The following is a 72,089-nucleotide window of genomic DNA, read 5'->3' as shown; positions in this document are numbered from 1 at the left end:
CCCTCCATCGCAAGTCGTGGTAACAACTTGCGTTGTGAAACCCGCGTTGTAATGGCACTGCGGTGTAATTACCGCGTTGTAAAGGATATTCCCGCGTGAAACAAGTCTGTAAAAACATTGACAAAACCAAGAGATTTCATGTAGAGGCGAAACCTGTTGACTTTGCCACTGCCTGTTATATTCTAATCCTTAAAAATGGCTGTTTCATTTTTATTGCTACTGATGTCACTGCATTTATCAACTATGCTAGGCTCCTTTCTTCTGCACTTCTTGCCTGGTGCTGTATTCCTAAGTGTTTCAGAGGTGAGTGATCTTTGTGTGGCAGATAATTATTAGCTAGGTGGCAAATCAGAAACTCGGGTTCTGGTGAGGAATGAAAGGCAGGTCAAGGTGATAATATTCATGGGGCATGGCCTGGCAGTGCTCACAAATGTGCATTTTAATTCACTAAGGCCCACATGCATCAAGGGTTTTTGCATTCGCAAACGGTGCGAATCGCAAAAATCGGCCGTTTGCGAATGCAGATCCCTTTTTTGGGATGCATTAAGGTTTTGGCTTTTTTCGCAATTTAAGAAATCGCAATTTATTTGCGATTTCTTAAATTGCGATTGCATTTAAGAAATTGTAATTTTGCGATTTCTTAAATGCAATGCATGATTTTTTTAAAATTGCGAATTCGCAAATTGGAAGTGGTAAATTACCATGAAGTTAACCTACATGGTAATTTTTGAAAACTTTCAAAAATGCACAAAAGTGCATTTTTGAAAGTTTCATTTTAAGCACACACATGCCCTTTGGGCATGTGTGTGTGAAAAAAGCACTTTAAGGTACATTTCAGGGGTGCAGGGGAGGTCCTTTGGACCCCCCCCTGCACCCTTGAAATTGCATTCTCATTTTGCCATTCCTTAATTGCGAATCGCAAAATGAGAATGCCTTCACATTCATTCCTATGGGCCTCTGGGCCCATAGGAATCAATGGAATGGGATTCCTTAATTGCGATTCGCAAATTGTGAATCGCAATTAAGGAAAAATAAGGAATCGCAAAAAACATTGCGAATTTTTAATGCATAGCCGTTTGCGAATTCCTAATTGCGATTCCTTAATTTTCGCAATTAAGAATTCGCAAACGGGAATATTGATGCATGTGGCTGTATATTTAAACTTCACAGCTATCAAATAGCACTTTAATATATTACATGTTACAAGACCACTCTCACATGGAGGTGATCTGGCCTGTGTACTTCTTTCGATCACCTGACTCACCCCCAGCACCTGAAAATTCCAGTCTACCAGTTGCAGCTGTTTTCTGCTTGGTTGAGTTGCAGATATATGGGCTTTTGTGGAAGGACACTGGCCACCCGAAGCAGTACTTGGTCCAGGCTCCACGGCAAGACGAAGACTCGTAGCTCAGGAAGAAGACAGACACGAGGAGGAGGCGCTGACCAACAGGATGAATGGAAACAAGAGTGTCATGGGAGGCCATCAATGATAAGCAAAGGCAAGTAATGGGCTGGGTCTAAGCCCCTTTTAGGATTTTTTTTAATACAAGAGATTTCACAAGTACAGCGTTTGTGCTGTGGAGGAAACACATGTTTTTTAAAATGATGGCATAATCATGTCAGTGGAAATAAAAATACGTCCCATGGTGATTTGTACACTACGGTAATTGAAGAACATATTTAATGATAAAAGGTATGGGACACTTTTTTATATGTTTAAAGAGTTCAAGACTATACGTTCAAAAATGCTTTATAAACATTCTTCTTTTTCAAATTTGATTTAAAATGCACCATTTGCTCCTGTTTTTTACAAAATCTTCTAAGAGGGACAACCCCCCCTTCTAAACACTGCGTTGTTTTTCAAATACCACCAGCCGCCACTGGATACTGCTAACAAACTTTGGCAAAGCCAATTGGTCTGGTTTGTATTAGGTGTATACCTGTTATTGTGTGAGAGCTGGATGCAATAAAAAACTCAAAGAGAGCAGACCTGCCAGGTGCCACGTGTATCAGACAATATCGGCTCTCTTCAGGTGGTCTCTGTGGTCTCTGGTGAGGAGATTATATCAACTGGGACAACACATTGTGAGCTGGAAACCCCAATGTAGAGTGGGTTTCCAGCTTGCCTGGAAGATCTGCACACCCAGATGTAGAGAGCCACCCCGACTCTCTCACACAATGTATCCAAACATTCACGCATGCACGCATACCGCGGGGCGGGCTCGCACCGGGGTATAAATAAAGAAAGCGGAAGACCGCTCGGGGTCTTTCCGGCTCACCTCCACTAGCTGTGTCCGTGTCCCTCATTGTAGTGTGCATCATATCAAAGAGGCCTAACACTGGCCTTGTACACTGGCGACGAGGCGGTCTGAATTCACGCCTGCCTCCTTGCTGCCCCGGCACCTGTTCGTGCTGCACGTCGCTGGGACACCGCTCGCAACACCCCTGACTGCAGCGAGGTCCGTCGGCCCACCCGCGCCCAGGCTCGAGGCCCCCCCACGCGTCTCCCCACCGGGAGCGCCTTCAGCAGGCGGGACTCGCCGGGCACTGCACGACGGTTGGGTGAGTGACGCTGCCCGTACCCCGGCGTGCGCTCCACGTGGCCGGCCCAGATCGGGCAGAGCGCCCCTGACGGCGTGAAGACGAGTGCGCACCTTACCGCCGCACGGCGCTGGTTCCCAGCTGAGTCCCAAGGGGAGGGGCACTCCAGCGAGAGATGCAGCTGAGCCCCTGACTGCATCGGCGGCTCGTCACATCTGACGGCAAAGACGAGGGAGGCTCAATAAGCACTGGCAAAACCCTCCAGTACACCCTGGCCCACATCAAGTCACAGCCTCACTGCGGCTCGGAGACAGACCTGCAACCACGTCACATAGGGGCATAATTCGCAGCCAAGCCTGGCCTGCCACCACCTTGCCCACCCCCAGTGACCCGGTGGGCGGGGCCCAGTCTCGCTCGACGCAGCAGGGTGGGAAAACGCGCGGAGGAAGCAGGGTAGCGCGCTCTAGCCACCCCAGTAGCCCCGAGGAACCCGAAAAGGACAGGGGCCTACACCATGTCCATCACGGCGCCAGGAGCCGGCCAAGCCGGTGGCGGCCCAGGTCAAGCTGCGCCACCAGCGCCACCACCACCTGCCCAAATTCAAGCACCTGCTCAAAATCAAGCTGCCGCGGCCGCACCACCACCGCCCAGCCACCTTCATGTCGGGGCTGCGTCGATTCCCCCATTCAGCGAAGCGGCGGACCCTGCAACCGCCGCGTCGAGGTGGAAAGCCTGGGTAGGAAGGCTCAACCTCTACTTCAAAGGCACCAGAGAGAATGATGGGACGGTCAAGAGGTCGCTCCTCATCCTATATGGAGGGCCTGAAATCGATGATCTCTTCGAGACGCTCCCCAAGACGGGGCGGGAAGATGACTATGCCGCGGCGGTCGCCGCGCTTGACGCGCATTTCGACCAGCAACTCAACCACGATTTTGAGAAGTTTAAGTTTAAAAGGGCGTGGCAGACCGAAGCAGAATCGGTAGATATGTTCCACGCGCGACTGCGCCGGCTTGCGCGCTCATGTCCTTTTACCAACCCGCGTGAAGAAATCAGAGACCAAATCATAGTGGGGTGCCGGTCCAAGCTCCTGAGAAAACTCATACTTCGACAGCCTGGAATCGCGCTAGATGAAATCCTAGTCCTGGCACGCTCACATGAGCTCTCTAACGCCAGAGCGGAAGAAATGGATGTACCCCTGAGGACACCGGTGGCGGCTCCTGCCCAGGCCCGACCCCAGCCGACAATCAAAGAAGAAAAGGTAGAGGCGATCCAGAGGAGACCTCAAGGGAACCGACAACGCACCACAGCCGCTCAAGGGAACCAATGCGACTATTGCGGGGAGGATCACCCAGCGACCACTACCTGTGGAGCAAAAGGAAAGACGTGCTTGAAGTGCGGCCGGCTGAATCACTTTGCAGCAGTGTGCCGAGGAGGACGATATCGGCCAACAGGGCCAAAGCCCAAGAACATAACACGGAGAGTCAGACAGCTGTCAATTGATCAAGAGTCATATCCCCCAGATAACCAAGCACAAGAGAGACGACCGAGATACAAAGATGACAGTGAAGATGAGATATATGTCATCTTGTATGTCATCAGGGTGTCGACGTGGAAGAGACCCCCACCCATGTGCTCCGTCTCCATAGAAGGCACGGAAGTAAGAGCTCTCATCGACACTGGAGCATCTGTAAACGTCATGGACTCAGACCAATATGACATGATGCTACCAAAACCCCCACTGACCGCCTCCAACGCTCGAATATACACCTATGGAGGAACGGACCCTCTACCCCTGAGAGGAGTCATAGAGACAACAGTCGTGAATGGAGAGTACTCCACCAAAACCCGTTTCCACATCACCGAAGGGAAGAAAGGCACACTACTGAGTTGCCACACCGCGGAAGACTTAGGACTGGTATTCTTTGCAAACCATGTGCACCAGGCCCACGCTGACACTCTGCTGAAGGAATTCCCTGAACTATTCCACGGCCTGGGGAAACTAAAAGGAAAAGAAGTCAAACTCCACATCTATGCATCGGTACGGCCTGTCGCCCTGAGGCATAGGCGGGTGCCCTTCAATTCGAGACCCCAGGTAGGAGCAGAACTACAGAAGCTGGAAGATCTGGGGGTGATAGAAAAGGTGTCAGGCCCGACCCCCTGGGTGTCTCCACTGGTAGTCGCACCCAAGCCGAAGCAACCAGGAGCCATCAGATTGTGTGTGGACATGAGGTTACCCAACGCAGCTGTCAAGAGAGAGAGACACATAACCCCAACCATGGATGACATAGTGGCTGACTTGAACGGGGCAAAATGGTTCTCGAAGCTAGACCTCAACTCGGGATACCATCAACGCGAGCTGGAACCCGCGAGCCAATACATCACCACATTCTCCACCCATGTTGGCCCCACGTCGGTACAAACGACTGAGCTTCGGGGTGTCCTCAGCCGCGGAGGTGTTTCAAAACGCCATACGTGAGGTACTGTCAGGGCTGAGCGGAGTAATCAACCTAAGCGATGATATCCTGGTCTATTCAGCGACTCTAGAGGAGCACCATGCACACCTGAGGGCAACTCTCAAGAGGCTAGTTGACAGCGGCCTGACCCTCCATCAATCAAAGTGCTCTTTCTATCAAGAATCAATAGACTTTTTCGGATATACCTTTATGGAGGAGGGCCTGAAGGCTGATCCCAAGAAGGCGGAGGCAATCAAGGCTGCCAGCACGCCGAGAAACCCCACCGAAGTGCGAAGCTTCCTAGACATGGCCACATACTGTGGCCGCTTCATCCCTAACCTAGCCGCACTGGCTGAACCACTACGAGCGCTCACGAAACAAGATCACAAGTGGGAGTGGACCATAGCGGCCAATAAAGCCTTCTAAGACATAAAGGCAAGTCTCTTAGACACGGCCGTGATGGCCTATTTCCAACCCCGCCGGAGATGGAGCTAATAGTCGACGCCAGCCCGGCTTAGGAGCAGTCCTCCTGCAAGAACATGGTCCGGATGAATGGAAGCCAGTGGCCTATGCCAGCAAAGCTCTGTCCGACACTGAAACCCGATATGCGCAAATTGAGCGCGAGGCCCTTGCAATAAAGTGGGCCTGCCGACACTTTCATCTCTATCTGTGTGGTCAAGAGTTCAGTGTAGCGACGGACCACAAACCACTACTGCCTCCCTTCGCTGGATCAGCCAGGCTCGCACCCCCATGGATAGAGCGCTGGGCAGTTCAGCTGCAGGGGTACAATTTCAAGATCATCTTCCGGCCCGGTGCACACAACCCCGCTGATTATCTATCTCGTCACCCGGATGTCACTACCCCAATCCGCCCACTGGAGGACGGGGCCGAGGCGTTTGTGCACATGATCTCGCAAACAGCATGCACAGAAACGATGACACTGGCAGAGATAGGGGAGGCAACGGCACAAGATGAAACGCTATCCAGAGTCCGGCATGCCCTCGAAGAGAACAAGTGGGCTCATTTCCCGGATGGGGCAACAAAACCTTCGAGCAGATGTCAGCCACACCCGCCGACAACTGTGGCGGATCCGGAATGAACTGAGCATAGGGGACGAAGGGGTCATCCTCAGAGGACACCTGATCGTAATACCTGAAGCCCTACAGCCCAGGATCCTGGAGCTCGCACATGTGGGTCATCAAGGGATGGCTAAGACAAAAGCACGCCTGAGAAGCAAAGTCTGGTTCCCAACCATGGATAGCAGGGTAGATGAGATGGTGCGCTCATGCCATGGCTGCACCATTACCGGTAGTGAACCAGCGCCGGCGCCGGTGAGGACAGTTGAGGCCCCCCAGACGCCATGGACACACCTCAGCATTGATTTCGGGAGTTTCCCAGACGGCCGTCACACGCTCGTCCTGGTGGACTCATTCTCCAAATTCCCCGTAGTTGAAGTAATATCGTCCACAGCATTTCCACATGTAAAGAAGGCCCTAAATCGTGTGTTCGCCACACTGGGGATTCCGGAAGAAATCAAATCAGACAATGGACCACCCTTCCAGGGACGGGAATTTCAGAACTATCTTCAGAATCTCCAAATCACACACCGTAAGATCACCCCACTGTGGCCCCAGGCAAACGGGGAAGTGGAGAGACTGATGAGGACCCTCAATCGAGCTCTGAGGATTGCGGTGGACAGTGGAGAGGACCCTGAGATTGCCCTGGATCAATTCCTGGGAGCGTACAGGCAGACACCACATAGCACCACGAAGTGTGCCCCAGCGCAAATCCTGTTCCAAAGAGCACCCCGCGACAGCATTCCAACGTACCACACATGGCTGCCGGAAGACAAGGATGCAGAAGCTATTCAGGCGTGGAGACGAGAAACCAACTGGAGAGCAAGCGTGGCGAGACACGCCCAAGAACCGACTCTGCGAGTGGGGGATTCTGTAGTGGTCCGTTATCGACACCCGGGGTGGAAGTTCAGAACCCCATATGAACCAGAGCTGTGGACGGTGGAGGAAGTTCGAGGTACCATGGTTACTGCCAGATGGGGAGGCCAGGTGGTCACTCGTAACGTGTCTTTCTTCAAGAAGGCGAAAGGATCCGCGGAGGCCCGAAGAACGACTGAAGAGAATGATACAGATGAATATGTGGATCCTGATCTGGGAATGTCCATCCCCGGATCACCGCCTACCCTGCACAACCGAAGAGACTCACCTTCTGCGGTGAGGCGTGACAACCAGAGTCCCCCCAATAGACCAAGTGTGGATAGTAGAGATGCCAGTCTAGACGCCACCCCGGCAAGGGCAGTGATGTCCCCGTGTGCACGTAGCCAAAGATACGACCTTCGGCCTAACCCCAGACCCAGCCAGCGGCTGATAGACTTTGCATGGACATCACCCTGAAACATCGGCTGGGGTGGACGGACAGACTAAATTGAAGGAGGGATGTAGAGAGCCACCCGGACTCTCTCACACAATGTATCCAAACATTCACGCATGCACGCATACCCTGGGGTGGGCTCGCACCGGGGTATAAATAAAGAAAGCAGAAGACCGCTCGGGGTCTTTCCGGCTCACCTCCACTAGCTGTGTCCATGTCCCTCATTGTAGTGTGCATCATATCAAAGAGGCCTAACACCGGCCTTGTACACCAATGTCCATTACAGGCATATAAATTGCTGCAGGACATCGGCAGCAGGCTGAGCTTCTGTTTTTTGTTTTTGTTTTCTTTTTGGAGGTGCAGGGGGGAGGGTAGACGTGCCTCACAGTCAGTTTTAGGCACAAATCCCCATCCCCTTCAAGTCATACCCCATCTTCACACTGTAGACATTTTAGAAGTTGGTAGGTCTGAAAGAGGCACCCAAATACTGGCCATTCTGGGTGTGGCACAGGATTGCAGCACACGTTAGGAGCCATGTTGTTAATTACAGAGGCCACGCCTCTTGCAAAGGATAGTTATGATTCTTTGTCCATGTCCCTTTGAGACGGCAAACTTTTTCATCCTATTCAAAGCACTATCTATTATGATAATTTATTGAGGTCTGTCTTGGGATGAACCCCCTCAACAAGAAGTAGTTGGTTATTTCACAGATGCCTGCATTGTCAAAAGAGTGCACAGCGCTTACCATTGATGTAAAAATGTTTGCAATGTGCAAAGCTCAGATTGCCTGGAAGTGCTGTGGTGGCCATCTTGCAGGAGAACTTGAAGCAAAGTTGTGGGGTTTTCCATTTCTCTGTTAGCCCTGGCAGGGTATTTACCAAGGTGCTTTGCTAGAGCAAATCTCCAGAGTGGCTAAAAGTCAGGGAGGCTTTTATGAATGCCCACCTACTCAGACGTTGGTGGGCATTCGCAAATTCTCAAGGCAAATTTTAGTTGATTCACCCACTCTACCCTCCTTGCCTGGGGTTTACTACTGAATAATTCTATTAAGTTGTGACATACAATTATGTAGTAGTAAATTATCATTATCCTTTGGTGGATACTTGACATGCATATATAGAGTGATTTGGGCCCACAATGGCAATATATTATGAGATGGAGGAATGAAATGTAAATATCAATCATCCTCTTTTCATTTATTTTTAGGGGGATTATGGAGTGTGATATGAAAGAGCACGAAAAAAGATCACAACAACCTTCCTGGAACAGTAGTAAATAAACTGCTCCGGACTCAACGGGCGTGTGCTCCCGCTTTCTGAGCCTCCTGAGCACTTTGGTGTTACAAAAGGGAGCACACGTATTTGGCTGGCCCCTTCTGTAATGCAGATCATGCTGGCACTAAATGTGTTTTGTTGTGATTCTAAGGGGGTGCCTCTCATTTGCCACATGCAAATGAGGGGAATACTTTACTTGCTTCAGTGTCAACGATGTAATAAGGGTGCAAGCCAAAAAATCCCTCCACAACATCAGACCCAAATACTTCAACAAAAGAATCTCTTTCCACCTGCGCTCCACCGACCTCGCCCTAGCCGAGACCCCGCACATCCTCAGAACCAGAGCAGGCAGAAGAGTCTTCTCCCACGTCGCAGCCAAGGCCTGGATCGAGCTCCCAGTCAACATCAGACGCTTCCCTCCCCTGCACACCTTCACCTGGCTATTCGGCTGACCCGGAGCTGCACGCCCACCACCAATGCCTTGAGACCCTCACAGGTGAGTAGCGCACTTCAAACACCCCTGATTGATTGAGCACAGAGGCGAATAAGGCTATCAGAAGGTGCAAAGAGCACCCCCACAAATGGAGGAAAGGATTTCTTGAGGGTGGGTGCAGTCACTTATTGCTCCCACTTGCAGGGGGATCTCTGACACTCTTTGTAAAGCAGGATGGGCTGCAACCTGTCTTGTGAAAGATGGAGCAGCTACTTCAAACAGCCGCCCTGGCTTTCATTCATGCATTGTATCAAAGTAATGCATGGGTTCACGGCTCTATTGGGCCAGCACATCATCTGAAATATGGTGAACTGTCCCTACACCCTATATGTTATACAGCCCATGGCATTTATATGCGTCATATTGCAGAGCTAGACTGGGAGCTAAAGGCTTCCATTGAAAGTCGGGCAGTAAAAGAGTCCGACTTCTTCCGGAAGGTTTGGGTCATCCTACCAAGAAAATCTGATGCAAACTTGGGCTTGGCAATTCATTTCACAGCACACTTTTCCCAAAAAGATCTATTGTATAAGGAGCCATGTGGATGACTAAAAAAACTGTATTTTCTAGCTCTCAAGGGTGCATGTTCTCTTTGTTATCTCACTTCTCCACCCAGCCGCCCAACACTTTGATAGCTGGTAAATTTGAGATTCACAGCCCCGAATCTCACTGGCTAAGAGATGCCCCTGAACATGGGCTGCTTTTGAATACACATGGCCAACGGGTCCGAACTAGTTCACTTTGACTACACTCTCTCTCCTTATTTGATATGAGTCTTCTTACCTTGCTCTCTCTATTTGCGCTCTACAGGTAGATGCATCAAGCATTTTTGCGAGCACAAACGGTGCGAATCGCAAAATTCGTCCGTCTGCGCCTGCAAAAATGGCATGTGAGATGCATCAAGGGTTCATGCACTCGCAATTTAAGAATTCGCAAATAATTGTGAGTTCTCAAATTGCGATTGCATTTAAGGAATCGCAATTTGCGATTCCTTAAATGCAATGCATGAACCATTCCAAGATTGCGAATTCGCAATCTGGGGTCGCTATTTACCGCGAATTCAAACTACGTGGTAAATAGCAAAAACTTAGAAATATGCACTTTAGTGCATTTTTCTAAGTTGTATATTACACACACACATGTCCTTGGAACGTGTGTGTGCGCAACACCAGTGAACATTACCATTTCAGGGGTGCAACAGGGTGTCCTTTGGACACCCTGGCACCCTTGAAATTGCGGCACATTTGCGATTCGCTAATTGCTAATCACAAATAAGGAATGACTCCCCATTCATTCCTATGGGCCTTTAGGCCCATAGAAATGAATGGGAAAGCCATTCCTTATTTGCGATTGGCAAATAGCGAATCGCAAATAAGTAATCAGTAGGAATCGCAAATAACATTGCGATTCCTACATGCATGCCGTTTTGCGAGTCTTTAATAGCGAATCCTTAAAATTCGCTATTAAGGACTCGCAAAACATAACTTTGATGCATCTGGGGGCTAGTCCCCAAACATTGCAGTGGACTGTGTTTAGGGCAGCTGGATGTTTAGCAATAACTTTTCATCTACCAATTCCGTTTCACAATCAAGCAAAGTGCATTTTATTCTGTGTGCATTTGAAATTACAGTATTAATCCATTAATATCTTCCACTTTGAAATATGTAAACCAATGTGTCCAAGGCTTCTGGGAGCTATCAGACCCTGCTGTGACATGTTCCCCTTTAAACACAGTTTGTCCTTTTAAATACTTCCTCCCTTGAAGACGACCAGGACACTCTTCTTTTCTCAACACATTTATTTCTTTCTTGAACTGCCTGGGTCACATAAGTAAAGAATCATAAATATATTTATGTACAAAGATTGGACCCAGGATATTGTGAGTACATCTCCATTGGGCAATATTTCGCAATGTCTTCTAGCGAATGCCCTTGAATCTCTTTTGGTCATCTCTTGATGGTCTGCCTCCAGCATCTTTAGGCTGTCAATGCCCCTCGTGAATGGTCCAGGTGATTATCCTTCATGTACCTTCAAGGGTGCCTTCATCCTGCTCATGGGATACTGGAACAAGGGCTTCGGGGGGGATGGACCAGCCTACGTAAAGAGTAGGGAATTCTTACCATGCACCAATGTGGGGGTGAGACCTCACCACCACCATTGAAACAGTTAAACAGAAGTCCCAGCCGGGGATGTTTTTTAAAGGCAGGTATCCACCTCATTTTGGCACAGATAAATACATCACTCATTTCTGAAAGAGTTTTTACTTTTTTCTGAGTTAGAAAACATTTCAGATCAATACAGTGAACAAGACATGATGCTTAATAAACTTGTCCGTCACTCCTCTTTTGGAGGGCTAGTGCTGAATCTTTGAGCCATCACCATCCTTAGAAGCAATGGGCTGTATTCTGGCCCTAGGTCACAGACAGAAAGCATGATCCATGCCCTGGCGAAGAATTACTTGTTAAAAGTGTGTTTCCATTATAGGAGCTTGTTCAGCCCACCAGGCGCACAGAATATATGTCTGAGAATCTAGGACTAGTGATCTTCACAGGCTAAGAAAAACTGAGAGTGCCTGTTGAGCATGTGGTACTCTGTGTGAATACATATTCTGTGTCCTATATCTGTTTGACACATGTTGTCCTGTGTCCTTGTGGAGTAACAACAGGGTTTCTTCTGACGCTGTTGCTTGCACAGGGGTTGCAATGACTGAGCCTTAGCTGTCCTGTGTGTTTGAATATGAGGTGTTCTTTCTGTTTGAAAATGATGTGTTCTTGCACAGGGGTTGCACTGATTGAGCCTTAGAGTCCCTGTGTGTTTGAGTATGGGGTGTTCTGTCTGTTTGAACATAATTTGTTTTTTGTGCTTGCATAGGGGTTGCATGGAACCTTAGATGCCCTGTGTGTTTGAGCATGGGGTGTTCTGTCTGTTTGAACATTATGTGTTCTTTGGTATTGCACAGGGATTGCACTGGTTGCGCTTTAGATGCCCTGTGTTTGAGTAAGGGTTGTTCTGTCTGTTTGAACATTATGCGATCCTTGTGCTTGCACAGAGGCTGCACTGATTGAACCTTAGATGCCCTGTGTGTTTGAGCAAGGGGTGTTCTTTCTGTATGAACATTATGTGATCTTTGTGCTTGCACAGGGGTTGCACTGATTGAACCTTAGATGCCCTGTGTGTTTGAGCAAGGGGTGTTCTTTCTGTTTGAAAATTATGTGATCGTTGTGCTTGCACAGGGTTTGCCCTGATTGGCCTTAGATACCCTGTGTTTTAGGGCATGGAGTATTCTGTTTGAACATCAATGGGATCTTTGTGCTTGCACAGGGGTTGCACTGATTGAACCTTAGATGCCCGGTGTGTGTGAGCAAGGGGTTTTCTTTCTGTTTGGACATTATGTGATCGTTGTGCTTGCGCAGGGGTTGCATGGAACCTTAGATGCCCTGTGTGTTTGAGCATGGGGTGTTCTTTCTGTTTGGACATTATGTGATCTTTGTGCTTGCACAGGGGTTGCATGGAACCTTAGATGCCCTGTGTGTTTGAGCATGGGGTGTTCTGTCTGTTTGAACATTATGTGTTCTTTGGTATTGCACAGGGATTGCACTGGTTGCGCTTTAGATGCCCTGTGTTTGAGTAAGGGTTGTTCTGTCTGTTTGAACATTATGCGATCCTTGTGCTTGCACAGAGGCTGCACTGATTGAACCTTAGATGCCCTGTGTGTTTGAGCAAGGGGTGTTCTTTCTGTATGAACATTATGTGATCTTTGTGCTTGCACAGGGGTTGCACTGATTGAACCTTAGATGCCCTGTGTGTTTGAGCAAGGGGTGTTCTTACTGTTTGAAAATTATGTGATCGTTGTGCTTGCACAGGGTTTGCCCTGATTGGCCTTAGATACCCTGTGTTTTAGGGCATGGAGTATTCTGTTTGAACATCAATGGGATCTTTGTGCTTGCACAGGGGTTGCACTGATTGAACCTTAGATGCCCGGTGTGTGTGAGCAAGGGGTTTTCTTTCTGTTTGGACATTATGTGATCGTTGTGCTTGCGCAGGGGTTGCATGGAACCTTAGATGCCCTGTGTGTTTGAGCATGGGGTGTTCTTTCTGTTTGGACATTATGTGATCTTTGTGCTTGCACAGGGGTTGCATGGAACCTTAGATGCCCTGTGTGTTTGAGCATGGGGTGTTCTTTCTGTTTGGAAACTATGTGATCTTTGTGCTTGCACAGGGGTTGCACTGATTGACCTTAGATGCCCTGTGTTTTAGAGCATGGAGTATTCTGTTTGAACATTATGTGATCTGTGTACTTGCACAGGGGTTGCATGGAACCTTAGATGCCCTGTGTGTTTGAGCATGGGGTGTTCTTTCTGTTTGGACTTTATGTGATCTTTGTGCTTGCACAGGGGTTGCATGGAACCTTAGATGCCCTGTGTGTTTGAGCATGGGGTTTTCTTTCTGTTTGGACATTATGTGATCTTTGTACTTGCACAGGGGTTGCACAGATTGAGCCTAAAATGTTTGAGTGTTTGAGCATGGGGTGTTCAGTTTGAGTATTATATGATTTCTTGCTTGCACATGGGCTTCAACGATTGAGCATTCGATGCTCTGTGTATTTGAATACAGTCTGCCCTATCTGTACTCTAGGTGTCATCTGTGCTTGCGTGTGGCATGTCCTGAGCATTGGTTATGTGCATTTTTTAGCATAACTTTCCCTAGGCTCTGAGTATGGGCTGCCCCGTGAATGTGAGCATGGCATCATGGCTTGCCCTATGTATTGAGCAGGGGTGGCTCCATATTTGTGAGTATGAGCTTCCCCGTGCGCTTGAGCCTGGGTTGCCTCATGTACTTAAGCATTGGTTGGCCTTTTTGATTCTTGGTTATGCATGGAGTACTGTGAGTGAAAGTGTTGGGCTCCCTGTGGCTGAGTATAGGTTACCCTTTGTGTATGAACTGGGAGATGTATGGGCCGGGGTGGCCCTGTGCGCTTGAGCATGAGTTGACCAGTCATATGAGCAAGGGTCACACTTTCGGCTTGAGCATTAAGCATCCTTTGCGCTTACAAATGGGTGTTTTTCCTAGAAGTGTTGGGCTCTCTGTGGTTGTGCATGGGGTTGTGAGTAAGTGCAAGGTGCTCAGTGTGCAATAGACTCAGCACACAGTCTGCACACCGAGAGGGTGCTACAAACTGAGGTAATGCAATCAAGATATGCAAATTGATTGACAGGTGAAGAAGAATTATGTCCCTCAGATGCTACTCTTAGGTGGTGGGCGAAAGTGGTATACGGTAAAAAAAAAAGGCGTGATACGCGGGAGGTTGTATATCGAGTCTGTATTAAAAGGCGTGCGGCGCAAGCCAACCAAAGACTAATAGAAGTGTTTTTGAAAAGGTGGAGAAGACATGCCCCACCCTTAGGTATTATAGCCCCGGGTGCATGAGTGGGGGGCTGGAGGTGTGGGCCAGACACATTTGTTAGCCCTTTCTCATACAGTCTCTTTGCAATTCCTGTTGCAATGAGGAGGAAAGACAATGTGATCTGAATGGAGTATCCGTAGAGGCAGGTAAACAAATATCGCACAAGGATGGAGTGAGGGTGAGCGGGTCTAAAATCCAAGATGGCCGCACGTCGTGATCTTCTAATGTCGAGGCGTCTCTCCTCTCACTCAGGGTCGTCTCTGATGGGTTTAGTTATCTCCCTGCAAGAAACAGAACAGAAAAATACACAGTGGTCAATGGGGTTGTTTCAATAGTGTTAAGCGCAGGAATGCCACATACCTATAATGTTATTTTTCAACTATATATCAGATTATTAAGTAAAGAATTATATTGTTTGACCGATATGTGTTCCACAAAAATATCAAATTTGTGTGTAATATCTATGCTTAATTCTAATATGGTGATATTTTTGTAAACAATTTTTAGGGCACAATATTGTCATAAAACAACATTTAGGACACAGCATTCTTCTACCATAACGTTTTTCAGGCAATTGTGGAACTTTACAGGTGCATTTGCTTTGGTCTCAGTATTTATCAGCCCTCGAAGAGAAATGCAAGGTGCAAGTCAAGGCCTGTGGTTGCTTCTACTTGGATACCAGTGCATGGTGTAAGTTTAGAGTTTTTGCTGTGTGGACTTGTTTGATGTCCCTATGTTGGGGTAGCTCTGCACGTTAGAGAAGAGAACAGATGTACATTCTGAGAACTCTGCTAGTGTCTTGATACTGAATATTAATGGCTGATGCAAGACAAAACAGGGGAGTACTGTAATGTGCATAATAGATTTAAATAGCAAAGTGAAAACGATATGCTTCAACCATGAGGGCACTGCAATATTATTCCAAAGTCCTTTTTTTAAAGTAGCCAAAAAAGTAAATCCATTAGTTCTGATTAAGTCGATCTTTGCAAATAAATAAACTCCACTGTTTGCTCGTGTTATGGTTAATTGGTTCTAAAGCATCTACATATTAATGGAGCTGAATATTTTGTAGATTATAATATGAAAGGTTGAAATTTTGCTTGTCTGTTTCTGAGTTTGTTTTTGAAAAATATGTTTATGTTGCTTATGTTTTCACATATTGCCTTGTATCCTGCCTAGCAGGAATTAATTGCAGAATGAAAGTTTGTACTTCTATGCAATACACTTTATTTTCTCAATGTTCGTAGATTTTGTTTCCTGGTTCTTAAGAATTTGTTGACACTTTTTTAACCTTACAGAAACCAAAATTGGTTTGTGATTACCTTGTAATATGAACAGTTAAGTCTGAAAAAGGCTTATTTTTCATTATTTATTTTATATTTCACGAAAATTGATTCTTTAAGCCAGCTAGTCACACAAGTGAATTATCATAATGTGACTTGTATAATTTGTAAAATATTTCACATGTGACAAATCATGTTGTACACCCCACTTTCATAATGTGTATTTATCGTTTCATTATTAGTCCGCATCCTTCTAGACATGATCAATGTCTTCAAAACAGTGTTTTAAGCAGGTGCAGCAGATGCAAACACGGTCCCATCTAGCCAAATAGTGAAGTCTTAGTTCATCAATAACTGAAAGGTATTCACTACCGTTGTCCCTCCCCCTCCCAGTACCCATGCGTACTCTCACCTATTGTGTTATAGAGTCCAGATTCTCAATCCCCACTTCTAGCAAGTAATGTCTACGGAGTAACCATATGATCTTAGGACGAGCAGTGTTTGGCATAAGCCACACATACTCATCACTGGCATCTTTACCATATATCATCACCAGGAACTACTGTACCATAGTTGGCAGGGGCCATTGTCCCCAACACGTTGTCATGTTCTCTTCAGCGTCTGGATAGCCTCATGGATGACAAGGATCCAGTGCTTAATTTGAGCCGGTGGTTTCCGGTGCTTGGCACCAGCACATAATTGTGAACACCAGCAATATGACAGTCGGCCACATGGTGGTGCTGTCTGTTTAATTTACAGATTAAAAGAATAACAGCTGTATAATACTTCAATATACATAAAAAAATATTAATTCCTGAAACCCATACCATTCTTATAGCTTTGGGGGCCTGGAATAGTCTGAATAATCATACTTGTAGGAGTGTTCTGGTTGATAGCCGCATAGATATTGTCGTTGGCAGCATTGGCAAGACATTGGGTGGTAAACTGCAGTGGCCTTTTAGCAAAGGTACTGGCACATATTTTATTACAAATTAAATACAGCAAACAGCACTCTACAAATCCACCTTACATAACACTCTATTCGCTAGTAGGAGCTCCATAGTAGTGAGCGATCGTACCCCAGGCAATATTTCCTTGACGTATCCTAGCACGGCCATCCTTGGGGAGGGAGCCAATGGGTTGTCTATCTTCCTCCTCAGTATGATGAACATATCTCACCGAAAGCTAAGGATTTCGGACATGCCCATGCAAATGTCAACATTCAGTCACAGGGTGACTGCAGCATTTATAACTTCTTTTTCTATCAGCCTGCATTTACGAAGCCGCTCCGGTCTGTAGTACGTCCTATGAACATATTCAAAATTTAACAAACAGTGTCTGTTTACCGAGATCTTCCGCATCGGGGACCAGCAGAGTTGCCATTGCTCATCTGTTATTTGGAGATGTAGGCCACTGTTCCAGCTATGTCAATTTACATCAGAGGGAGGGTCTTATGAAGTAGAGATTGTGTCATAGGGGTTAGATACGTTTCACCTTAGTTGAGAGGTGGCATAAGGTGGGCATAACTCATGCAATTTGCTGTAACGTAATTATGCAAAATGACATCATAATTACACATGATTACGAGGAATTACATGATTACTAACCCCACATTTAGTGCTATTTTCTTAGTGTGGAATGTTCCCTTGCACTCAAAATGGACATGAGGATGCTTTTTGAGTGAAGAAAATAGATACACTCTCTGTTCTTCTGCTCTTGTAGTAGGCATTATTGTCCCAAAATTTGCAGGTGGGCGTAATTGCGTAATTTTCAGTAATTTCGCATCACAAGAGTAACGCAATATTACTAAAACTACTCTAATCATTCTGGCATAATAAAAATTTCACCTGGGCATAGTGGCGATCCATAGGTGCGGGTACTCTCTGTGTGGGAGGCTCTGCCAGAATGAAAAGGGTAGTGTGCCTACAATGTGTGCTTTGGTTTAATAAATGGGAAGATGCCGAAAATGGAAATGTCACACATCCCTAGACATTGCTGCATCGTCAAAAAGGAACCATTGAGCATCCTGTGATTTAGGGAAAATCACTTAATCTCCCCCGTGCCTAAAAACAAATTAATGTGTCGCTGCACTTTGATACCTGATGTCTCGCATCTAGTACGTGCTACATAAAACTCTTAAAAAAAAGAAAAACGACTTTCTTTTCTTGAGTCTTAATCTAGTAAGGTGGAAGAGTTCCTTTGGTTCAACAGTCACTGGAGCACATGGGCTATCAAGTAGGGACATTTAGAGTAGGTTAAAGGGCGTCCTGCATCAGACTTTTAACGCCTTAACCGAGGCGGTTTTTCCGCCGCCGTGCAGGCGTTCTAAAGGGTGGGCAGGGCAGCGTCGGCCGTTGGTCGTGCGCAGCACTGGGGAGGGAGTGTTTGAGACGGCTGTGACCTCTTAGCACTAAAAATGCACAAGTCACTATTCTCCACTGTGCCAACCAAATTTGATTCTGCGGCTCTCTGGTTGAACACAGACCTCTGCAGTGCATTAAATAATAGAGGTTTCATAATGTACTACATTGCACTTCCCGTTGAATACATTTATTTTTCATTTAAGCTACCCATTATTTTTTATGTAGCTACCTGATGGTGAAAGACCTAAAAAACTAAGAAAATATTTTGGAGCTGATTTATGAAAGGCTTGCGCCGCCAGAGCATCACTTTTTTTGAAGCTCCGGCGGCACAAGCATCTCAATCAGATCCATGAGGCAACGAAAAGTCACCCTGCGTGGCTTTTCATGGCATTATACATATGGAGTAAGACAAAGCAGCGCTGCGTTGCCTTACTCTGTCAAGTAGGCGTTCCATGAGCATTGTGGTGGGTGTTCCCTTGCAACACCCATGGATTTTGACGCTGCCCAGGATTTACAAAACCATGTAAACCTAGGGCAGCACCAAAACCTTACACCTCCCCACAGCAGGTGTAAAGAGGAGAAATGTTTTAATTTCTCCTCGTTTTTTCCGCTTTCCATGTGTGTTGCATTCTGCAGCTCACATAGAAAGAGGAAAGCGCCTCTCGTGATTGTTTTTGTGCCGGAAGGTGCCCCTTCCTGCACATAAACAATCTTGCCTACATTGGGCCTCGGCAGCAATTTGTGCATCAACGCAGGGGGGAAGGACAGGAATGCACTATATTTCATAAATAAGGTGCATTTCTGCCCTTTCACATTGGCATTGGCCATCACAGCAAGAAGACTTGTGGTGTTGGCCTATGCCAATTCCTCATAAATGAGGCACTTTGTTTTTAGCCGCACCTTTGACAACGCTTCCACACTCACTGACCTTTGGTGTGATAAACACTGTTTAATATTATTTCCCCACTGTAAAAGTGATTTGCTATGGGAATTGTGGGTGTTTATGGTAGTTGATAGTTGTCAATGAAGAGGAGTACCAAGTTCTAGAAAACTTTGTCAGGAGGGGTTCCTTATTCCTAAAAAATCTTGACAGAGGGGTCTCGGCATCAACAAATTTGAAAACTTCTGCCCTACACTGTGATTGGTGGCACTTTGGTACTGCAAAAACAAGCACGCCTTTTCCTCGCAGCTGCCTCAAAGAGCTCAGAGGAGAAGACTCCACCTCACCTCCATGCTGTGGCGATTGACCCTCTGATCTGTCCAGGCTCCCCTGTGTTTCCCACACGCACCTCCAAGGTAACATGCCTACAGCAATGTATTGGAGAGCTGCGTTTCAATCGGTCTTAAGCCTGCCCAGAGACTGTGTTTTTAGGTCTCGCTAGACGAAAGCAAAAGCGAAGCTTTTGCTGTCTATGCGAGACAACTTATGTAGTTACTTTTCGGGGAATGTGGACAGCAAAGTGCCACGCGCATTTTCAGGCCGAGATTTGACCTCGTGAGCGCGCACGCCCAGCCCGGCGCCGTGCACGTCCCCTGCCACAGATTCCCTAAACACACACATGCACACGCATGCAGGAAGGCACACACACACACACACACAGACACGCGCGCACCCCCCCTACTTCTCCCCACTCACTGGCACTGGCACCCCCCCCCCGCACACACGCAGGAGGCACCTACACACACGCACGCACACACACATACATACAGAGACACCCCGCCCCCCGCCGCCACCGCCGCATACATACAAGCCCCCCCGCCCCCCGCCGCCGCATACATACAAGCCCCCCCCGCCGCCGCCGCATACATAGAATCCCCTCCCCCGCCGCATACATACAAGCCCCCCCGCCGCCGCCGCCGCCCCCGCCGCCGCCTACATTGAAGCGCCCCCCCAGCCCCACTTACCGCCATTATGCTTTATTCCTCTCATTTTACAGTGTGCTGCTCTCAGTCGCAAAGTGGTCCATCATTTATTTCGACTGCCCTTTCTCCGCCGCTCGCCACGAACACCTCCCACTTCCGGTCCTGCCCTCCCTCCCCCGCCTTTCCTTGTCTCTGTGTGTATGTTAAACTCCCAAGTGAAATCCGACAAAGACCTCGCCATACTCTGCATTAAAGCACCTGTGCCCAACAATTTACAAAAGAAGGCATTTATTATGGGAGTGTCACACCCCTAACTCCCTCCTGGAGCTACGCCCCTGTTATAGATATCTTGTACATGAAACTCGGATTTTCGATCTGGCACGCGGGCTGAGATTTACTTTAAGGCACAATTCTCCCCTGCTTGAGTGGACCATTGCTGTGAAATGCCACCACTTCCCCTTCAGCGAGGTTTGGTGTAATGTTCATTGTGCTAAAACATGAGCAGCTTTCCGTCCGAGCGCGGTATGAATAGGGCTTTTGTCACCGGGGAAGAATGGAGCCCGTGACGTCAGTGGTCGGAAGGGGAAGATGGCGCGCACACAGCCAGTTGTGTATGTACGAGCCTGTCTAACCGGCTCCTGCCTCTGCGGCTCTCTGAGCTCCAGCAAACAAGGATAATCCGTGAAATACGGACTTCTGTGGCCTTAAAGATGCAAGCAGGCCTGGGGCAGGGGCGTATCAAGGGTTTGTTTGCATCATTTCCGCAGCCAGACCTGTGTGAAGCTGTTTGTAAGTCTGACCAGTGCACCCCGAGGCTGCAGCACAGTTCTGCAGCAGGAACATGAGCAGCTGAGCTATTTTACCATCTATATTCCGAGATGTCCTTTCCCCCACATCATCTGTGTGGGACACATTCCAAATATCACCACATATATCATGCACCCACACTGAATGTTGGGGAAGGGGGTGTTTGTAGGGCCATTTGCAGAGGTGCACGCTTGGTGAAACAAGCATTTGCACTGCAATAGGTCTCGCATTTGCAAGAGTTGGAGCTGTTTAACATTGCAAATGACAATGCCTTTTATTTTTGTTTTCGTTTTTAAAACATAAATAAAAGGCTTTGTCATTTGCAATGTCTATAGCTCAAACTTGCATAAATGCGAGACCTATTGCATTGCAAATGCTTGTTTTTATTCTTTCTGCATTTAGACACCAGTTGAAGGGTCCTTATCCCAAAATCAACTCTTGCACTAATGTCTTCCACCTGCTTTATGTCATCTCTGTGCTACCTGCTTGCATTACCTCCCGATCAGTCTGAGCCCAGGGGGCTGCTCCTTCCTAGGGCAGGTTTACTCAAAGGTTTGACATCACAGTGCCCCACAGCAGTTCCTCCAAGAGGTATCTCCTTCATGCCACGAGGGACACAAACCTTAATGCAATGGCATTCACTTATACTATTAGAAACATGCAAAGAAATTGGAAAAGGGCATGCAGTGCTTTGAAGTACTTTGCACTGCCGTGAAGTACTCTGCACTGCTCTGAAGTACTCTGCAGTGCTCTGAAGTACTCTGCAGTGCTCTGAAGTACTCTGCAGTGCTGTGAAGTACTTTGCACTGCTGTGAAGTACTCTGAAGTGCTGTGAAGTACTCTGCACTGCTGTGAAGTACTCTGCACTGCTCTGAAGTACTCTGCAGTGCTCTGAAGTACTCTGCACTGCTGTGAAGTACTCTGCACTGCTCTGAAGTACTCTGCAGTGCTCTGAAGTACTCTGCAGTGCTCTGAAGTACTCTGCAGTGCTGTGAAGTACTTTGCACTGCTGTGAAGTACTCTGAAGTGCTGTGAAGTACTCTGCACTGCTGTGAAGTACTCTGCGGTGCTCTGAAGTACTCTGCAGTGCTCTGAAGTACTCTGCAGTGCTGTGAAGCACTTTGCACTGCTGTGAAGTACTTTGCACTGCTGTGAAGTACTCTGAAGTGCTGTGAAGTACTCTGCACTGCTGTGAAGTACTCTGCACTGCTCGGAAGTACTCTGCAGTGCTCTGGAGTACTCTGCAGTGCTCTGAAGTACTCTGCACTGCTGTGAAGTACTCTGCACTGCTCTGAAGTACTCTGCAGTGCTATGAAGTACTCTGCAGTGCTCTGAAGTACTCTGCAGTGCTGTGAAGTACTTTGCACTGCTGTGAAATACTCTGAAGTGCTGTGAAGTACTCTGCACTGCTGTGAAGTACTCTGCAGTGCTCTGAAGTACTCTGCAGTGCTCTGAAGTACTCTGCAGTGCTCTGAAGTACTCTGCACTGCTGTGAAGTACTCTGCAGTGCTATGAAGTAGCCGGCACTGCTGCAAAGTACTCTGCACTGCTGTGAAGTACTCCACAGTGCTGGGAAGTACTCTGCATTGCTGGGAAGTACTTTGTATTGCTCTGAAGTACTCTGCACCGCTGTGAAGTACTCTGCAGTGCAGTGAAGTACTCCGCAGTGATGTGAAGTACTCTGCCATGCTGGGAAGTACTCTGCAGTGCTGGGAAGTACTCTGAGGTCCTCTGCAGTGCTGGGAAGTACTCTGCACTGCTGTGAAGTACTCTGCAATGCTGGGAAGTACTCTGCAGTGCTGTGAAGTACTCTGCAGTGCTGGGAAGTACTCTGCACTGCTGTGAAGTACTCTGCAGTGCTGTGAAGTACTCTGCAGTGCTGTGAAGTACTCTGCAGTGCGTTGAAGTACTCTGCAGTCCTGTGAAGTACTCTGCACTGCTGTGGTTGGCCTTGAACATGGCTGTACTGTCCTCTCTTGCTCTAACCCTAATCTTCTTTTTGTTGGAGACTGCAAATACAATTTGTAGGCATACATGCTTTTTTTGTTCCTTTTTCAAACATGATGTGGAGTTCCTGCGGCTGTTTTTCTCTTGCAGGTGTCCATTAGTCCTTTTCCTGTACACTGACTCTGTCTTCAACTGTGAGCCCCACGCCGTTCCAACACGTTATTTTGTTAAAAGAATTTGTAAAGTGTGCGTACACCAAACGGTTTCATGGCGTTAGAGTCAAGGGGGAGGCTGCAACAGAGGGGAAATTGATTAGTCATACGCCTGGGAGAACAGCCATGTCTTAAGCTGTTTCCTAAACTGTGCATAGGAAGTTACAGACCTCAGCTCTGCAGGGATAGAGTTCCAAAATTGTGGGACCAAGACCGCACATCTAAGTCCCCCATGTTTCTTTCGTTTGAAAGAAGGTGGGGTCAGCAGATTAAGATGGGAAGACCACAAGTCCCGAGAAGGAATATAACGCTGGATCTTAGAAGAAATAAATGCTGGACTATTACCAGAAAGAGCTTTGAAAATGGTACATCCCAGTTTAAAAGTGCAGCGTTTTCCCACGGGAAGCCAGTGTAGACTTTTCATTAAAGACCTGACATGATGCCATTTGGGCTGGTGAAAGATCAGCCTAGCCGCTTGGTTCTGCACCAACTGTAGGCGACGTAGATGATAGGCTGGGATGCCGACATACAATGAATTACCGTAATCAATGCATGAGATAACCAGAGCCAGGATCACTAGGGTCAGGGCTTCAGTGGTCAGGAATCTACTGATCTTCTTAATTCTATGTAATTGAAAGAAGCAGGAGGAGACCACAGAGCCAATTTGCGCCTTCATGGACAAATCATTGCTGATCACTATGCCTAGACTTTTGGTAGAGCATGCTGGAAGTGGGGGGTTCCCAAGAGTGGAGGCCAGAAATTGGACTTCCACAGATTGGCTGGCCTGCCCATAAGAATCAGCTCGGTTTTATCAGGGTTCAGCTTAAGTTGGTTGTGATTCATCTATTCGCTGATAAAGTTCATGGTGGATTGGAAGTTGGACACAGAAGATGCTGATTGGTTGATATCAAATACAAGTTGGAGGTCGTCAGCATAGTTAAAAGTTCCAACCTTCCTTTCTCTCAAGGATCGGATCAGGGGTAATAAGTACAAATTAAAAAGGAGCGGGGAGAGGGAAGAGGCCTGGGGAACCCTGCAAGTCAATTTCATTTTCTTGGAGGAGAAGTTAGCGAGGCAAACCACTTGAGACCAGTTGCTGAGAAAGGAAGAGAGCCACTTCAGCGCCAGACCCTGAATCCCGGCATTGCTGCCAGGGTCAATCAGGAGATTGTGATCGACCGCGTTGAATGCCACTGACAGAGCAAGAAGTACCAGGGCCAGGGTGATGTTCCTGTCTGCCCCCCCTCTAAGTTCGTCCATGACTGCTAGAATGACCGACTCTGGTAAATGTGTGGGTCTAAAGCCTGCTTGACGAGCTTTGAGGAACTGGAAGCATTCAATGAAGGAGGTCACCGCATGAGCCACTAGAATTTTGCCTAAGTAGGGCAACAGGGAAATGGAACAATAGTTGCTGAGAACCGGGGGGTCAGAGCCAGGTTTCTTCAAGATAGGGATGATTTCCGCATCTTTAAATATGTTTGGGACTATACCCAGCTTGAGAGAGTTGTTCAGAAGCAAGAGAGGGGGGTCCGGGCAAGTGAGAAAGGCTAACCGTAATATGTATGGCGGGCAACAGTCAGTAGGGGAACCGGAATCAACCTTCTTGAGCAGGCCAAAGAAGGCATCCCTTGAGATCAAAGGAATTTGATTAAGTCAAAGAGGGTTTTTACATATAGGATGAGAGAATGTGGGAGGGATACAGGTAGGAATGCTATATTTAATAGTGGCAATTTCCTCAATGAAATAAGAATTGAGAGAGTCGCAAAAAGATTACGAAGGGGTAGGTTTCAACATGAGCCTGTCCGGTTTGGAGAGGTCATCTACGATTGAGAAAATATCCTTGGCCTTATTTGCTGAGTTTAGAATTTTCTTAGAGAAGTAGTCCACCTTAGTTTGTAAAATAGCCTTTTTGTACTCTTTAAGCTGTGTTAAAAATATGTCCTTCTTGTCTGGGGAGTAGTGACGTCTACAGCTACATTATGCGTGAGGCAGAGCAAGTTTCTTTAGGTCATTGGAAAACCAGCGTTGGGCATTATGAGGTCTCATGGTCTTGGTTTTCTTCATGGGGACAACACTATCACTTGCAGATTTGAGTCATATCTTAATGCTTTCTGCCTGATTGTGGGGTGACTCCTGTTCTGACGGGGCGAGTTAGTCAATAGCGAGCAAAAATTACCTGTGTTTGCGCATCTCCAGTTTCTAGCGTATCGTTCTCTATTCGTTGGGGCTTGATGGAATGAACACTAGGGAGAGAGAATGTAATAAAATGGTGGTCTGACCAAGTGCAAGGGGAGATTAATAAATTAGAGATCTTCAAGTTAGATGTCCAAACTTGGTCGAGAATTTGCACTTTTATGTGAGTGGCTACATTGACATGCTGAGTACAATTCATCCCGGAGAGCAGATCTGCTAGTTCGACTCTCCCGTATGTCGTGGGGCCAATAATTGAAGTCCCCAATTATGAGGATTCTAGCATTGTTAATGGCTAGATGGGAGATCATGTCACCTAATAACTGGGGGAAAGTGGGCATATGACCAGGGGGTCTATAGAACAGGGTGCAAATAAAGGAAGACTGAGATTAATCAATTTTGTTTCAAAACTAGGATATCGACTGAGGGTATGCTCATAACCCCTAATGAAGTAAACTGTAGTTTCTGAAGAATGACTGCTGCAACCCCTCCGCCTGCTTTACCAGAGGGCCTGTTTGCCTGAAGGATATAGTAGCCAACAGGCATTGCTGCGAGGATGTCGGGGAATGCACTGTATTTAACATTGTACAAAGCGTCCTTGCACAGCGCACAATGTGCTGCCTGTGTTGTAAGCAGGATTGTTTTTGTACAGGAGGGATACCTTCCTGCACAAAAACAATCCTCTGAGGCATTTTCCTTTCTTTATGTGTGCTGAAGAATGCAGCACACATGGAAAGAGGAGAAAACGAGGAGAAATAAAGATATTTTTTCTCGCTACGCCTCACCTGGGGATGCACAGCATTTTGACGCATGCCCAGGTCTACCAGTCAAAAGTCCATGGGTGGATGTGTAGGAACCCCCACACTCCACCCATGGAGTGCCTGATTGGGCCAAAGTATGCAACGCAGCGATTTGTGCTGCGTTGCATTACTCCAAATTTAGCAAGCCAATTAGGGTCACGCAAGACAACCTTGCGTGGCTTGATAAATCTGGCTTAGTAGTTGTGTCGCCCTTGCGTCCCCTTGCATTGCGCAGGAGTTATGCAACTTAATAATAAATTTGCCCCAAGTTTAGTCTTGTCTCACGCCATGGTCCGGCATGCTCACCCCTCGCTGGGTCAGCGCCTACCCAGGGAGCAGCATGGCAGAGTTTCTTGTTTTCCCCAGAGTGCTGAAGCAAGAAGAAACTCTGCAAAAAGATGCACCTGCAACAAGGCCATTAGAGGGAGGAGGAGGGTGTGTCGGAGGCAGGGGTGTTTGAACACTATATCCAGCTGCATTTACAATAGATTTTTTAAACAAGTCTACCATTATTCATGTTTCAATGGTGATATGGCACCAGATGCTGTAGCTGCCTGGTTTTCCCTTTCCTTAGAGAACACTTTCTTATGCTTAGAATGTAGTGCTCGTGCCACCTGGCATAAACAGGAGAAACGAGGCCCTGCATTTAGTCTTTGACTCAACTTTCCCAAAAGTTTTGTTATAAAAGATTTTAATTGACCTTTGAAAGGTGTAAAACAGATCTTAAAAAAACATTTCGCTAGCCAGAATCAGGTCTTCAGAGCTTAGTTTACAAATGCCATTAAATACAGTAAGAAATATAGCAGTGGCGTAGGAAGGGAGTCGTGGGACCTAGTGCAAGCAAGGAAAGTAGCCCAAATACCATAGTTAAGTAGTAAAAAACTATAATAAGGGGGCAGTGGGCTCCTCAGGTGCCTACGTCCCAGTTCTACTGCATCTATTCCACTATTGATAGCTACATCCCAGAAACGTAGTCTGCCGATTACATAACCCGTTTTACGAAGGTGTTCATTTAGTAAAACAATGCGCTTCCCAAAAGACACCTTACAGTCTTGGCAGGGAACTGAAGTAGCTGGTAGTGGTGTTGAGATTGTTGCAGATTTTGTTATGCTTCCGGGTGATCCCCTTGCTTCCAAGGTTGTTTTTTAGTTCTAGCATTCAAGGCCTGTTGTAACTTATTTTGTGGGCTTAAAACCAACCCCGCTTGTGATTTGTTTGTTTCAGTGCCCTTTAAAAATCCTTGATTGCTAGTGGTGAGTCCTGCCTATTTGCCCCTCCATTTTCTCTTCATTTCCTCCCACGCAGCAGGAACAAAGTACTGTCTCATTATACTATGATTTTTTATCTGTTCTTTAGGGGATATTTATTTCTTGGTTTCCTGCTCTCTTTTCTGTCTGCCTGTGTTCAGCTTTGGTGCCATTGCTGCTTATATTTTACTATAGAATTCCTTCCTCCCATCTTCTCTTATTTCCAGTTGTGTTAGTGCTGCCCCCCAGGCAGTGCCTCCCACTCCTTCGCTTGTATTTTTTTTAGCTTTTTTCCACATTTCGATGTCCACTGTCAGTTGGTCTTTTTTGGTAGGATATTTGTGTGGTTTGGGCTTCCTTTTAAGGGAGATTGGGCATGTTGACGTTTTCTTTGTAAAAAGGAAATAGGCATTGCAGCCCCTCCAACTGAATGGATGACGTAGATGTCATGGGACAAGATAATACTAAATGTAAAATGCGTTGTTAAAATGAACAGACCATTTCCAGTGCATTTTTTGACACTCATTGGACAGCTATGCACCAAAGACTGCAATGTACCAACCCCAGCCTACAGTGCAAATTATACTGAAGGTAGAACGCACACAGCTTTTGGTGTGAGTTAATTACCATTTCTTCTGGCACCCTCGAAGAATCATCTCACCTGCCCAGATCGCATTTGTCTCCATCAGAGCACTCCTTCAACAGACGCCTTAAGTTCAGAAGACAGAGAATGAAACGCATATTTACCGAAGAGGGTAGGTGGAGTTCAGTACACAAGTACAAATGTACACAGGTGCTGCATTAACTAATGTTCTCGTGTAGTTATCACACAGCACCTCTTGGCATGTGCGGGGCTACTCATGGGCATTCAGTGCTCTGCCAAAGTGAGCCTTCATTTTCCCCAGCGAGCACAGTGCTTCATTGAGCCCCTGCACCACACTGCAGAACTTAGAGTGTGTAATATTGTTATATAATAACATTTCTGTGCTTCTTGGTGTTACATGCTGTCGCCCAATCCCCTCGCAATTTGCAGCTTGACCCGTCTCCCTCCCTTATCGCTGTTTACTTTGTGCACAAGTAAGTATCCTTGGAAGTAGACTAGGTGCTTTGTAATATTTAAAGCAAAAAGGAACAATTAATGGACAGAATGCAGAACAATGTCATACGTTCACCCCAGTACAGAGATCTGGGCCTAAATCCATCGTTCTTTTGCTTCCCGTGCCATTTCAGTTTGAACCCAGCCATATGCAAATCGGTCTTGAGCCTGCACCCAATGGGAACAGTTCAGCCCGAACTGCCAGGCCAGGACCTCCCTGGACTGGAGACAAGCATCCTAGGACTGGTTTCGGGGTTTCACCCCTCATCAGCCGGGATAGCTTGACTCCAGTGGCATGGAGAGCACAGGACCAATGTCTGGGCATACCCGTCCCACTCGGGGTGACAAAAGCAAAAAGAACAGTTGATGGACAGAATGTCAATTGTGTGTCTTTTGCTTCCTCACCCTATGTGCTCCAGGTATGCCCAGACGTGGGTCCCGGGCTCACTGTGCAACTGGATTCAAGCTATCCTGGCTGATGAGGGGTGAAACCCTGAAACCGAGCCTAGGATGCTTGTTTCTGGTCCAGGGAGGACCTGGCTTTTTTTTTGTTCTGATTTGTTCTGCATTCCGTCCATCAATTGTGTGTCTTATGCCTGTAATATTTAAAAGCATAGTGTGCAGGTGATCTTAAGTCATGCGTGACTACTTCAGGTATTTGTAGCCTTTTAGCCAGCCACATCTGCATGCTGGTATTTTTAGGCAAGACAGGTTAAAGGTGTCACAAGACAATGGATAACTACTAAAATTTAAATGTACTTTCAGGTTATGATGTTATGCCTTTGTTCTTGGAAGCTAATGGGCAAACCCTGCTTTATTAAAAAAAAAAAAAAAAAAAAAGCTTGCTAAAACCTTTACTGTCCCCCACAACGAGAGTCCCCATGGGTCGTGTGTCATCAATCATAGCCCACCTATACCCCCTGTGAAAAAAAAGCAATTCAACAACAGCAAATGAACTGTCTGAACTGAAAAAAGCAAAACAAAATACTTTCCTGCTTCTCTGGTCCCAGTGGTAATTCCTATTTCTAAGTCCTCTAGGCAGTGCTGCAACTGCTTCTCTGGTACCAATGGTAATTACCCATCCTAAGTCTTTCAGACAGTCCTGCTAGCTGCTTCTCTAGTCCTGTTAGTAATTCCTCATTCTAAGGCTTCCAGTCAGTGCTGCTAGCTGCTCCTCTGGTCCCATTAGTAATTCCTCATTCTAAGTCTTCTAGACAGTGCTGCTAGCTGCTTCTCTGGTCCTGTTAGTAATTCCTCATTCTAAGTCTTCCAGACAGTGCTGCTAGCTGTGTCTCTGGTCCCAGTCGTAATTCCTCATTCTAAGTCCCCTAGGCAGTGCTGTTACCTAGTTTTCTTGTCCCAGTGGTAATCTCTCTTTCCCAGTCGTCTAGACAGTTCTGCAGCTACATCTCCAGTACCAGTAGTATTTCCTAATTCTAAGCCCTCTAGACTGTGCTACAGCAGCTTCGCTGGTCCTAGTGGTAATTCCTCATTCTTAGTCCTCTAGGCAGTGCTGCAGCTGCTTCTCTGGTTCCAATAGTAATTCCTCATTCTAAGTCTTCCAGACTGTGCTGCTAGCTGCTTCTCCAGTCCTGTTACTAATTCCACATTCTAAGTCTTCCAGACAGTGCTGCTAGCTGCTATTCTGGTCCCCGCTGCAACTCCTCATTCTAAGTGCATTAGGCAGTGTTGTAGCTATGTCTCTCTCCCCAGTGGTAATTCCTCATTCTTAGTCTTCTAGACTCCTCTAGTAAAAAAAATATATAATTTACAACACCAATATATCTAACTTCCAAAAAGGCATGACCGATTGCATTGCAAATTCTTGTTTCAAGGAGCATGCATTTATTAATTTTGCTAAGCCATCCCTTAAATGTGGGTTCAGGATGGGCACTCCAGCCTCTATGCACCCGCCAAATCTTCTCACAGGTCTTCTCCGGTATCAGCCACTGATAAATGTATCACAATTACCTAGAGAGTTAGAGTACCCACCCACTGGGAAACTCGTCCATAATTTATTTTGTATTTCCTCTCTCTTCACCAGTTCCCACACACTAATGCCAGGCAGCGACTCGCGACCCTTATTACCGAAGACCCCAGACCATGGAAGTCTTTTTGGATGGAGAACAATGCTGCCCTGATCTCTGTGGTTCAGGCACTGAAAGATGCCCTTTCTATGCCATCGCTTGCCATGCTGCGGGCCAGACTTACCCCTTTGCCCCGGCAGGTGCCACAGAGGCAGCCGAAGAGGCCGTTCACCATCTGGACAACGCAGAGGATGAGGGCAATACCGCTGGAGGCCAGCATCATGGAGAACAGAATGATGTTGAACTCCACCACCCCCTCTGGGGTCTTGCACGTGCTCCACGAGTCCTTATCGAACAGGTAACTGCTGTCACTGTAGAGAGAACATAGAAAGAGAAGAGCTACTAAGAGAGTCCCAGGGTTAAGTGGTTATATTCTCTGGCACCTCAGCTGGGATAGGATCTGTTAATAACTGGGTATGGCCTCCTTACATCTGGGATACTGGAGGATCTTGCAGCTGGAATTTGGCCTGCTTAAAAGCAGGACAGAGCTTACTTCAGGTAGAAAGGGGCCATTTTACAGCTGGAACAGGGCTCCTAACAACTACGGCAAGGCCTACTTACAGCTGAAAGAGGAATGCGCCTTTTGGCTGGCATAGGGCCGCCTTGCACCTGGATTAGGAAAGTTTCACAGGTGGAACAGTGTCTATTTACAGGTCGAATGGAACCGTCTGACAGCTGAGATAGGACCTCCTGGCAGGTGAATGTAAATGTCATGGTACTTATAGAGCGCACTGTCACCAGACGGTCAGCTTGTGGTGTCGCCTATTCGGCTTCCTGGCGCTGATACTCATACCGCTGTGGAACCCCTCCTGGCTTTCCCTGTGAAGTGTCCACTCCTGGGCACCCCCAGGGTGAAGCCAGGCATCCTTAGCGCTGTTGGGGCCGGTGTGGAGGCTAAGCAAGCTATGGTGGAATTGTTTACAACTGGGTAAGGGAGTCTGGGCGCTGGGATAGGGCCAATTTATAATTATAAGTAGTGGCTTATTTACAGTTGAGTCGTGGCTTCTCACAGCTGGATTAGGGGAGCCTCACAGCTGAGATAGTGCCTCCTTAGAGGCGGGAAAAGATTATTTGACAGCTGGTATGGTCCCTTGGATGTGAGGATGAAATGTGGCATAGTGGCCAGAGCTACAGACTTGGGAGCTGGGTATCCGGGTTTGAGTCTTGGTGTCGGTGCAACATCCTGTGATTCTCTGCAAATCCCTTAATCTCCCCTTGCCCATGGACAGCACCTGGATACCCTCAGGCCGTGCTATATAAATCTACAAACTTCAGAAACTTGCAACTAGAATAGGAAGCACTGGGATGGGACATTGTAACAGATGGGGTAGGGCCTTTTTTATGTCTGGGTTAGGGTCTTATTACAACTGGGATAGGCCCTACATTGGCTGGGAAAGGTGAATCTTACAGGTGGGCAGGACCATTTTACAGCAGATTTGTAGCCTCTCTACAACTGTGTTAGGCAATGTTTCGACCTGGAAGAGGGCTTTTTTTTACTGTAGTGATAGGGTATTCTAGCAACTGAAATACAGCCTTCTTACAGCTCATATAGGGCCTCCTTACAACAGTGACATGGCCTTCTTACTGATGGCATAAGACGTCCTTACACCTGCAATAGGGCATTTTTTTATTGCTAAGATAGTGGGATGGGGCCTTCTTACAGATGGAATAGGACTGTCCTACTGTTGAGATATGGCCTTCTAACAGCTGGCGTAGCACCTCCTTACAGCTCTTTTTGGAGAGTCTTAGGGCTGGGACTGTGCCTCCTTGTAGCTTGGATTAGGTCTGCATATATTTGAGATATGTTCTTCCTACAGCTGGGTAAATGCCTTCTTCCAGCTGGGATAAGAGAGTCTTACAAGGTCAGGCATGTATAGATCTGGGTAAGGGGCTTTTTACAGACTGTGGCTTGCGCTAGGACCGTTGGGATTCCCAGGTAAGCACTTACCTGAAATTCTTCAATTCAGTCTTGAAGGGAAGCCCCCAGTCTTCAATAGTGCCATTATTATAAAAACAGGCTGGTCCATTCACCATCCCCAGGATGGACACTACAAAGCCATAGAGTCCTCCGGCGACACCAACCGCAGCAAACAAAATAGACAGGAACATCTACGGACAGAAGAATTTGGAAATGGAGGAGCTAGAAATATGTGGAATGGGGCATGGAGGAGCCAGAGGGAAAGAGACAGAGAAGGAATCCAATAGCTCAAAATATAGAAGGAATTTAGAAGACCAAGGACTAAGAAATGGAAGGAGTTAACAGGTCCAAGATATGGAAGAGAGTCAATGGACACAAGAGAAATGTGTGGAAGGTATTTAGAGTATCAAAGAAAAGGATAAGAAATAGAGTCAGAGGACTAAGCAAAATAAATGTGGAAAGAGGTGACAGGAACAAGGAACAGAGAAGAGGGAGTCAGCAGGGCAGAGATGTTGGACAGTCAGGGGGCCGTTTGCAATGGAGGGGAGTCAGATCTCAACAGAAAAAGATATCAAAGGAGTTTAGAAAACAAGAAACAAAGCCATGTATTGGAATCAGAGGACAAACGAGAAAAAACATTGAAGGGTTTCAGAAGATCAAAGAACAGAGATGTGGAAGGGAGTAAGAGTCCCAAAGAACAGAGATCTGGAAAGGAGTCAATGATTTAAGCAACAGAGATATGGAAGGGAGTCATAGATCACAGAACAGAGATATGGGAGGGAGTCAGGAACAGGAACAAATATAAGGACGGATGTTTAAAGATCAAGTAGCCAGGATATGGAAGGGAGTCAATGGATCAAGGAACAGAGACATGAAAGGGAGTCAATGGATCAAGGAACAAAGATGTAGAAGGGAGTCAATGAATTAAAGAACGGAGATGTGGAAGGAGTCATAGATCAAGGAACAGAGATATGGAAGTGAGTCAGGAACAGGAAAAAAGATAAGGGTGGAAGTGTAAAGATAAAAGAACAGGGATATGGAAGGGAGTTGATGGATCAAGGAACAGAGATATGAAAGGGAGTCATTGGATCAAGGAACAGAGATATGGAAGGGGGTCAATGGATCAAGGAAGAGAGATATAGAAGGGGATCAATTGATTAAGGAACAGAGATATGGAAGGGAGTCAATGGATCAAGAAACAGAGATATGGAAGGGAGTCAATGGATCAAGAAACAAAGATATGGAAGGGAGTCATAGATCACAGAACAGAGATATGGAAGGGAGTCAGTAACAGGAACAAAGATAAAGACTGAAGTTTAAAGATCAAGGAGCCGGGATATGGAAGGGAGTCAATGGATCAAGGAACAGAGATATGAAAGGGAGTCAACGGATCAAGGAACAAAGATGTAAAAGGAAGTCAATGGATTAAGGAACGGAGATGTTGAAGGAGTCATAGATCAAGGAACAGAGATGTGGAAGTGAGTCAGGAACAGGAAAAAAGATAAGGGTGGAAGTGTAAAGATAAAAGAACAGGGATATGGAAGGGAGTTGATGGATCAAGGAACAGAGATATGAAAGGGAGTCATTGGATCAAGGAACAGAGATATGGAAGGGGGTCAATGGATCAAGGAAGAGAGATATAGAAGGGGATCAATTGATTAAGGAACAGAGATATGGAAGGGAGTCAATGGATCAAGAAACAGAGATATGGAAGGGAGTCAATGGATCAAGAAACAAAGATATGGAAGGGAGTCATAGATCACAGAACAGAGATATGGAAGGGAGTCAGTAACAGGAACAAAGATAAAGACTGAAGTTTAAAGATCAAGGAGCCGGGATATGGAAGGGAGTCAATGGATCAAGGAACAGAGATATGAAAGGGAGTCAACGGATCAAGGAACAAAGATGTAAAAGGAAGTCAATGGATTAAGGAACGGAGATGTTGAAGGAGTCATAGATCAAGGAACAGAGATGTGGAAGTGAGTCAGGAACAGGAAAAAGATAAGGGCGGAAGTGTGAAGATCAAGGAACAGAGATATGGAAGGGAGTCAATGGAGCAAGGAAAAGAGATATGGCAGGGAGTCGATGGATCAAGGAATAGAGATATGGAAGGGGATCAATGGATTAAGGAACAAAGGTATGGAAGGTAGTCAATGGATCAAGAAACTGAGACATGAAAGGGAGTCAATGGATTAAGGAAGAGAGATACAGTAGGGAGTCAATGGATCAAGAAACAGAGACATGGAAGTGAGTCAATGGATTAAGGAACAGAGATATAGAAGGGAGTCAATGGATCAAGGAAGAGAGATATGTGAGGGGATCAATGGATTAAGGAACAGAGATATGGAGGGGAGTCAATTGAATATGTAACAGAGATATGGAATGGAGTCAATGGATCAAGGAACATAAATGTGGAAGGGAGTCAAAGCTATGGAAGGAAGTGTGAGGATCAAGGTACAGGAATATGATATGAAGTCAGATGGAAAACACAAACATATGGAAGGGAATCAGAGAATGATGGACAGAGATACGGCAGCGAGGTCACAGACCAAGGAACAGACAGGATGAAGTCAGACAGAGAGATTTTGCCTAGTGCGCAGGCAGATGGTGGTGAAGGGGAGTCAGAGGGCCGAAATACAGTGATATGGAGGGAGTCCAGGGCCACGGGACAAAGGTAAGAAGGCAATCACAGAGCCAATGGTCAAGACATGCAAGAGCTTCAGATGACTAGAATAAGCAACAAAGATATGAATGGAGTCAGAGAGCCAAGCACAAAGCTATACATGGGAGTAAAAAGGTCAAGGGACAAGTGGTATGGGGAAGTCAGAGAGCAAAGGATTAAAGTTTCAGGACTATGGCGGGGAATCTGAAAGCCAAAGGATAGAAATGGGAAGTGAAAGAGCTGGAGCACAGAAATTTGGAAAGGAGTCAGAGGGGCACAGATATCAAGCGTTTTCTGATGTTGAGGTAGATTTTGGGTAGAACACCAGCTGGTGGAAGGACAAAAAGGCAGAAGAAAGCCGTAGGGCAAGGAGCAGAAGCATAGGAGGGAATCAAAAGAATGGAGCAGAAATTTGGAGGGAAGTCAGAGAAGGGGCAGAGAAAATGGAAGACAGTCAGAGGACAAAGGGCAGAGATATGGAGGGAAGTCAGAGATGGGAGAGTTGGAGACAGCTGCACAGGAGTGAGTGAGAGGTGCCTTAAGGAGGTTCATTTCATAAACACAAAAGGCAGGGTTAGGGCAGTCACTTACCCCGCAGCGGTTAGCGCAGCACCCCTTCTTGCCCGTCGCCTGGATGTGGATGGCTGGGATCAAGACCTGTTCAAAGACACATAATGTGGATTAAAGGTAATTCTCACTTCCTCAGAGAGTCACCAGTCTCTAATCCGAAGTGTCACCTCCTCCTAGGTGAATGAAAGATAAATCTAACCTTTGTGTCTGTCTTTAATCTGAGATTGTGTTAGTATTCCTCTGTATCTATCGTGTATATTTGTGCATTTTTGTCGTTCCTCTATGTCAGTCTGCCTTCTTCTTTGTCTGTTATCTGTGTCTCTGGCTGTCTGTGTTCCCCTTACCTGTCCTCTCTCTATCTTTCTGTGTTTTTTATTTGTCCTCTGTGTGGCTTCTTGTGTGATTGCAGGCGAAGAAGGCCTTCAGGCAGACCTTTTTGTGTGTCTGCCTGTGTGTTTGTCATTCTTTCCTTCCTGTCATAGATGCATCTGTCTTCTTCGCTATCTGCTAACAGGGCACCTCCTGCCACTCTCAGATTAGTTCAAAACACACAAACATTGTCATACTGGAAAAACAGCAGGTTTAGAATAAATTGTGCCCCTGCCCCAAACCACCCCTGAGAAAGAGCTGTGTTGTCAAAACAGACATCTAAAGATTTTAGCCCTGCACAGGAAAGAGGTGGTCAGGAAGGTATCAAGCAAGAGACAGGGGGTGTGCAGGGGCACAGTTGGCATTCCTGGTTTCTTCAAGGCATCTCTGTTCCACTCCCATCTCCAACCACATATCTTGTAAGAGCTGCCTATGTCTATCCTTGTTTCAGTAGAATCTGTATGTACTTTTCTTTTATTTTCTTTAGAAATTATTTATTTGTCTTTCTTTAAAGAGCTTGGAAAAGGAGAACATTTTCACATGGATGTATCTCTCAGCTATCTTGTGGAAATAGTCTTTGTTTCTGGTGGTATTCTGGTTCCAGTAGCAAGGTGTGAAAATATCCAGTTAAGTTGAGTTTTATCTCTTATTGTAGGAAAAATTATTGACAACAAGCATTGATAAAGTCAACAGGCCTAGCTTTAGTGTGAAAACTCATGGAAACAGAATGTGTGCCTGCAAGTATTTGTGTGTGTTAGTATATTAAAACCATGCCTATTGCCTTTGATGACGTTTCTTAATGCAAAAACAGACGAAAATCGATGGGTGTCAGGCAGATGGAGAAAATAATGGGACTTAAAGCAACAGGAAATGCACGTGCATGAAAAGGCAAACAAGAAAGAACAACAGAGAAGACCTACAGGGAAACCTAGCACACAAGCCCTGACTAAAACACTAAGCAAGCATTGGCGAGGGCACTCGGCCTGGCGTTATCTCCCAACCTTTTAGCTTTGCCAGTTCTTGTTTTGCAATGATTTTGGAAAACGTTAGTATAATAGACATTACAAAAATGATCACCGCACGTGTATACCCATGCAAGCATGTGCGGCGACCACGAAATGGTCAAAACGTTTTACAAGAACCATCGAACATATCCCGCCTATGCACGTGTATGCATTCACGCACATGCAGAGAGCAGCCTTCTTTGAATGGCTCTTATCGGTGTCTATGTGTTTGTGGTCACTTTATTTATTTATAACATTTTATGTAGCGCGAACAAGATCCCGAAGGATATCAGAGCGCTTTACAATAAATTGGTAGAGAGGACAAAATGAAATAAACATAGATTGGTTTTGTTAAAACATAATGTGTTATGCAGCACTGTATAGATATAATGAAGGACAGGCATCCCACTGCCCTTGTCGGAGATGCTGTCTGGCCCAAACAATGTAAAATAAAACAATGATTAGCTAAAAGTAAAAAAAAACAAAAAACTTTTATTATGATAAAGCACCCATTGCCACAGTAATCACCGGCATGGAAGGGTACTACTTTTAGTGTGGATGTGCAACCGGTGCGTCAGCTGAAAGCCATCACTCACTATAAAGTTAGCCAATGGATGACGTTGGGTGTCCCGTGGTGTATGCTGTAGCTGGTTGAAGATAATGTGAATCACACAATAATAGACCAATGGATGAAGTGGGGTGGCTGAAAGGCCCTATATGTAAATGTATGTATTATTTTATTAAAATGAAAGGGCCTTGGCTAACACCTGACCTATAAGGCCAGCTGCAATGAAAAGGCAAAGCAAAAACAGGACACATAATTTAATGAGTGATGATTCAGTCTACTTTTGAGATGTAAAATATTCCCTCATGCCTTACAATGCAAGCATTCCATAGAAGGTGGAATGATACACCACAAAGCCAGTTGCATGATTTGAGAGAGACCCACCCGTCCGGGCGAAGCCAAACAGCTGTGATGCCAAGCTGGACCTAAAAAGCATTACTGATTGCCCCTCAAGTGCAACACTACTCCAATGATACTCCATCCAATCAGCATTTAGGGCCCGAAATTCAATAAACCAAGGACCTGATGACTTAGTGGTGGGTTTTAATGGAAGATCCCCCCATTTCTGGAGGAAGTGCTAAATCCCTTGAGGAATTTCCTCCTCTATACAATCCATATGGTGGAGAAAATTCCTTCAGTGGATTCCCCTCTAAATGTTGAACTTCCACAAAGCAGAGGAGTTTCCATAACCACCATACTTTAATAAGGTCCTAAATCAGTAGCTCACCATCATTAACATTTTCAGATGACTTGGCAGCAAGTGCTCCTTTGGGACAGCCCTGAATTCCTAGTTACATTCAGGTTAGTATTGCCAGGTGTCCCTATTTATTTTTGCAACCAACTTGAGCATGGGCGGTCTCAGTAGAGAGGAAAGTATTGAATGTTCATAGACACTGGTGGCAATGTATTGCCCGTAACTAACTGGGCACAGTTAAGCCCTAGCGTGTGGGCATGTCAGGATGTGAATTACCCCACTTTGGTTAATTGGGATGGGACTGTATGTCAGATATGTCCCAAAATAGTACAACTTACCCTCTAAGGACCAGACCAGGATGGTTCTTAATAGGTGTTGGTTGTTGCAGTGGTTGCCACAAGCATTTATTTTTAGGGACTGGCTCTTATTTTTCACTCATCACACATGAGAAGAAAGGACATCAGAGTCACATTTTTTAAGAAAAGGTTAAGTGCAAAGGGTAGCAAAGTGCAATGAGTTGTACAAACTGCTGCCCTCCCCCACAACAAATTGTGGCATGATTCATCATAGGGCTGCTGCTGAAACTCTGCCCAGACCAACGCTAGAGGTGGAGCAATAGGGTTGGGAAGAAAATACAGTTTCAGTTTCAAATACTTTATTCGATTTTCACCAAATAAAAAATCATAAAAGCAGTACATAGTAAACAAATTACACATTATAGATACACACAATAAATAGTTATAAAAACAGCATTAAATCCAAGTGTGGTGGTAAATCGATGATTAAAAAATTCATAATAAATTCCGTAATTTTACGACACTTTTTAAAAACATTGACATAGTGCTAATACAAAGGGGGTTTCCTAATTGTTGGAGGTGTAAATAGGCTGGCCTACATTGCCTCCAAGCCCCATCTCTAAGATAAGATTTCAACCATCTCGCCCTTTCTTTTTTATACAGTTTACAAAAGAGTACCAAATGGAAGGTAGACTGGATAGATATGTTATCGCATGGGCATGGGGCCAGAGTTCTATTCCAGTCGTTTTTCTCCGGATATGAGACCAGGCGGTGAAATATATTAAACCTGAATCTAATTAGGACAAAGCGCTCAAATCCCAAGGTGGTCAGAGTTAGGTAGGGTTGCATTTTGAGGGTAATCAACAGTGGCTGATGTTCAAGAACAGTTCTTTTACTAACTTCATTCCCAAGCCTTAAGGTATTAAAATGTTCCATGCACATATTTTTAAAGATTTTTTGGGGAATTTTCGCAATTAGTTCAGGTTTATCATACCATTCTGGCTTGTCAATGTCCGTCAGGGCTTTCCTCACATACTCAAGCCATTTGATTCTTTTTGCATTGGTTAAATTCTTAACATCCAGAATAATTTTTCGATTGAGAGCCAGTTCTTGCGTTGCCCAAATTCTCCTCCAGAGTAGGATTGGCTGGATTTTAATCAGGTCCGTCAAATAGTCCATACCTATTTCTACATGACAATTATAATTTGACATACTTTTCGGAAGGGACAAAAGGTAACGAAAAATTTTTTTTTCAATAATCTGAAGCATCGTCACATCATGATATCCCCATATCCCTGCCCCATACAGGGCGATGCTTCTACATTTGGCCACATATATATTAAGCATTATACCAGGTTGTTTTCTACCCAATTTACTGGCAAAATGCTTTATCGCCGCAACTGAGCGTTTAAATGCTAGCGCTCTGTTTTTTACCTCGGGGCCCCATCCCCCTGTTGCCTCGATTGTGACCCCTAAATACGGAAATGTTTTTGTGGCTTGTAGTAAGGTGCCTTCCGCCTTAAGTTGTTTACATCTGGCTCCTCCTTTGCCAGAAGCCATCACAAAAGACTTTTTTGCATTCAGGTTGAGGCCCCTCTCTTCCATGTATGTTATATATCTATGCAATACTTTTTGCGCGCCAACCTTTGTTCTTGCCATCAACACAGCGTCATTCGCATACAAAAGGGAGCTGATCTGCGTGTTCCCGGCCTTAGGAGAGTCAATGTTGCTGGCACCCAATTCCCTCTCCAAGCTGTTAGTGTAAAGAGAGAAAAGGAATGGGGCCAGCACACACCCTTGCCTCACCCCCTTCTGTATGCGAAAAGACCCTGTGCATTCCCCCCCCAGCCCATACCTTACTCTGGCAGAGGCATTCGAATATAATTGTCTTAGGAAGAGGACTATCGAAGGGTCCACTTTCATTTCTTCTAATGTCGACCACAGTTTATCATGTATGACACAATCAAACGCCGACGAAAGGTCGACGAAGATTGCGTAGAACGACCCCTCTTTTGCACTAGTATATTTCCCCTGCAAAAGAACAAAGTTTAATACTTGTTCCACAGTGCCCATCCCTAGTCGGAAACCATATTGTACTGGAGTCAAGATATCTTGATCTTCAGCCCAGTCCTGGAGCCTAGTCAGGATTACTCTTCCTGCAATTTTTACTATTGTATCCAGTAGTGATATTGGTCTATAATTTGATGGACTTTCCCTATCCCCCTTTTTGTATATAGGGATAATCAGTGATTCTGCCCAGGTTTTAATGAAACCAATATCACAACATGCCCCCATTACACGTAAACATACAGGTGCCCAGAGATCTGTGTTCATTTTGTAGAGATCACTTGGGATTCCATCAGGGCCCGGGGCTTTATTGTTTTGAGATGATTTAATCGCAGCCTTGACCTCCTCTAATTCGAACTCTAGTGGAATCGGATGATATTTACTTGGTAATTGTGGCTCGGTTAGCGGGTCACAATACAAATTAGAGAAAAACTCTACCCAAGCATTTTCATCAATAGCTATATCTATTTTAACTGTCGCCTTGTTATTAATAAATGGTGAGTTAACTACCTGCCAAAATTGTTTAGGGTCTCTACTTTCCGCTGCCTCCAATAAATCTTGCCAAGCCTTCTCCTTGATTGCTTTCTTCCTTTGATCTCTTGTAGCCTTATACGCTTTCCTTAATACTCTGATAGTCTCAGAATCCCTTACTGGGTCTTTTAGGGCCTTTTTTAGCGCATTATGTGCCTTAGTGCATTCAGTGTTAAACCACCCCGATGGAGTGTTTTGCTTTTTTATACACTTTCTGGTCAGAGCGCCCTTTATAATTTCCGTAATGATAAGAAAGGTATCTAGTATTTCTCCACTTGTGGGATTATCCTCTAAACATACAAGTAGAGATGGGAGAGCCTCATGGACTATTCTTTGCATAATTTTTTCCGGGTCTGCCATGCTCCATTTTAAAGCAATACCATTTCGTCGTGCTACCTCTAAGTTCTGGGTCCATGTTAAAGTCTCAGTTAATGTATTTATTTTAACATCCTGTATGTTAAGTACCAACTTTAATGGCAGGTGATAGCTCAGACCCATAGCAAGGGTTTCAAAATTCATAACACTACAACCAAACCTATTTGGTAGAATTATGAAATCAATAGTTGACTGTAGTCCTCTTGCCATAAAGGTTGGAGTGAAGTCAACCTTTGGGTAACATAGCCTATTTGCAAACCCTAGATCAAGCTTGGCCATAATATCATTTAAGATTTCCCCTTTTGGATGATGAGCGAAATGACTACTCTCCCCTTGTTCCCCCACCCCATATTCTGCAAAACCACATGTGTCACTAGTACATATATTTACATTGAAGTCACCAACCCAAATCCAGATTAATTCCTTCCCTTTCAAGGGTTTTACCTCCCTCATTTCTTTGTACACATCCATTAGTACTTCCCTGAAGTGTGCGTTTTCGATATTGTTATAGAAATTAATTATTATCAGCACACTCCTACCATTTAAATCAATCGTAACCAATTGAAAGTAGGGTGACATGGATCTACCTGTACTAGTACTGGTGTTTAAGCGGTTGGACACGTAGACACATAGACCCCCTTTATTCCTGCCATGGTTGGAAGTTACTGCGGGAACATGGAAAGTTTTAAAACCCTCTAAATGCACCTCCTTTAAAGCCCAGGTTTCCTGGACACAGAGTATGTCAATACTGGTTACAAACTCACCCCAAAGAGTTTCTGCCACTTTGTTAGCAATCCCACACACATTCCACGTTACTACATTTATTAGCCGTTCTTTAGTTCTAGTTATCAGGTTTGCATCACCCCCAACATTCTTCCTGGCTTCCCTCTTTGTTGAAATTTCATTACCCTTATCCCTTGTACAATTTGCCTTTTTAATTTTATTCATCATCCCTATTTCAGTGTCTAGGGTCATGTTTCTTTTTCTTCCTGGGCCTTTGTCAGATGTTGGACTCTTATGTGTAGTTTCCTTATCCCTCACCTTATTTCCTTTTGTTTTAATTTTGGATTTAATAAGTCAATCATTTGAATCTAGGCCCGAAAATGGTTCAAAGAGATTATGAAGAGGAATATTCCAATAAGAATTTGGGTTTGTATGGTGATGTTTATTACCTAAACCATACTCAAACTCATTGAAATGAAAAGGCAAGAAGGTGGATGGGAGGTCATAGTACCTGTTATGGTTATTACCTAGGCCATACTCAAACGTGTTGGAGTATTGCGGCAAGGGGGTAGGTGGCAGATCGTAATACCTGTCCCTATTTAGGCTGTGTCCAAGTCTATTGGGGTGATGTGGCGGAAAGCCAGGTGGCGGCTCATTGTACCTATGCCTATCTAAGGTGGGTTGTTGTCTATAGTTAGCTGGTGCACGGGAGTTATGGTGGTTCCTTTTTGGAGGTTGGGTACGGGGGTTCATCATACCTTGAGGGTAGAAATAACTCAAATTTCGGGTGGCTACAGAACCATCCTGCCTTCCCGAAAACCAATCAGAGATATGATTAACTACCCTGTGATCCCTGAAATTTATGATGATTACATCACCTTCAATTTCTTTTGGTCTCACGCCCACCCAATCACAGCGTCTAACAGATATAATCTCCCCATTTAAATGTGGTGGGAGTGGTCTGTTAGCCTTCAGCCAGTGGTTTACTTTGTTTTTTAGGGATGTATCAGGCTCTATACTACCCTCTGTTAACTTGGGGACCCCAGTCATTATAATGACATAATTTAGTGACTCAGGGGGTAGATCTACATTTTTAAGATGTTTTGTTTTGTATAGAGTTTGAGGTGGATTGGTTGTTCCCCTTGTCTCTACCACTGCAGGGGCCTTTTTTGTCATAATCATAGCTTTTCCCGCCTTGGGTGCCAGAGTTCCCGTCGGTGTCACCCTTTTATCATTATGAGTTAAGGTTGTTTGTGGCTGAGCCTTAGTGTAAGACACTGTGTTCTGTGTTAAATGCGTGTCTGCTTGACCATTTGCTCCCCCTTTGCTCTGTCCCATGACACCGGTTGTTTGGATCTCCAATATACGATCCACAGTTTTACCCAGCATTTTTACCCTCTCCAAGATAGGAAGCATAAAGGATCTAAGAAGATATTCAATGTCCTCTATAAGCCCTCCGTGTGTCTTGCTAAATAAAGGCACACTCTCCCCTGCTTGTGTCTTACTTGGTACTTCTTTCACAGTGGCCTTGAGAGCTTTATTATTAGAGTTCTTTGGGGGCAGTGGCGCTTTTACGGATTCAGGCCTTTTTTTGTTCCCAGTCTTTCGCGCCTTTTTCCTTGGCGGGGAATGACAAACTTCGCCACTTTTCTTACTCTGTATGGTTCCAGCTGCAGGTTTACCTGTATGTTTATTCCCTTGTTTCCCAGCTTCAAGAGGGGATGTGGCCACGGGCACGGTGTGACATGCCGCATCTGCATCCAGGTCTATTAATGAAAGCGATACAATAACCTCGGCTGAAGTCCGTGAATTTTGGGTGATAATAATTGGGCTAACATGCTCCTTTTGTGTTGTTGCAGGTGGACCTTCTTTAAAGATTAGAGGAATGTCATTTGTATTGAATAGGTCGGAATCTGTCTCACCCACGATAGAGTTATTTGGCGTTGAAGTAACCTCAGTTACGGCGGATTGTAAGGGAGTCTGTTTAAGTAGTTCAATAGAGAGGCGTCGCTCTGCTCTCCGCTCAGCCAACTCTAGCTCTCTATCTATATCCCTTTTTGTCCGTGCAAAAAACTTATCGAGAGGGCCCAATATACTCATTCCTAGAGTGGCGGGTAGCGATGAGTTCAATAAATTCCCAGCCATTATTCCACTCCTATTTGAGTGTTTTGAAGTAAAGTGTCTTCTAATACCCCTATACACCAGGTTAGTCCAGTGTACAGCCCGTGTGGCTAAACAGTCGATACTCGATTACCGGGATAGTGAATAAATACCTGTAGATAAATATCAGGTCCGACGTAAGAGGGGGGGCCTGCCCTGCCTCTTCCTGCCCCGGACTGCCACAGACGGCCCGCCCTTTGCCCGGGCTTAGCCCGGCGGGTCCCGCGACGTGGAAGGGGCTCTGCTGTTTTCAGCGCCTTCCGGGCGCGTCAGCGGGCGGGTCAGGGCGGAGTTGGGCCGCAAAGGATTGTGGGGGCTGTAGTCCCCCCGCTCGGCGGCCGCGTGGTGTTCCTGCTGCGGCGGCGGGGGGGACCAACAGCCTGTAGGTGTTCAAGCGCTGTTAGCGCTGCTGCCAAGGATGTCTCCCAACGTGAAAGCCCTACTTGGAACGGTAAGGTCTCTCTCTGTAACTTGCCCGCTCCCCAGATGGGGCACTGCTGTTTTCAGCGCCTTCCGGGCGCGTCAGCGGGTGGGTCAGGGCGGAGTCGGGCCGCAAAGGATTGTGGGGGCTGTAGTCCCCCCGCTCGGCGGCCGCGTGGTGTTCCTGCTGCGGCGGCGGGGGGGACCAACAGCCTGTAGGTGTTCAAGCTCTGTTAGCGCTGCTGCCAAGGATGTCTCCCAACGTGAAAGCCCTACTTGGAACGGTAAGGTCTCTCTCTGAAAATACAAACACAAAGAAAAGGAAAAGGATCCAGAAAAATGATAAGTGCAGATAGTAAGGTTAATACTAACTAAGGGATATCCTAATAACAATTGTATTACTGGATTCCCTTAGTAGGGTTACATTTTTGGAAACCGCTCGGGGGTACAACCTCTTACCTCTTACTCCGATCCCGGTCCCCTGGTCTGATCACTTTGTGATTCCGTTCCTGATTCAGATAGCAGAGGCGGAGTCAAGGAGAGATTCTGAGCAGAGGTATCAGCGGCGGAAATGGAAAGGCTTTTCGCAGTCTACCTTCAGTGAACTAATTACAGTAGGAGGACCATTGGGAGGAGATGACTGTGAAGTGGCCTATCATGAGCTACATAACCGCATTTTAGGTGCACTTGATAAAACGGCCCCCATGCGTAATGAGAGAAGCACGAAGAATGTGAGGAAAACTACCCCTTGGTATACTCCGGAACTCCAACTTGTGAAATCTGCCTGTAAGAAGCTGGAACGAGAGTGGCGAGTCAGCTTCTGTCCGGGGATTAAAACAGACTATAAGAAAATGCAAAAAGAGTATTATAAGGCTATAAGGGTCTCCAAAGCCACACACTATAAGAATCGCATTGCTGAGGCGGAAAACTCCTCGAAAGAACTTTTTAAAATCTTCAAAGAGATATCTGTAATCTCGAACAACAGTGTGCCCTCCGCTGACTCAGTGGAAACCTGCAACAACATTGCTCAATACTTTGCAGGTAAAATTACGGACATCTATGCCAATTTTACGGGTAATCTGACTGGTGGCCCTGATTTCGGCAGTAGTAGGGAGGTGGGTCTATTAGATTCAGAACTGCCCAGTTTTCAGGTCCCTGCTGCGGAAACACTAGTCACTGTATGCAAGAAGGTTAAATCAGGCTCCCCCCGTGATCCGGCCCCCCCCAAAATACTCAATGCCAGTCTGGATGTGCTAGAGCCTCTGTTCAGACATGTTATCCAACTGTCTTTCTCTTCGGCCGCCCTTCCAGGAGACTGGAAGAAAGCCATAGTTTTGCCGATAAAAAAGAAAGCAAATGTAAGCCAGGATATACTGGAAAATCTCCGTCCAATCTCCCTTTTACCTTACTTGGCGAAAGTGACGGAAAAACTGGTAAACACTCAGCTCATGGAGTACTTAGAGTCAAACAATATGTTTCACAGCTCTCAGTCCGGCTTTCGAAAGAACTATTCCACTGAGACTGCCCTGCTGAGAGCAACCGAAACTCTACGGATCGGAGCTGATGAGGGCAACACTATGGCACTCATTATGCTAGACCTCAGCGCTGCTTTTGACACTGTGGCACATTCCACCCTGCTACGGTGTCTGAGCAGCGCTGGGGTTACCAAGGCAGCATTGGGATGGCTCAAGGACTTTCTTTCGGACCGCAGGTTCCAGGTTCAGAGAGGTATGTTCCTTTCCAACAGCGTTGCCTTAGAACAGGGGGTGCCTCAGGGCTCGGCCCTGAGTCCCACCCTGTTCAACCTGTATATGGCTCCATTGGCAGCTGTTGTTCAGTCATACGGCATAGATCTAGTATCTTATGCCGATGACACGCAGCTGCTCATCTCCCTGTCACAATCACCCAAGTTAGCAGCGGCCAATTTTAAAACCTGCATGCAGGAGCTCGCTGGCTGGATGGATCAACACTGCCTGAAGCTCAATGGGGCTAAAACGGAGGTGTTAGTGATAGGGGGAGATGGGGCGAGCTGGACTCAGGAATGGTGGCCACCTTGCCTTGGCTCTCTGCCCATCCCGTGCAGTGAGGCTAAGAACTTGGGGGTCTGGGTTGACCCTAAACTCTCTTTTGAGAGTCATGTTGACAAACTGGTGGGGAAATGCTTTGGGGTTATGAAGACCCTAAACCGTACTCTGGACCTACTGCCACTTGAGGCCAGACGTACTATGACCCAAGCGTTGGTCACTTCTCGTGTTGACTACGCGAATGTGCTGCTATTAGGAACTACAGAGAAGAACCTGAGAAGACTGCAAGTGCTGCAAAATACGGCGGCCCGTTTAGTCCTCAGACTCCCCAAAAGAACAGCATCCAAGCCTACTTTGGCTGCCCTTCACTGGCTTCCTATAAAGAAAAGAATCCTCTTTAAAGCCCTACTCTTTTGTTATAGGATAACTTCTGCAAAAGCTCCAGAGTATTTGAAGGACTTGGCCATCCCCTATCTGCCCCAAAGAGCACTTCGCTCTATGGGTATGGGTCTCCTTACAGTTCCTCGTGTAAGAAGGGCCAGGATGGGAGGCCGCTCTTTTCGGGTGTTGGCAGCCACCCAATGGAACAGCCTGCCAGCTGTGATCAGACTAGCCAAAACGGAAATTATGTTCCGGAAACTTTTAAAAACACATTTGTTTGCCCTCTAGGGATGGTTGTTTCTGCCCTCTTGACTCTCGCTCCACAGCGCGGGGATACGCCGGGATGGCGTCACCAGGCGCTTTATAAACCCCTTTATATTATAAAAGGTATCTCTCTACTACAGGATTGTGGTAAGGTAAGTGTATTAGGCATCCATCACCAATCCGTTCTGCATAAAGGTCGACATGTTTCTGCCGGATTGCGTGTCTCTCCTGGCTTTCATCAGGACTGTTGGATCCCTGTGCTAACTCCCTTTCTTGTCTTATACAAATTGTATGTCTGATTACTCCACCTTTTACTTGTAAGTTTGGTAGGTCCTGTAACCACACTCCTTATAGGACTGAGTTCCACTTAGGGTACCGTTAGAAAAGGCACGAGGCAGGAAGGTGACCCCCTCTAGTCACACCTTCGTCAAGGTTGGTGCGCCTTGGGAATATTGTTATTCCTGGTGCCGGTGCACTTTGATACCCTTTGCACTTAACTTTTTCTTTAGAAAATTAACTCTGATGTCCTTTCTTCTTTACGTGTGATGAGGTTTATCCAGAGGAGGTCAAAGTAAGGTCATTACCTCCTCCCTCTTTTTCTTGTGTGAAACTCTTATTTTTCACTATCATTCTTGGAACCAGAGCAAGGGAGAGAAAGAATGAAGAAGATATGATAAGGTAAGATAAGATAAGATAAAACCCTCAGAGAGCAAGCAGATATGACTAAACATTGGTAACTCCAGTAGGTCTGGTGTTGTCCATCAGACTTTTGGCTTTATCGAATATTGGTTGTCTTGTGCCATGGTTTTTGCAAACATTATAGTTGGGATGTGTTGGACTTGGCCCTTTTTGCAGGGTCACCCCTGAAATTTTTGCCATCCTCCTGTATTTTGTCTGACCTGTTTTTTGTTGGTTTTATGACTCTGGGCACTTTACCACTGCTGATCAGTGCTAAAGTGCATATGCTCTCCCTATTGTAAATTGATGTATGGATTAGTGATTCCATGATTGGCTTGTTTGGTTTACTTGTCAGACCCTAGTACAGTGCACTGAGGGTGTACAGACATAATATCGACTCCAAAATATCGTTTGGACAGAATATCGAGTTTTAAATATCGTTTGGAGAAAATATCGACTAGACAGAATATCGACAGCCAAAATATCGTTTTTAAGGTAAGTGAAGTAATATCGACTGTAAATAATATAGACAGTGAAAATATCCAAGTATATAATCTAGATAGTAAAAAATATAGTTTTTTAAATAATATTTAATTATTTATAGTGTTTTATGTTATAATATGTGTGAAAAGTGTCATTTTATTTTATAATTATTTTTAATTAATGATTTTTTTTAATTATTGTGTAATTTTATTCTGTAGCGGGTTGTGGGTTTATAGGGGAATAGGGTGGGAAGTAATTTAATTATAATTAATTAAATATGTAAATTTATTAATTGGTAGTAATAATTAATGAATTGGTAATTAAATAATATATGTTAATTATTTAAAATTTAATTGGTAATTAATTTAATTTAATTGATTAATTGCTAATTATGTAAATTAAAATAATGTATTTTCTGTAGCGGGTTGTGGGTTTATAGGGGAATAGGGTGGGAAGTAATTTAATTATAATTGATTAAATATGTAAATTTAATAATTGGTAGTAATATTTAATTAATTGTTAATTAAAAAATATTTGTTAATTAATTAAAATGTAATTGGTAATTAATTTAATTGAATTGATTAATTGCTAATTATGTTAAATTAAAGGGGTATATTTAGGGTTCAGGGTCAGTTTTTAGTTTTTGGGTAAAGGGGTATTTTTAGGGTTCAGGGTCAGTTTTGGGGTTTTGGGTAAAGGGGTATTTTTAGGGTTCAGGGTCAGTTTTTAGTTTTTGGGTAAAGGGGTATTTTTAGGGTTCAGGGTCAGTTTTTAGTTTTTGGGTAAAGGGGTATTTTTAGGGTTCAGGGTCAGTTTTTAGTTTTTGGGTAAAGGGGTATTTTTAGGGTTCAGTGTCAGTTTTCAGTTTTTGGGTAAAGGGGTATTTTTAGGGTTCAGGGTCAGTTTTTAGTTTTTGGGTAAAGGGGTATTTTTAGGGTTCAGGGTCAGTTTTTAGTTTTTGGGTAAAGGGGTATTTTTAGGGTTCAGGGTCAGTTTTTAGTTTTTGGGTAAAGGGGTATTTTTAGGGTTCAGGGTCAGTTTTCAGTTTTTGGGTAAAGGGGTATTTTTAGGGTTCAGGGTCAGTTTTTAGTTTTTGGGTAAAGGGGTATTTTTAGGGTTCAGGGTCAGTTTTCAGTTTTTGGGTAAAGGGGTATTTTCAGGGTTCAGGGTGAGTTTTTAGTTTTTGGGTAAAGGGGTATTTTTAGGGTTCAGGGTCAGTTTTTAGTTTTTCGGTAAAGGGGTATTTTTAGGGTTCAGGGTCAGTTTTTGGTTTTTGGGTAAAGGGGTATTTTTAGGGTTCAGGGTCAGTTTTGGGTTTTTGGGGTACATATACAATATTGCCTATTATTTAATTACATTTTGTTACTATATATATATATATATGTTTTAAGAAATATGATTAAAAAAATATTATTTTTTTACTTTCATTAATTATTTAATTATTAAAAGTTATTTTAAGTATTGTTAATTATATTTTAGTAATTCATTTTTTATATTAATGTAATTAAACATTGTTTTTAGTAAAGTCGATATTTTTTACAATGATATTTTTGTAAACGATATTTTGTACTCGATATTTTTGTACTTACCTGTTTGTACATACAAACTCGATATTTTGGTTGTAGATATTTTTTCCTCGATATTTTGGGTAGTCGATATTTTGGTAGTCGATATTATTTCAGTGATCCTGCACTGAGTGTGCCCAGGGCTTGTAAATCCAAGTGCTGCTGGTGGGCTTGCATCACTGGTTGTGCCACCCACAGAAGCAGCCTTGTAAAATGTGTCTAAGGCCTGCCTTTGCAGAGCCTGTGTGCAGTCTGGTACTGCCATGCTGACTGTTATGTTATGTTATGTTATATGTGCTTGTATAGCGCTCGGCTGCCCCAGCGAAGGGGCGTCCCGGGGGACTGGGCAAGTGCACCCACTTGCCAGTCCCTAAACCTCCCCTTTTCTTCATATAAGACACCCCTATGTTAGGCCCAAGGGCAGGGTGCATTATAAGTATAAGGTAGGACATGCCCTGGTGTGTGTGACATGTCCTAATAGTGAATTACAGCCATTTTCGATTTTCACTATTGCAAGGCTACCTGTTCTCCATAGGCCAGAATGGTCAGTTAGATTATTACATCTTACAATCCTAACTGATTCAGGGAATATGGTTGAAATTCGAGTTTAGTATGCCTGATCTCAGAATGATAAAATACATCTTTTAGTGAAGTTGATTTTAGCATTCTGTGTTTGAAAATACCACTTTTAGAAAGTAGGTGTTTTCTTGTCTACCTATCCAAGCCTGCCTCTGCTAGGTTGTGTATTCCTTGTCTGGAGTTTGAGTGACAGGGCTGGGGGATTCCAGGAGACAGGATGAGTCAGCCCAGTGGTAAATATAGAGATCTGCATCTAGATGGGTGGGAGGAGTTGCACCTGGGACCTAAATAGGGCTGTGCCTGCCTTCCACAATGCCGGCTCCACCCACTGTGGTGCGTCTGATGTCTCTACCCTGCACTGTGAAAGGAGAGAAGGAGTACTGTCAACAGAGTGTTCCAGGGCTGTGCCTTCCCTCTGCAATGCTGGCTCCACCTCCTTTGGGGCGTTTGATGTTCCCGCCCTGCATTGTGAAAGGAAAGAAGGAATCATGTCCACAGAGTGCTCGGGCTGTGCCTTTCCTCCACAATGCTGGCTCCACCTCCTGTTGGGCGTCTGATCTATTGGCCCTGCACTGAGAAAGGAAAGAAGGAGTCATGTAAACAGAATGCTCCAGAACTGGTTTGGACTAGGCAAAGGCCCCTCTGCCCTCAGAGGACAAAGGATTTTGGGGTATAAATATTGGGACCCTGATCCCAAGAAATGAGATCACTTTTGGACAAACAAGAAGAAACCTTTACTGAGGAGAGGAACCTGAAGAAACTGAGGAGAGACTATCCCTAAGCTGAAGTGCTGCTTGGGGGATTGGCCTGCAGTGGTTGTGTGACTGCCAAAGGAAGGAGAAAGGAACTTTGTGTACTTTATTTAACTTGCAAGGATCTCCAAGGGCTGGAGAGAAGAGCGTGCCTCCTGCTGAAGTCTAAGGGACAACAGACTTCAACCCCCAGCTCCCAAAGAGTTCTTTGGAAGTGCCTGCTGCTGTTTTGGGCCTTCTGAGGGACTGCGTGTCGCAAGGAGCTGGAAGCGCAACTCAAGAGGAAGAAGCGTGTTGCCATCGCAACATCTCTGAACAAGGGTGTCGGCGATGTAGCTAACGCATTGCACCACATCGAAGAAGAAGCGTGTCGCCCTCGCAGCCGCTACCGTCGCATCTTTGAACAAGGTTGTCACCGCAATAGCTGACGCATTGCACCGCATCGAGAGAAGCGCCTCGCACCGAAGAAGAAGCGTGTCACCATCGCAGCGGCTGCCGTCGCATTTCTGAACAAGGATGTCGCCGCTGTAGCTGACGCATTGCACCACATCAAGAAAAGCGCCTCGCACCCACAGAGAAGCTTGCTGCCGTCGGAGCTGCTGTCGTCGCATCTCTGAACAAGGGTGTCGCCGTTGCAGTTGTCGCATTGAGTGGAAGCGTTTTACATCGAGGGAGAAGAGTGTCGGCGCAAAAGCCGCTGTTATCGCATTTCCGAACAAGGGTGTCACCGCTGTAGCTGACGCATTGAGCCGAGACTTCTCGCAACACCGGAGAAGCGTGCTACATCTGGAAGATCTTCACGTCTTTATTTCTTTGCACTGGAACTTTGACGCATTTCCATCGCTGCAACACTTTTGTTGTGGAAGCGTCACGCATCATAACGTACATTGACTTAAAGTGTCGCATTTTAAGGATTGAACAGAACAAAGCTAAAACTACCTTTTTAAGTACAGTATTGTGTATTTTTGTCGTTTGTGGTTTTGTGTTTAGCCTATATAAAGAATACTTATTTTTTATATAAAACCTGTGTTGAGTCCATCTGTAGTGTTGTCGCTAGATTACTGTATGTGGTCACAAATGCTTTACACACTGCCTCTTAGATAAGCCTGGCTGCTCGTGCCAAGCTACCAAGGGGGTGAGCAGGGGTTATTTTAGGAGTGTACCCCCTTACCCTGACTAGAGGCAAGGGTCCCTATTTGTCACACGTACCTACCTGTGCCAACTAGAAACCCCCAAATCTAACAGGATGGTTGCTGCACCCATGTCAATCTGAAACAAAAATTGTCTACTAGCAAAAATATTTTTGGGGTTCTTAGTAATCCTTGAAACTTGAAGAAACTGTTGTGTGTGTGGATACGCTCCGTGTGAAAGGGTAGAATGCTGTCACTCACAATGAAGTAAGCCAAAGGCTGAAGCAGTCTGACCCACTGGCCACCTCTGTATGTTGCAGTGGGAGGAAGAAAAGTGCAAAATAACACAACAACAGACGAATGGATGACAAGGATTGGCTGGAAGCCTCTGTAGGTAGGTATACTACATTTAATAAAATCAAAAGGTCTTGGATAACACCAGATCTAAAAAAGAGCCTGCGAGAGCAAGATAGAGGATAGGGAGTGAATGTGGTGGAATAAAAAAACTCAGACTATGCAACCATGGCGCTATTCACTAAGGGCCTGATTTATATCTTGGCGGTAAGGATACTCGATCAAGACAGAGAATCCTTACTGCCAAGATAATGGTCTGTCCGCCCGATTTAAATGTGGGTGGGCCATTGTTGTAACCACTGTGGAGACTACTCAGTCTCTGCCATGGTTACTCCCCTCCAACGGCCCGATGGAGTAAAGTGCGTTAGAGTTTGAATTCTATGTCCATCGACCTAAATTAGATGAGCAGACATACAGGTCAGTTTTTACTGCCCATCATCGCAAGGAAAACCCAGGGCAGTTAAAGGCAGTTAAAACTGTCTAATGTTCCCCTCGCCATAGGAGATAACACTAATGGCACATGGGACATTTTTAAAAAAATGTTAATTAAAAAATCCTGCTCCAGAATATTCTGACGGATGAATCTCTTGTGTTGAAGTAGCTGTGGGTCAACCTTATCAAAGCATTGACAGGATCTGCCATCACAGCAGTTCCTGCCAATGCCTAAGAAATGACCACCTGCTTGGAGATCATATCTAAAATTGGCAGGCGAGTACTCCGACAGGGCGAGGGAGTAATTTACTCCATCGCGCTAGCAGTGTAATAACCTGTCCGCCAAATTATAATTCAGAGCCTAAGTAAATGTTTGGGCCCATGTATTTTTTTTTTTAATTAAGGACCGTCAGGGCAGAGTGGTCAAGACACATTGAGTGGTTAGAGGGAGGCTGGATCACCGTCCACTACTTAGCTCCTCTATGGTTCACTCAGCTACTGGGGTTTCTCCGAAAAGCAAGGTATTTTTGGGTGGCAAGAGTGAACTAAATCAGCTGGAAACCTTCAGCTGGGAATAAACTACCAAGGGGCATATGTATCAAGCCCTTTTCTCATTCGCAAACGGGCCAATTCTCAGGATCGGCCCGTTTGCGAAAGAGGAAAGGCCTTTTGGGATGTATCATCCCAAAAGGGCATCGCAAATTAGAGAATTGCAAAATTTGCGATTCTCTATTTTGCAATTGCATTTAAGGAATCGCAAATTGCGATTCCTTAAATACGATGTAGAAAGCACCTAAGTTGCGCAAATTCTTTGAAAAAAACACTTTTTTGCATTTTTCAATGTGCCATGTGGGACGGGAAACATCCTTTACAACGCAACTTTTACCACGCAATGCTTTTACATCGCAACTTTTACAGCGCAAACCATTACAACGCATTGCGCTGGGGGGCGCTCTAGGATAGGGAATAGATTTAATTTACTATCCAACACCTTCCCTACTATCCACGGGGCCTGGAGTTGGAATAGTAAATTAAACTATTCACTATCTAGCACCCCTCAACACTATGCATTGTAATGTCATACATCCATGTGGCACACATACATGCCCTTAGGGCATGTATGTGCGCCACATGTCCACACATGCTCATTTCAGGGCTGCATCAGGGTGTCTTATGACAACCTTGCACCCTTGAAATTGCATTCTCAATTTGCGATTCTCTAATTGCTAATCGCAAACTGAGAATGTCTTCCCATTCAATCCTATGTGCCTCCTAGCCCATAGGAATGAATGGCAAGGTATTCCTTATTTGCGAATCTCAATTTGCGATTCGCAAATAGGGAATATGTAGGATTCACTACATTTTTAGCAAATCCTACATACATCGCAATTTGCGATTCTCTAATTGTGATTCTCTAAAAATAGCAATTTGAAAATCGCAAAACGGTTTCTTCATACATATGCCCCCAAGTGCTTAATTTGAGCCAGTGGTTTCCGTTGCTCAGCACCGGCATTTAACTGTCAACACTGGCACTTATGAAAGTCTACCACAAAGTGGCACTGCTCATCAAACTTAGATGAGCACAACAACGGTTGTTTATTAATACAAGATACATTAAAAATTACAAATACCTGCCTCCCCAGCCATTCCTATAGCTTTGGGGACCTGGAATAGTCTGAACTGTCGCACTTGCAGGAGAGAGAGATGGGTAGTAGTTGTTTTGGTACTGCCATTGGCAGCGAGGACATGGCAATGGGTGGTGCAAGCTTCAGTGGCCTCCTGGTCAGGGCCTTGGCACTTATTATTTTACAAATTAAGCACTGCCCGAGTCTCATGGAGCTGCACACGGTGAGGTCCTCCGAGCCTGCAGGGAGCTTCATAGGCTGGAGTGCAGGGTCCTCCTCAGCAGCTGGTACTTTTCTTGGCAGGCAGGGTTCATATCAGAGGGCTTTAATTAATTATTGTGGCATGCCAGTGGAATGGGCTGGGTGAGCTGCGAAGAATGGCTGGCACTTTTGTTTGACGGACAGTACAAGATAGGACGCGTCAAAATATGAGGCAAGGCAGTGTGCGTCATAACTGAGGCACAGGGTAAGATTTGAGACACAGAGGTGGGAACATGTTTGAGGAATTAGGCGCATGAGATGCAAGTGAGGCAATGTGTGACGATTAACTGAGGTACATTATGAAATAAATGAGGTGATTGCATCTCTGAGGCAGGATTGAGGATGAGTGTATGACTGGAGCAAAAAGTGAAAAATTAGAACATACCAAAATGAGGTATAAGTGAGGTAGGGACAAAGTGTACCCGTGCGTCATGTGACCAAGCACAGTGTGAGGTATGACTGAGGCTCAGTTGCAGTGCCTGGCATCGGTGAGGCCTAAAGCAAAGGGAGTCCAGAAAGAATGGAAGGCATAGTGGTTTATCGTAGTGCATCCACACGATGGCGCTGCTTATCAGGGAATCGGAGGGACTCCCCGGGGGTTTGGAATGTATCAGGTATTCTGAGTTTTTGGGGAATAACTTGCAGATTTAGATTCTTACCAAACCGTGTTCAGCATGTCACAATAAATACCTTACACGGTTCCCCTTTTAAATTCCATCAGGTTTGACCTGAAATGTATCCATTTAACTGGAGCCTCAGGGGGAACAGAGGGTACAGGCCGCCCCCCACTCAATCTGTAATAAACAAAATATGGCCTGTCCCTCCAGACACTGTTACTCCTTTTATTTTGCACACAAGGAATGTAGCGGTGCAAAAAACTTTTACTACCGCATATCCAATGTTTTTTGGCTATTCATAACCGTGCAAGTGTCAAATGTTGTCAAGGTACACAAAAATACTGTAAAATTGTCACAATACCATCACCAACCACAAATTTTGGGGAAAAAACCCTGAAATGTAACAAAATGTGAGTACTTATGGCACACAGCATTACTTACCGTGTGTGGTAAATTCCACACAACTCAGAATCCCAACTATTGCACAAATAGGTTTCCACAAGGGTTGGAAAACTCCAACACATTCGTAAACACGTCCTATGTGTTTGGGAATTCAGTTGTGGCCTTCTGGTGGGCTGATGGTGTCTTACTAGGGAAGGAGTACCAGCGGCAGCGGCCCCAAAATGAAAGTTGAGGGGGGAGGGGGGAGGAGACGGGGAATTTAGGGTAAAATAATAAAAATAATACTTTTTTTTTTAATTACCTGTCGCTGCCTCTGCCGCCTCTCCCAGCAGTCACTGGGAAAGCACAGGCTTCGCAGCCAATCCAGACGCTGCCCTTATGCTATGATAGCAGTACCATGATTGGTCTGGGCGGCCTGGTTTGCTGCTCAGACAGTGCCTGGGAACCTGTGGCTTTTCTCCAACCCAGATGTGCAACATGTGTGCCAGAGCAAACCAAAGAAAGATTGAATGATATTGTTTTATTATAATTTTATTTTTGTGTGACTGATTCTGACGAGTGAGGCGATGCTCCTTCGCCATTACTGAGGAGCCGCCCCTGAGAGGTACTGAGGCCTCATGCAGGGGTGCAGTTATCAATAGTGCAGCTTGTGTATTGGCACGAGGGAATATGGATTTGGGTGACGCGCTGCACTCCAGCTATAGCTGTTTTTACTACCAAGGGATGGAGGGACATTTTTTTGGCATGCATTAGGGCTCAATGCATCCTTACCATGCCACTGGCATTATATATTATACTTTAATTGCCACTCTCATCTGATGAGCCCGAAATAGAGTGAAATACATACACACCGGGAGCTGCATGGAAGCACAATGTCAAGGGACAGACTGGGAGCAGTTGAATATTTATGACAGCAGCTTGCATTGACAGAACATGCAGAGAATTGTGTTACCACGTGAATACGTGTACAAAGGTAACATTCTGTTTGTGAAGCACGAACGCACGATCAATTAACGAGATATGCGTCTGCGCTGTCAATTACTTATTGTTATTGTCACTCATTTTATCAACCTCAGTAGAATGAAAGGCTAGGTGAATGCACTGAGATGCAAAAGGTTGGTCAGAAGGTCAAACTGAGGGGGTTCATTAGGTCACTGAGCCACCGGATAGAATTGACCAAAATGCAATGGGACTTGATGAAGTGTCCCATGAAACCAAATTAGAGACGCAATTGGAAGCTAGCAGTGGAAATGAAAAACCTGGAACTACAAGGTCCATCATGCAGTTGAAAACCAGAACGGCCGTTAAGGCCAAGAGACACACCTGAAGATTATTAATGCTGGCCTGTTAGAGTGCAATCACATTTTGTCCTCAAAGTGTGCAGTAGGAGAGGGGTCGATGACGCGGGAGCTGAAGTAGTGAACGAGGTGTGACAGAGGAGGCGCCCAGCACAGTGACCCCAATATGTGGTACAGGAAGAGTGACTCATGGCTGAGGCCCGGTGACAGGTGTGACTGAGGTACAGGCAGAGTCAGTTATGACTGAGGCACAGTGACAGGTGTGACTGAGGTACAGGCAGAGTCAGTTATGACTGAGGCACAGTGACAGGTGTGACTGAGGTACAGGCAGAGTCAGTTATGACTGAGGCACAGTGACAGGTGTGACTGAGGTAAAGGCAGAGTGAGTTAGGGCTGAGGCACAGTGACAGGTGTGACGGAGGTACAGGCAGAGTGAGTTATTGCTGAGGCACAATGACAGGTGTGACTGAGGTACAGGCAGACTGAGTTATGGCTGAGGCGCAGTGACAGGTGTGACTGAGGTACAGGCACACTGAGTTATGGCTGAGGCACAGTGACAGGTGAATGAGGTACAGGCAGTGTGAGTCATTGCTGAGGCACAGTGACAGGTGTGACGGAGGTACAGGCAGAGTGAGTCATTGCTGAGGCACAGTGATAGGTGTGACTGAGGTACAGGCAGACTGAGTTATTGCTGAGGCACAATGACAGGTGTGACTGAGGTACAGGCAGACTGAGTTATGGCTGAGGCGCAGTGACAGGTGTGACGGAGGTACAGGCAGAGTGAGTTATTGCTGAGGCACAATGACAGGTGTGACTGAGGTACAGGCAGACTGAGTTATGGCTGAGGCGCAGTGACAGGTGTGACTGAGGTACAGGCACACTGAGTTATGGCTGAGGCACAGTGACAGGTGAATGAGGTACAGGCAGTGTGAGTCATTGCTGAGGCACAGTGACAGGTGTGACGGAGGTACAGGCAGAGTGAGTCATTGCTGAGGCACAGTGATAGGTGTGACTGAGGTACAGGCAGACTGAGTTATGGCTGAGGCGCAGTGACAGGTCTGACTGAGGTACAGGCAGAGTGAGTTATGGCTGTGGCGCAGTGAAAGGTGTGACTGAGGTACAGAGAGTGGGATTTATGACTGAAGCACAGTGACTGGTGTGATTGAGGTTACAGCAGTGTTACTTTGAGGCACAGTGACAGGTGTGACGGGTGTATAGGCAGAGTGAGTCATTGTTGAGGCGCAGTAACAGGTGTAACTGAGGTACAGGCAGTGTGAGTTATGTCTGAGGCACAGGGACAGGAGTGACTGAGGTACAGGAAGTGTAAGTTTGGACTGAGGTATGGTGACTGATGTGACTGAGATACAGGCAGAGTGAGTTAAGGCTGATGCACAGTGACAGGTGTGATTGAGGTACAGGCAGACTGAGTTATGGCTGAGGCACAATGACAGGTGAATGAGGTACAGGCAGTGAGAGCCATTGCTGAGGCACAGTGACAGGTGTGACGGAGGTACAGGCAGACTGAGTTATGGCTGAGGCACAGTGACAGGTGTGACGGAGGTACAGGCAGAGTGAGTTATGGCTGAGGCGCAGTGACAGGTATGACTGAGGTACAGGCAGAGTGAGTCATGGCTGAGGCACAGTGACAGACGTGACTGAGGTACAGGCAGTGTGAGTTATTGCTGAGGCACAGTGACAGGTGTGACGGAGGTACAGTCAGAGTGAGTTATGGCTGAGGCACAATGACAGGTGTGACTGAGGTACAGGCAGACTGAGTTATGGCTGAGGCAGTGACAGGTGTGACGGAGGTACAGGCAGAGTGAGTTATGGCTGAGGCGCAGTGAAAGGTGTGACTGAGGTAGAGAGAGTGGTATTTATGACTGAAGCACAGTGACTGGTGTGATTGAGGTTACAGCAGTGTTACTTCTGAGGCACAGTGACAGGTGTGACGGGTGTACAGGCAGAGTGAGTCATGGCTGAAGCACAGTGACAGGTGTGACTGAGGTACAGGCAGAGTGAGTTATGGCTGAGGCGCAGTGACAGGTGTGACTGAGGTACAGGCAGAGTGAGTTATGGCTGAGGCGCAGTGACAGGTGTGACTGAGGTACAGGCAGAGTGAGTTATGGCTGAGGCGCAGTGAAAGGTGTGACTGAGGTAAAGAGAGTGGGATTTATGACTGAAGCACAGTGACTGGTGTGATTGAGGTTACAGCAGTGTTACTTCTGAGGCACAGTGACAGGTGTGACGGGTGTACAGGCCTTGTGAGTCATTGTTGAGGCGCAGTGACAGGTGTAACTGAGGTACAGGTAGTGTGAGTTATGTCTGAGGCACAGGGACAGGAGTGACTGAGGTACAGGAAGTGTAAGTTTGGGCTGAGGCACAGTGACAGGTGTGGCTGAGGTACAGGCAGAGTGAGTTAGGGCTGAGGCACAGTGACAGGTGTGATTGAGGTACAGGCAGAGTGAGTTAGGGCTGAGGCACAGTGACAGGTGTGTGTAAGGTGCAGTGTGCAGTGTTCTCTCAGTGTGCAGTGTGCTCTCAGGACTAGGGCGTGGCTTCTATTGGAGCAGCAGGGGCAGTGTACCGGGGCCCAGAGTCCAGTGGGCTCCTCTGAACCCTAATAGTTGCTGTATTTAACCCCTTCCATGCTGGTGACGAACCCCAGCCGTCACGCTCTGCGGCGCTCGTGTGCTGATGACGGCTGTGGTTCGTCACGGCCCGCCCTGTTCTCTTGTTTAATGCACAGCGGCGGAAACGGCCCAGCATGGAAGGGGTTAACAGTTCAAACAGCAGCCAGGGGCCCATTTCCTTCCTTGAACTGGGGGCCATGACACACTAGCTAATCTGCTGGCTAGGCGACAAGCGACAAGATTGTGCACATCAAGTGGGGATTACACAAATACATTTTACACACATTTAGGCACCAAGGCCAGGAATGAAACCTGGGTGCGCGGGTCCCAAATCCAGCAGCTCCAGCCGCTAGGTCACATCTCCTACCTGCGGTCTTCTGTTGTTGAGAAAATCCCACCAGTGGATCCCCCTCCTCCTTGTTTAACACTTTCTCCAGAAATCAGAGCACTTTGCTTCTCCTAAAAAGATCCCTCAAGGCGAAAGGCAGAAGCTATTTTCAAGGGCCCATTGTACCAGGGCAACAGTAACTTATCCCAGCGGTCAGCTCACATTTTGGGCAGCATTATAGATCGAGTGAGGAGAAGGGCAGCGGGTAGGGGCGTTGGCCTGGGCACTGCTGCTGCCATGAGATGTCTCGTGCAAATTGTATGTCTCACCAGTGACAAAATGGCCACCTCCGAGTAACCCAGAGATGCTCATCACCCACAGTGCATTGGTCCAACCATAGGCAAGCCACGCCCTCGGTCACAAACCACTCTCTATACATTTTATTGGCCATGGAGCTCTGTCCTGTTGGCAGTATCTGGGGGACTGTGTCAAGTCAGGTTCTCCCAAGGACAGGTGTTATGGTAGGGGAGTTGGCTTTGGGAAGATGGCCGACGCCGCCATACAAGATGTCCTCGGACCTCGCAATGGGATTCCCAGAGTGCCTTGGGAAAGGTAAGGTTGTAGGATACAAGGCCATAATGCCTGGACACACTCCTCCATATTATACCCCGGGTCGGTATACACTCAAGTATCCCTCATTCTGTGTGGTCGGGTTGGCTTTGGGTCCCGGTGGGTATTGACAAAGGCAATAGGTGTATCAGGTATGCGTTTTTCAAAACTAAAAAAGATTAACTTAAAATATAGCTTGACATGTTCATTCGAGACAGCAAACGAAGCATGTAGACATTCAACCTAACACCAGTATACGTAAGCGTCCATGATAAATAAAGAAGTCCACACCTTCTGGCCATGGTACGAATTATTCCACAAGTCAACTCGAAAATACAAGAAGTCTTCAAGAACCGATGGACAATAATGGAACTCCACTGCCCCTCTTCCTTAAAGGAACCTATCTTGAAAACTTCCCTACACTTCAATGACAATGTTGTGTTGGCTGTCTAAATATTTTGTTTACTGTCTATAGTTAAGATAAATTTGCCAGTCTTCGGCAAGGTGGCTGGAGAAAGTATAAGGTGGAGTCACTGTGAAAATCTTGGTGCATAAAAGAGTATGCAGAGATAACCTGTAGCCAATGAACAGGTGCCCCATGAGGGATAGGAACAAAGACCACCAGAGTCCCTGGTCATCATTGTAAATCATTGCCTTCTGTTTTTTAAACAAAAACAAATACTTTCACTAAGCGTGAAGAATAATGCATACAAAACCACCTGGCTTAAATCTCACCACCCAACAGGGTCTGACTTTGCCCCCTCTTTCTGGTAAACCACATCCATAGAGGGCTCCAATTCTACCATCAATGGAAACTGTTGAACACTTTCCATCTAGACCTAAATGCATGGGCGCCATTTCACAATATCCTGTTCGAGCCCTCCTAAAAATGGCTGTTAAGCCAACTGTGGTGGATTCCATAAATGGCAACCAGGGTAGCAGTCATAGCGAAATAGAATAGTTTGAACCACTCTTCGTCAAATTAAGATTCCAGTGGCTTCTCTGACTATTGGAGGTCATCTTCAATGTACTGACAACGCTGCAGAAAACCTTATATGGACCATTCTCAACACCGCTCATCAGATGAACACAGTCTCACTAAACACAAAGAAGTTCACAGTGAGCGACAAATATTACTCCCACAGACCTTCCACTACTGAGCTCCACCTCCAAGGCCCATCCTTTGCACATATTGGGCTAGAGCAGAACATTAATGTGGCCATGAGAAGAGATGAAAGCCGCCACGACAACCCGTTGGGTACATAATGTGGGAGGAATTTGGTCTCAACAAGGGCAGTAGGAACTTAGGGTCCAGCTCAGGCTAGGAGATGCCGCTACACCCAAAAAACTGCACTTGTCACTTTTTATCACTATCTGCTCAAACCATGGGTCCCAGAAATCACCCCTATGGCCCAAAATATGATGTCTCACCAGAAGTCCTCCGCCGATCAAGCCCCCAAAATACAGCACTTCCGGTGTCATCTCTATCTCCGGGTTCTTGATGTGATCGACGCTCCAGCCCGGGAACAAGAGAAGAACATTGCAGACGATATTGACGAGTACCAGGGGGTACAGGGAGACCCCGATGAACTTGGAACATTTCCCCGTGCACATCTTGGGTGAGTTGGAAAAAAGACACCCCTCTTGAAATAAAACACACGGTGTGCAGAGCCGGGGAGTCACACCCAAGACAAGTGATGGGTCCAGGAGTCCTCGCGACCATATATAGTCCTCAGAGTGGGGAGGCGGGGCAAGCAGATAAAGACAACACGGAAAGACCAGGTGATGGCAGGAGGGAGGTGATGCAGGCTCTCTCCTGCAGATAAGATAGGCTCTCCCGCGTCACCGGGGTACAGGAGAAGTGAAGACAATAAACCCTTCTGTCTTCTGATCCCCAGCCCTCCCGCCTCCACTGTCGCCGCCACCTTCAGCACCAGAAAGAAGCTTGTGACACACAGACCCATCACCAACTCAACATCTTTCTGCAAATCACCCAAGGTGGTATGCCCAAACCGAGAAGGAGGACAGAAAGAAGACGCTTTTCCAACCTCAAGACAAGCCTCTCAACCCATTGACATCCTCCTGACTGTGAACCGTAATGTTTAATGTGTTTACGATGCAGTTAAGTAAGCAGTTAAAGGGAGCGGTAGGTTGTCTGTTTCGAAAACTTCCTGAGTTTGTCCTGGTTCATTGACCTCAACTGGGAACAACCTTTCACACATCGCCGTCCCATTGAGTCACATGGACAACTGCCAACACCCGCCGGTGGCTAACACGGCTCCTATGACGAGAAAGGGGCTCTACGTGGAATAAACCAAAGTATCCCTGCGCCTGGGGGAGGAAGCTAAGAGAATATGTTCATAATAGCTTCCTCCCCCACACACAGACACCAACCTCCTGTCCTACCTGCTGCTTTGCCTCTTATCTCACTGGGACTATTATAAATTAACCATAAAATGGCGACCTTTGATCACGGAAGAAGCAGTGCTCAAGGATGTGCGGGCCCCTCCACCCCTCCCTTCACGCAGCATCACAAACAGCAGATTTACCCAGAGAGCTTTGAAGGCATGGGCAAAGAGGGGCGCCAGCCTTTCAGCCCCCATAGAGCCAGCTCTGTTCTGCAGAGAGTCTTGTCCTGATGACCTTGAATAATTCTTACTCAGATTGCTTTAAATGCCGTTTTCCTTTTTTTTATTTTTAATGTGGGTGATGTGTGAGTGTCTATTACAGACATTTTGCAGAGAAAGGTTGTGTCTATGTTTCATGCAACACCCATTAAAAAAAGTTTCTTTTAGATCAAACCAGCACCTCACATATTAGAAATGGGAGGGCGTCACAGAGATTATTCGCAGTGATATTAGTGAGCAGGTGCCGTGTTACAATATGGAAAACACACATCACTATCCCTGAATATCATATGTAAACACATGTACAATTTGGAGGAGTGAGGCTGTGCACTGCCAGTGACTTTGCCAAAGAGGCCATGAAAGAGCTGAAATTGGATCATAAATTCAAAACTGTTACTAACAGGGGCCCGCAAAATTATGGTTGGCCCAGGGCCCCCAAAATCCTTAAAATGTCCCTGGATTAACCACCTTACTACCAGGCCAGGGACATAACAGAAAAAGGTGAACCCCATGAGCCCCCCAAAGATGTTGAAAGTTCCAGAAGTGCCCCCAAGAGTGCCATATCTCACAGATAGTCATTGGTGTTGTGCTAAATGGAGGGCTCCTTGCATGGGCGTCCGCAGAAATGTTTCCGGGGGGGAGGGGGACATTTTTAACTTCATCACCATCCCCCTTGCACCCTTCTCCTCTCGGCCTTGCACCCTTCTCCCCTCTGCCTTGCACCCTTCTCCCCTCTGCCTTGCACCCTTCTCCCCACCGCCTTGCACCCTTCTCCCCTTCTACCTTCCACCCTTCTCCGCCTTGCACCCTTCTCCCCCTCTGCCTTGCACCCTTCTCCGCCTTGCACCCTTCTACCCCTCTGCCTTACACCCTTCTCCCCCTCCCCTTGCACCCTTCTCCCCTTCTACCTTGCACCCTTCTCCCCCTCTGCCTTGCACCCTTCTCCCCTCTGCCTTGCACCCTTCTCCTCCTCCGCCTTGCACCCTTCTCCCCCTCCGCCTTGCACCCTTCTCCCCTCTGCCTTGCACCCTTCTCCCCCTCCACCTTGAACCCTTCTCCCCCTCCACCTTGCACCATTCTCCCCTTCTACCTTGCACCCTTCTCCGCCTTGCACTATTCTCCCCTCCGCCTTGCACCCTTCTCTCCTCCGCCATGCACCCTTCTCCCCTCTAACCTTGCACCCTTCTACCCTCTGCCTTGCACTCTTCTCCTCTCTGCCTTGCACCCTTCTCCTCTCTGCCTTGCACCCTTCTCGGCCACCCCCTTGCACCCTTCCCACCCAATGGAGGGGGCTGCCACCTGGAACAATGGCACTATTTCAAAAACATGATGGACTAGGGCCGGCCCTGACTGGGCCCACACCAGACGCACTGGTGATCCAGGGGGGTGCAAGTGCCCCCCTTGACCCACCCTGTGGACGCCAATGGCTCCTTGAATGGTTGAGGGATCCTTGAAGGGGTTGTGGCTCCTTGAGGGGTTAGGGCCCCTGCATCTCTGCAGGGCTGCTGGAGGGGGGGGGGGAAGGGGTTGTGTTACACGCCTGCAGGAGCACCAGTGGTTGTACACACACTGGCAGAAAGTGTTGTTAAACTGGGTGAGAATAACATATTTCATGAAACAATAGGTGGAGGATGTTTTAAAGCATGGGCAAAGTGGGGCCATTGTCCAGGGTCCCCACCTTCCCAGGGCCACCCAAGGAAAGTCAACATTCTCTCTATTGGGCCTCTATCTACTTCTCTCCATCAACCCCTCTCCTCCTCTCAGCCTCTATCTACTTCTGACTTTGTCTCTTTCTCTACCCAGTGTCATCTTGAGGATTTTTGGTCCCCGGGCCAGACATATTACAAATGTTTTGGTGTGACCCTCTTTCTGAACGTTCAATGTATAATTCAGTTTTGTTTGCCAATATTTGGGCTCAAACAAGCAAAAAATGGGTGCTAAAATTCAAAGTTGTTCTGTGTAGAGGCCCCCAAAGATGAATGGCACTGCTTAGCTGAATACATTTCAGTAGTGTAGGGTTTTCTGATACTTGGCAGTGGTAGGTCACATCCTTGCCCAATGAGATGTTTGCATTCTCTATACGAGCCTTTGATTGGCCTGAATGGTTTTGAGCTGCCCACAACACAAAATATATTAGTGTGAGATGTAGGTGACGCCAATACCAGGACCACATAAGCATAGGACTTGTGAGACACGGAGGAGTGTGGCTCACTGATTAGAGCGGCAGACCCTGATGCAGAGGTCTGGCCCGGGACCAGGGTTCAATTCCCGACGCGGCAGGGTCCTGAGCCCTAAATGTCCACAGACTCGATAATTCTCGCCTCGGTGCCTATTCTAATCATGGGGTCCCACGCTGCAACTCTGGGCAATAGTTGCTTAATCTCCACTACGGCGGCCCACCCGCTGCGGGATGCCTAGCTTTCACCCTGGGGATACCCAGTAGGGGTTATCTCACAGCGAAAACCAGGACGGGTTCCCAAGGCAAGCGCCTTGATGCCTTTGGGTGATACGTGCGCTATATAAGTCGCAATACATTTACATTTACCGACACGATCTACGAAGATGTCCTCTCCTTCACAAATCATGGAGCAGCTGCAGATTGCCATCATCTCACACGAGGACAAGTGACACATCTGGTTTGTGTTGAGGGCCAGGCAAACAAACTGGATTGTTGCTGAACGGCAGAGACACGGTATAGACCGCGTCTTCTGAAACTACTACATCCATGCTTCCTTCAGTGAAGACCACAAAGTGATCTATAGGCAAGGAGAGACCCAGATAGACAGGATTACTTGGGATCTCCCCAGGGTAGTGGTTGTGCACAGAGGTCCAGGTGAACAACCTTTACAACGCAACTTTTACCACGCAGTGCCTTTACGACGCAACTTTTACAACGCAAACCATTACAACGCATTGCGCTGGGGGGCGCTCTAGGATAGGGAATAGGTTTAATTTACTATCCAACACCTTCCCTACTATCCACTGGGACTGGAGTTGGAATAGTAAATTAAACTATTCACTATCCAGCGCCCAAAAGCACTATGCGTTGTAAAGGCATGCGTTGTAAAAACAGCGTTGTAAAGGCATGCGATGTAAAAGCATGCGTTGTAATGTCATACATCCGTTCTACTGGAGTTCGGCCATTGTTAGACATTTCTTCAAGAGACGCTCAACTGGCTGCAGTCCTCCAAAGTCCTATGACAAAGAATGTCACAATAATGGTCGTGTAAATTCTACATTGGCAAACAGCGCCACAAGCGCGTTTTTCAGCTAACAGACAACATGTTATTCCAGGGGTCTATCAATATAGTTGAGTCCTCGCCTTAAGAGCCCAACACGCACTGGGTCTTATCCTAGCCTCAACCATAAAATAACAAAAGCAGAAGTGTAAAAATTGTTGGATCACTGCATAATCTCACTCAATCGAAGACAGGTGAGACCCCCACATCACATATATGATTACAGATATTTCCCTTTTCTGGGGAGATTCGTTAATTTTGCTTGCCCGCCTATCAGTTTTTGCTTCCATCAAAAACCAGTGTGCATAATAACTTCGAAAGGCTATTAAGAGTTATAATACTCACTGACATGTGAGCAATAAGGCTACTGGCACCTGGCTTACTCACTACAAGTTGCCAAAATAGTTCCCTGAACTAGAATAAAACAGTAGTAAATGCCATCATTTTAAGTCTTTTGATTGGCTGAGGCAATCCCTGCATTCCAAAGAGGGCGCTAACTTATTATTACAGCCCTTAACAGAGTGCATTCCCCACTGTGCAACAAGCTCGCTTGCACGCCAAAATCATGAGACATTTCATCTGTTCACCTCCCTCCTTGCAAATGAGGAAACAAAAAACGAATATTGTAGTGGCCATAATATGATTCAACAAAACCTGGAAATCGAAAGATCATTGTCCAGAACCCATAGTGACTGTGGCACACAACAAAGTCCACACAATGCAAATTAAACAAGGGACTCTCGCGGAGCTGAACTTGTGGCCGAAAAATATAACTTGCACCACATGCATCGAGGAGGCAACAAATCAAACCAGTGAAACCAGTGAAAATCCTGATTCACCAGCAGACCCCACCTCAGTCTCCTAAGAACGACCTGAACACCACTCTCCAGAATTTCATCAACCACTTAACCTTCTTTGGCACCAACATTTCAATGATCTTCATGACCAATGGCTGGTTAAAGGGAAGGAAAACCACCTCCAAGTGCACTCAATGACTATGAGACTTAGAACTGGTGGAAACTAAACAATGCCGGGTTTAATAAGAGTGTAATATTAAGCCCTGAAAATTCATAATGAAAAAAAGAATCATAAAACCCAAAATGAATAACTATACATAACCCCTGTCTAGAAAAGTGATCCATGTATTGGGGAAAAAAACTGTCAATTGTTGATCTCACAATATAATTGTTTTGTTAATAACATCAATTAAAAGTGTTACCAAAAAAAATCTGTATGGTGATTTTGAAGGGAAACAACTTTTACAACGCAACTTTTACAACGCACTACCATTACAACGAAACATTTACAACGCATGCAATTACAACGTAACCATTACAACGCATGACACTACAACGCACACCACTACAACGCATGTCATTACAACTCAGTCATTACAATGCATACCATTACAACGCATAAAATTACCATCCAACCCGTACCCTACTGTTGCACCCCCTGGAGTTAGAATAGTAATTTTTACCCCTACACTATCCAACACTTACCCTACTGCTGCACCCCCTGGAGTTAGAATAGTAATTTTTACCCCTACACTATCCAATACTTACCAAACATGCAGTGTAATGTTATGTGTTGTAATGGTATGCGTTGTAAAGGTATTATGCGTTGTAATGGAATGCGTTGTAAATGTAGTTTTTAAAGTATCGTTGTAATGGCATGCGTTGTAATGGAATGCGTTGTAATGGATGTTGCGTTGTAAAAAATGTGTTGTAAAGGTATGCGTTGTAAAAGTGTGCGTTGTAACATCATACCTCCGATTTTGAAGGACCCTGAAGGACCTTGACATCCCTGTGCCCATGATAAGTCCTCGCTCTACTTCACACCTTGTTGTACTCATGTTATTCACCAAACGCACCACAAGTCTTGGAGTCAACAGGGAGAGTTAAAAACTCAAGCCTACTCCATCAGCGTTGTCCAGCAGCATTCGCCAATTAATAATTTTATGGCAAGACCGAAAGCTAGTTTTATATACAGCTCTTTATTGCTGCAACCTCTGCACAGCACGTTAAAGAGCAAAACCTAGGGGCAAATATATCATAGTTTTGTGTCGCCCTTGCACCACACAACGGGGCACAAGGGCGCTGCAACACAAAGTTAGATTTATTAAGTCACACCAGGCCACCTTGTGTGGCCCTGAGTGGCTTAATAAATCTAGAATAATGCAACGCAGCACAAATCGCTGTGTTGCGTTGCTCTGCACAGGGAGGTGTTCCGTGGGTGGAGTGTAGGTGTTCCAATGCATCCACCCATAGATGTTGGTGCCTTCCAAGGTTTACCACTACTGGTATATTCTGCAGCACACATAGAAAGAGGAAAATGTCACAGTGGATTGTTTTTGTGCAGGAAGGACCCCCTTCCTGCACAAAAACAATCCTGTCTGCAATGCAGGCACCCTTGCACCATGGCACAAGGGTGCCTGCTTGGGCACTAGGCAGCAGTTTATGCGCCAGCACAAGGAAGTAGCAGAAATGTACTGTACAAAGGTAAATATGGCGCTTTCCTATCTTTTCCCTTTCATGAAGCGCAGCACAGCAAGGTGGCTTGCTGTGCTGCATGAACGTTTGATAAATTTGCCCCATAGTATCCGAGCAAACATGGAATTAAAATCCTTCTTGTGGCTGTTTAACAGCCCTGTTGAGTGCATGTGCCACTCAACAGGGCACAGACCTTAGACATTCATAAATTAAATTAAAGAAACCAAAGTCTGAACAACAGGAACTCTCTTGGTCTACCCTATATCAAAGCCATGACGCAATATCAAAGCACCATTGAAAACCACTGGCTCTTTGATGATCACCAATGAGTCTTTAAAGCATGTATAGGAGCAGTGACAGTGTTGGCTGGTATCGAAGAAGACTCCCTCGGGTAACTTAAAGGGCCCCTCTGGTGTAGAGACAACAACACTCATTTTATTTACCTCATCCTGCATTTTGTTTAAATCTTTTCTCTTAATATTTTTGCACATTTTTAAAACATACGATCAGAGCAGTGCTCATACAGCAAAAAGGAAGAAAAAGAAAAGTGATGGCCAACAGCATAATGTGCAGAACTTAAAAGCAAAAGAATAAACAGGTGAGTAGTTCACGGTAATCACATAAAGTCATGGGTCAATACCCCTAGACAGGGCGGATCAGTGCTGATGAGTCTCACCAGCGGGCGGCATGCAAACAGACCAAATATAGTGCAGTTCGAACTCAACTGGGGACATAGGATACAACAAAATGAGGACAACGTAAGCCAAGGAAGGGAAACTGGAGTCGCTTAAGACCTGCTGCCCCCGAGCCAGAGCTGCCAGGGTCCAGAGGCGATGGAGTTCTGAAACAGGAGAGCTAAAGCAATCTGGAGGGCTGCACTACTCTATGCCTCTATCAGTGAGGGATGGATCCTGAGTGCCGGCCCCAGAAAAAGCATTAGAGTCCCGCACGTTAGTGACCACCTCCGTGACCACCTTCTGAAGTTTGGAAACCATTGTGTCCCATTGAGGCACTAGGGAAAATTTAAGGATGCCGAGTAAGTCCTCCCTATGTAGTGCTGCACCCTCCACTTTAGCCCAATTAAGCAGGGATCGGCACCAGGCAAGTGGGTGAGGCAATAGAGGGGATTTCCAGCGCCTGGTGATCAATCGCTTGGCCACTATTAGACCAGGTCTAGAAATCATTTACCTAATCCTGCTTTGATAAAACTCACTGACAACAGGTATTCTAAAATGTTGCTTTGTTTGATGCGTATGCTAGGGGTTTGAGACATATTATGACATTATTTGCCGGATGGCCTCTTTAAAGAAGGTGCGCATCGGAGCTGATCCTGTACACGCTTCCTGCTGCCCATAACGTGGGAAGATCAATAATAACAATGGGGTGTCCCAGTAACATGCAGAACCTGGGGATTATTAACAGTGTACAGACAGAGGTTCTGACACGAAGAAGGAAATTCCTTTGCAAATCAATATGTCCTCTCTCATGTAAGACTATCAATTAATGATGCACAAATGACAAAAACTCAATTTGATTTGAACAATAATCAAAATCATTTGTGGTTTGTATTAATGCTGATTGTCAGTTGTGGGTTTACATGCATCATTAATTGATAGTCCTACGTGAGTGAGGACATATTGATTTGTAAAGGAATTTCCTTCTTCATGGCAAAATATGGGAAGATCACAGCAGTCCTCCTCCACTCACTCAGGGATATGGAGAGAGAGGAGTCTGAGTGATTTCTGTTGAGTGGATCTGATCTTTCCTCTCCAAATGCAGTCATGAAATCAGATTAGGGTCCAATAAGAGCTATTCTAAAACAACAAATGCATGGAGAAGGGCCGGAGACTTGCAAGACATCCCTGTGCATCGGCTGCGTCTACTTCTGGGCGTAGTGTATCCCATGAGCTTCAGAACTCTTTCATGGTGCAGACAAACACTGGTATCCATGGCATCAACTCTTGATTATTCAAAAATTCTTTATGCCCATCTAACCTCAGAACCAACACATAATCCGAAACTGGGCTCCTTGTTGAGAAGAAACTAATGACATGGCATCCCTTTGAAATTGCTCCACTCACTCCAAGTGGTAGAAAGGATCAAGTTCAAAACCATGGATACCATGCACAAAGCATGTGGGGGCATCAATCCCAAACATCTTCAGGAGCTGGGACCCATCGACACTCTTACCCGATACCTCATGTCATCGTATGTATGCATTATTTACTGGACTAATTCATACAGAACATGCATGGAGGCAAAACCGTCAAACATGCTGGGTTTGATGTTGAACAGTTCCCGCACATTCTACCTGACACTCCTACCAAACATTCCCACCTTTAAGACCCAGAGATGGGATTGTTCAGGGAGGCCTTCCCCCTTAGACCAATCACACCGGGACGTCCACCTCCTCAAGTGAGGGATGAACCCCATCAAACAAAGAGCCACTGATTTCTCAATAACTAAAGTGCCTTCCAAGCCAGCAATGTTCACTTCGATCACGCGAAGGAGCTGAGCCCCAAC

General features: G+C 46.0%; 1 protein-coding gene across 2 annotated transcripts; it reads right to left on the bottom strand.

The window, feature by feature from the left end:
• Positions 1–14,448: 14,448 nt before the first annotated feature.
• LOC144799299 (transmembrane 4 L6 family member 4-like) lies at positions 14,449–63,603 on the bottom strand. Of its 2 annotated transcripts, XR_013603785.1 has the most exons (6): positions 62,640–62,902; positions 35,614–35,679; positions 32,391–32,551; positions 30,567–30,753; positions 27,887–27,968; positions 14,449–14,828 (listed from the first exon to the last, which is right to left on the bottom strand). XR_013603785.1 is itself a non-coding variant. In XM_078670532.1 (5 exons), the coding sequence occupies exons 1-5, from the start codon at positions 62,820–62,822 to the stop codon at positions 14,817–14,819; spliced, it is 609 nt and encodes a 202-aa protein (XP_078526658.1). In that variant the 5' UTR covers positions 62,823–63,603; the 3' UTR covers positions 14,449–14,816. The 2 variants fall into 2 exon arrangements, 1 of the variants encoding a protein (XP_078526658.1); XM_078670532.1 differs by lacking the exon at positions 27,887–27,968 and having other exon boundaries at positions 62,640–63,603.
• Between the last annotated feature and the right edge of the window lie 8,486 nt (positions 63,604–72,089).

The sequence above is a fragment of the Lissotriton helveticus genome, chromosome 12 (assembly GCF_964261635.1).
Source record: "Lissotriton helveticus chromosome 12, aLisHel1.1, whole genome shotgun sequence".
Taxonomy (NCBI): Eukaryota; Metazoa; Chordata; class Amphibia; order Caudata; family Salamandridae; genus Lissotriton; species Lissotriton helveticus.
Note: the sequence above shows the minus strand (reverse complement) of the source record. Positions and strands in the feature narration are given on the sequence as shown.

Coding starts and splice junctions, on each gene's coding strand:
- LOC144799299 (XM_078670532.1), bottom strand. CDS start 62,822: ATGTGCACGGGGAAATGTTCCAAGTTCATCGGGGTCTCCCTGTACCCC. Junction 35,680..62,639: donor TGATCGGCGGAGGACTTCTG/GTGAGACATCAT, acceptor GTCTTTGAACAG/GTCTTGATCCCAGCCATCCA. Junction 32,552..35,613: donor GCTGCGCTAACCGCTGCGGG/GTAAGTGACTGC, acceptor TTCTGTCCGTAG/ATGTTCCTGTCTATTTTGTT.